The following is a 63,161-nucleotide window of genomic DNA, read 5'->3' on the forward strand; positions in this document are numbered from 1 at the left end:
TAAATTTGGCGAATTTCTTAGAGAAATTGGGTATTAAAATTAGCAGTGAATTATTTAATTCTTACGTTGATATACGTTACTTTGTTAAAATTAAGGGTATATTTGTGTCACAGTATATCTTGAGGAGTATATTTGAACTCAAAGTATAACGATGGGTATATTTAAACTGTTTCCAACAACATATTAATATATTTGACCATTTACCGTAAATACTAGTGATTGTATGGCTATGAAAATCAAATATTATTCACTTCAATTGAAATTTTAAAAATTGAATTTTTACCATATTTTTATAGTGAATATTACGAATTTGAATGTACTTTTTCTAATATAACTAAATATTAATTTTCAAAAAAAAATATTTTTAAAAGTGAATAATTTACATGGGCAAAAGAATTATAGTATTTCGAAAATTTAAAGAATTACTTGTTATATACTCCTATAAATTATTATGTTAAGAATAAAACATATTTTTGGATGATAAAGCAAAATATGTTGCTAACTTGTTCAGTTATTTTTTTTCTTATCCAATTACATCTTATTTTACTTTTAAAACAAAACTAAATATTTAAATTGCAGAATAAATTTATTCTGCAACTAACTCTTCAAATTTCAAATTTATTAACCACTCGAAAGAATATATACAAATCGAAATGAAAGCAAACCACACAATTAAAATTGCCCTCAAAATGAATCATTGTTGGGATTTTTTTCTTTTTATAAAAAGATTAATGTGATTTAACTCAACATAGATAAAATTACGTGAAAAAATATGAACTTATTTACTTACTAGTTAACATGATCGCACGAAGCGCGATCATAATAACTATTTTTAAGACAAAATTTTCTTATAAATTAGCACATACTAAAAAAGAAGAAATATGATCAATACTTAGGTAAAAACTTTAAAATGTTTATCATAATTGTTTCAATTTATAAGATACAATTTTGTTAGGGTGAAAAAAACATGTTTTATATTTTGGAAAAAAAATACTAACTTAATTTTCTGCTTAATTTTCTATTTGCCGTAGATCATCAAATGAAAAGTAAATAATCCGTCCTCCTCATTTTTTAAAAGAAGGATGCTTATTTTATATGGGGAAGTACTGAACTTAGACCTTTTTTAAATCATTCCTCAATATGATTTATTTAACAAAAAATCATACTTGTTAAGTACGGAATATTTTTTAAAAGCCTTTATTTTTGTGCAGGTTAAAATATGAAAAATAACAAAAAGCATGTCAATAGTAATACAAAGGAAAGAACGACTAACTATTTTCTAATCAAATAAAAGATAAATATATAAAATCGTAATAATAAAATTAAAAAGCAATCAATATTAATGTTTCAACAAACAACTCGATAAAAAATTATATCGTCATTTTATTTGTTTTAATTATCAAAGAATTATTATACAAATAATAAATAATGAATATTTTAAATCTTGATCGGAGTTACAAAACTCACTAAATGTGTAATTATTTAGAGAAAATCAAATTTTAAAAACAATGACAAAAAGCAAAAAAAAAAGAAAAGAAAAGGAGAAAAAGAATAAGTACGACTCTTACTATATAAGAGTTTTTGCTATTTTTCTTAAATCATTTGAATCTGAATTTGATCACATATTTGGAGATAAATATTATTCTTAAACTCTTATTGATTTGAAATTAGTAGGTTCATCAAAAACGTTCAAATTAAAATTTTTAACAATTATGAAATGATTTTACAATTTGAGGTCGTTTAGATAAAGTTATTTCTTTAGACATTTTTTTTGTATCTTGAAAATGAATTTAAATGAAAAATTATTCGACTATGATTATAGTGGTTATTGAGTTTGTAATCTATGAATGACTAAAATTCTAATGAAGTATTAAGTTCATGTGTTGACTTAGACCTTCCTCCATATCGGATGAAATTAATACATATTTATATCATTATCTTATATCAATTCATTTTAAATCATAATGTGTAATTATGTTCCTAATTTAACATAAATATAATTGACATAAAAAATGACCCTATCATATTTAAATCAAATTTCAATCTGACAAACTATCTAAAACCCTTTTAATTAATTTTCGATGAAACCATCAACCATAACTCATTTATTTCTCCCTTTATTTTGTCACTTTTTCTCTTTCTTCATGGTTTGTCAACTGCGATAAGTTAAAGTTTTCCATTTTTCTCTTTCTTAAATTCTTCATAGTTCAATTTTTTTCCTTCCATTCCTAAATCTTCTCAATGTATGCTTAAAAAAATAATTAAAAAAAAATAATCCATGTGTATGTTAATCATAATCGTTTATTTAGCCATTGTTATCTACTTTAATTTCTCTTTCATACATAATCATGCAATTTCTCTTATCCAATAAATCAAGAATTTCGTCATATGTAGAATCAGATTTTTTTTTCAAAAAGGATTGGGTGAAAATTTAGATTTTGTTGTTTGCCATTTTTATTAATTTTCATGGGTAAAGAAAATTTTCATACGATTCTTGTAAAAAAAAACTTAGATACATAATATACTGATTAAACAAGTATAAATTAAAATTTAATGTATACACGATTATATATTCATTGACGAATAAATCATGCAATTGCATGTATACAATTACTAATTGAATGAATACAAGTTACTAGATCAAGATAGAGACTTGGAAGGAGCATGTAATGGAGTATTTTGGGGAAATCTGGATCAACCACACAGAATGCATGAAAAGCCCTAGGACGATAATTACAAGTGCCAAATTTGAAGGAATAGCAACGGGGCGGTGCAGAGCGGAGCGGGTTTAGTCAAACCCACAAAATCCTCAACCCGCCCCACCCTGCATTGCACTCAGTGGCGGATCCAGAATTTTAAGATCATGGGTGCTCACTTCTTAATATAGATGTATAATTATTTTAATTAAAGTGAAAATAAAAGGCTTATTATTAAAATAAGACTTCTAGTCATAAGTTACCGAGTGAACTACGATTAATATTAATATATATATTTTATTTTATTTTTTTATTTTTTTATTTTTTTATTTTTATTTTTATTTTTATTTTTTTATTTTTAGAAAAAGAACCTTCTAGTAGTACGATTCTCGACAGCCTTTCATATTTTGAAGATATTGAATAATTGTATCATATCGCAAATTAACAATTACAAATATTTACGCTCTGAAGTTTTAAAAGCTTAAGTTTTTTATGTTGTAATAAATGAGATGTAGGAAATTAAAAAAGTGAAAAAATAAACTAAATAAAAAATTTAAGATTGAAATGCTAAGCGGATAAAAGGGCGAAGATTGAAAAAAAGAAAAAAGAAGAGAAAATGTCTAGTAATATATGAGTAACAAAACTGAAAAAAGTTAATGCTTCAACCGAGATTCGAACCCCCGAACTCCAGCGTGCTGAGCGCTGGATATTCAGCTTCCAAACCAAAGCAGCTAAGACACCTTATTATTTGTGGGTGCTCAACCATTTAATATACTGGTTTTAAAAAAATTTATGTCTAACTTTACGCATTACGCGTTGAGATCAGTGGGTGCTCGAGCACCCAAAACCTACAACGTAGGTCCGCCCCTGTGATTGCACTTCGTTCAATTTTCAAATCGGCCCCGCCCACTTTTAAGTTATTACAGTCGTAGTAAATTATTGCAAAGATACTTCAATAAAAATTATTACTGCTCTATAAGTTCACAAGCAGTTAAAGATTAAAAAATATAAAAAAAATATTCTAACTAACTGTAGTTAAAAAAAAATTCAAATGTATTCTCAAATCCTACCAACGTAAACAAAATCACTTCGTTCCCGCTAAACCCTTCTTTTCTTCTCCTGATCAAGAAAAATTATCACGCTCCCATTTACAAACTAACAGTGCATCCATCTGCTTCTTCTACTTCTTCTCTTCCATGTGTTTACCTGATCAAGAAAAATTATCACGCTCCCATTTACAAACTTACAGTGCATCCATCTGCTTCTTCTCCTGCATTTGTCTACCTGATCAAGAAAAATCAAGAAGTTAATGGATGGAAATACAGAAAATGTATTCCATGACTCTCGAGATGATGGGTCAGGGACAAGAAGGCATCTTCCCCAAGAACTTGGTACACAAGGGTTTACTACTGAAGTTGCAGAAAATGCAATAAATTTAGATGATATGAACTTTCTATTTGATGACTTACCTGATGATCTGATCATCAACTTTCTAGCTGAAGAAGGCCAACAGACTAATATTGGGTCAGGGACAGAGTTAAATTCAGAAGAGTTTAATAATGAACTAGAAAAAAGAATGCAGGAGTTTGATGTTGAACTGGAAAATGCTTCTAATTCTATGAATGTAGATGAATCCTACTTGCAAGCTCATGACCCACTTCGGCAGCTCTTCAATGCTCAGAGCCAGCCGCATTCTAATAATGGGTTACAGATTCCAGCAGCGGAAGAAGGCCAACATGGGCTTCAGAATCAAAATTCACTATTCAATGATCAACATCCCTTCAACCTTTACCATCAAGAACTTCCTGATCCAAGCCATGAGGGCAGCCTTCAGAATCAGATTCCAACATTCAATACTCAGCAGGTAGCATTGCATTTTCTCAATGAAACAGGGAATCTCCTAAATCTTGGTATTCAAGAACTTCCTAATCCAAACCATGATGAAGGCCACACTGAAGAAGACCATGGTGGCCCTCAGAATCTATCTCAGCAGCAGCTACACAATCAAGAACCTGCAGTTGGAGTACAGAATGTAAACCATGAGGGCCCTGTACATGGCCAACAGGCTGATGGTGCTGATCTGTGGAGCCTGCGCTAATTCTAAAGCTAAATGTAGCCCCAATTGTGTTTTTCGACCCCATTTTCCCAGAAACAAGCAAACTCAGTTTGGGATCATTTCAAATGCCGCTGGTAGAAGCAATCTGAAGAGGAGAGTCGCTCAATATGATCCACAGCTGAGAGATACCTTTTTTGATCTGAGATATCAGGAAGGATTACTCACGGCAAAAGATGATTATGGCGGTTGTGCGGCTGCTTTAAATGAGAAGGATAAAGAGATTCAACAATTGAAAACCAAACATGCTAAGGAAATGAAAGAAAAGGATGATGCCCTTAAAACGCAAACTAAAACCATAACTGACCTCACCAGTATGACGTTATCCCAACAGCAGCAGATTCAGCAGCTGCAGCTGCAGCTGCTCCAGAGACAGACCCAAGAGTCACCTGTTGAACCACAGTCATCAATTCCCCGCCCAAACCAGGAAGACAACTAGTATAAGTGTTTAGACAGGAACTAGTAGAGTCAAGTCTGATGTTACGAGCATTCTATTCATGACTGTTTCTATTGAACTGATATTTCAATACTTGCTTCTATTTCTATAGTGCTTTTATTTCTTTTCCTTTTTTATTCCTTTTATATTTGTATAAGTAACAGAGAAAATGCACCTGAGGTTGTAAGGACAACTTAACAAGTGAAACAAAATAGCAAAAACAGGAGAGATATTCATACGCTGCACACGGAGGCAAATGAGGGTCTGCACATTTGCCTGGTTTTTCTTCTGTTAACCTGATCAGATAAAGCAAGAATAAGAATAATAACCAGAGAGAAAACATCAAGAAGTACATAATAGATAACTATTGGCTCTTGCATGTGAACTTCACGATCACCTCTTCTCTTTGTCATCTGCCATGTTGTTCCTCTCCTGGGATCCAAACCTGGCTGTGAAATTTCTAAACCATGCTTCTTGACAAGTTTAATGTACCTGGGGTTGGACAGACAATTCAGAAAAACTAAGACATTGGGTCAAATCAGGCTGTTAATCAATCTCAGGAAATACACGAAACTTACTCCTTGGCATCGAAATGCTCAACTCCTAGGTTTTCATCCCAGATAAAAATATAGTCATATGGGGCAACTATGTCTGGATGCATCAATCTGTTTGTAAGCTGTCTTAGCTTCGTGCTCTGCCTCAATAGCTCGTTTCTCAGCAGCTGTGATAGCTTCTTCGGCCTCTTTAAGCCGCACAAGCAATTCACCAGCTGCTTGTACAGCTTCAGCAGTATCTCTCAGTGAAGCCCCTCAGTTTCATCCCTATAATAGCGCCTCTCTTTTTCCCTTTCCACTTTTAGAGCTGAAATTTCAGCAGCAAGAGCATTGATAAATTTAGATTCAGCACCCCTCACTCCTGCCTTTGCAGCTGCTTTCTTGACATCCTCTATACCATCTTGGATCTTCCTATGCCTTTTAAGCAATTGCATATGCTTCTCTTCAAGTTCAGCATACTGTTCAAGCAAGCGTGCATGGCCCTGCATTGCCATCTGCATTGCTTCTTTCAGCTCTTCCGAGCACTTCTTCTCCAAAATCAGTTCTTGTTTATGCTTTTCAGCCATGCTGCGGCTAGCTTCTAAGTCTAACCTCAATTCTTCTACAAGAGACATCCATTTACTCTCTGTTTCGGACCATTGAGTCCTCTCCTTTTCAAGTCTCTGTTCAGCACTCTCCTCAGTTGACTCTGGAATAGTGGATAAAGCCGAAGGCTCACTTGACTCACATGGATAAGCTAATTGCAGAGGAGAACTTCCTTTCTTGGATGGCTTCGGTGAAGAATCTACATAGAAGTGGAGCTGGCTTCTCAAATCCTGAATCTCCTCCATCAAAACATCCCTCTCACCCAAGTCAAAGAAGTTTCGATACTGTTCCAGCTCATCGTGAACTCTTCTTAATTCAATTTTCGCACTTAACATTTCTGGATGATTCTCATATTTCTCCTTCAGAAGCTTATGCTCATGAGTGAGTGATAACAATTCATCCTCCATGAACTCCTCTGTTGGTAAAATTCCATCCATTAAGCTCTCAAGACGAACAATCTTATCCTCGCGTGTTTGGCCAATAATGGCATTGCATTCTCGCTCGTGTTTGTACTGTTGAATCAAGCGGTTGAGTTGCATGATCTCAGAAGTTTGCTTGGCACATATTTCTTCAAGTGCCATCTCCCTCCGTATTGCTCCTGCCAATACTTTTTCTACAGCTTTGGGTACTTGAATCTTGAACTTTTCGCAGGACTGTGATCCATCAGCAGGTACCAACCGTGATTCATCGACACGAACCAATTGCATGTTTGAGCCATCATTGGCATATTTAAGCTTTTGTTGAGAATTCCTTTCCTTACATTTACTACACAAGAAAATTGACCCTCCTTCAAATGACTGATCATCTGTAACAATAGTTTGGACCCCAACATCTACTTTAGCAACTGGAATAATTGCTCTAATATCAGCAGGTTTGCAAGAAAATCTGAACGAGGACCGCCTCAAAGATGTACTCTGGCGATTACTTATAATTTCAAGTCCCCTATGTAGACTAGCAGCTAAATGTTCAGTCGATGTAAAACAACTTTTACTTCTCTGATTAGCTTGAGAGTCCAAACAAATACTGTTCGAAGGCCTTGCGAAGGAAAAATGTGGTTCATCCAGCTTACTCTCTCTAAGATCCTTCTGAGAAGCACTCAGCATCGATGATGTCCTTAAGACTTTTTCTACTGCTATTAACTCTTGGTGAAACACTTGGAGTGGAGATTTCAAAATAGGAGATATATCATTTGTAACTACACTAACGTCTCTACAGGCTGCATCACCCTCTGAACATTTAGAAGAGTTTTCAGGAGTTCTTTCATTGTAGCCTTCACATTGCTCTGAAGCTATTTCTTCTACCAGTTCCCCTTTTACTCCTTGATTGAGCAAATTAATGGTCAGTGATGGCAAACAATCAATTTCAACGGGCTCTTGAGAAGAATCACTATCAAGCCTCTTCGACATGGATTTCTTCAAACCAGCCTCAACATTTTCTTCTTCGCAACTTTGGTGAATTGGTTCTTCAGCCATCGACCAATTTTCCAAGTTCTGCAGCCCAGCACCATGAATAACTTTGTTTTCAGGTTGGACAACTTGTTCAGGTACCTCTTCCTCCATGGTGACGTCTGCATCCTCAGAACCTATCTCTCCCTTGCATAAGCTGTGCTTTTCCTCGTTACATCCTTCAGAAGGACCAACCAAGAAACTCTTGGAAAGAGTTTTTCGCAAGATACCAAGCTCTTTACTTCCTCCCGGCAGGAGACCTAATAGTTCAGCTTCCTCAACGATCTCCATTTCTGTGTCACCATCTTCATCTAGAGGAGGTAATGTCATTGGACGGTTGAGGCTGAATTTCAAAAGGTTTAAGCTTCTACGCGCATTCCACCCCGATGAATGATTTCCACTTTGATCTGCTTGAGATCCATTGGCCTTCACTCTTATCAGTTCATCCTTTAACTGTCGTATTACTTCCCTCAAGACGTTTACATCATCTTGCATCTCCTCATTGACAACAGCCTTATTCTTGATTGCCTTTGCGCGCTGGGCAAATCTCAAGGTACTGAGAGTCTCGCTCTTACAACTCTGGGCTGGAGAAATGGCACATATCATTGCAAGTTTTGCATTCCCACCAAGAGATTCCTGTAACAAAAATGTCAACTTGGAATCTCTATAGGGAATGTGCCGATGCTTTCCTGTTTGGGAAACTTCTGCTAGAATGTTTATTAAGTTCCCCAGCTGTGACAGAGAGCGATTGATGTTCCCAGCTTCCTTCAGGCGCTCTCCAGCTGCTCCAGTTAGCTTTTGCCTTTCTGATCCAGCAAGATCGACCAGATTTATCCTGCTCGTCTTTAGGCGGCTTAAGCCATCAGCCATACTCTTGCAATGTGATTCAACAACACAAGTAAATACACTGTGAGAACGTGAACTCTCAGCATTTATACAAGTAGCGCCAGTTCTCCTGTTTGACAAGCCCTTCATCAAAAGCTTTGTCACATCCTTCATTGTAGAAACACATTCCGCAGTCAAATTTTCAAAATATACACCAGTTCTCACATCCTCCCTTAGCTGGAGGTTTCGCCGACTAGGATCCAATAGATCAGTGATTTGTTCATTGTGATAGGCAAGCTGCTTGTCAGAACGTTTGACTTGCTCCTCCTCAATTCGTTCAAAAAGTCGTTGAAAAACACGCGGTGTTAAGCCTTGTTGATCACTTGTCAAGTTTTCATCCAACAAGGCGTTGGCTGGTCCCCATATTGTATATGTCTTTCCACTACCAGTCTGCCCGTAAGCAAATACTGAGCGGTTAAACCCAGCGAGGCAATTTTCAACAAGAGGAGCTCCCACAAGCTGAAATATATCTAGCTGTGTTGATTGGACATCAGCGATAGAGTCAAATGTAAAATTGTGTCCGGATATTGACAAAGAATCATTAGAGACCTTTTGGCAACAATTTCACCCTCTTCCTCATCCTTGGTTGGTGGCCTCATCCTCACTATAACTTTAACTCCAGAGTCGGAAGATCCAGAAGCAACAGCACGAATCTCCGAACCACCGGATTCAGCACTGAGCTTCCGCTTCAAAGGATTGGAATTAGGATGCCTAGGAGGCAATGGACTCTTCATCATCTTCATACCGGTAACAGCCGGTGAAGAATTCAGATCTGAAGGAGGAGCATTCTCTTTAGACGACTTGTTCTTCTGGTACCGCGGTGGCGTCAGCCATTTCTGCCTCGTAGAGCTAGGGTTTGGACTCAACATTGTTTCGTGATTCTCCCTTAATATTGTGCTTCTTGGTTGTACTGAATGCTTCATTCTTTGTACAGAAATGGTGGATTTTGGGGGGGTTAGGGTTAAGGAAGAAAGAAAACTGATTGAGTTTTTTTAACCTTATAAGAGAGTATTATGCTACAAGCTCAAGTGACAAGAAACAATTGTGATATGTCCTAACATATTAATTATCCAACATTTTGTAAGATGGCACAAAGAACCTGAATTATCAAAATAAAAGTATGATCTGCACTGCAATCACAGAGTTAAGATGCATCACCCACCAAATATATTTGATGTAAATTATATTTTCTTCAAACTCTTCTAAAATAATGCATTTGAAATTAAAGATAATAATACTTTCTTGAAATACTTCTTGAAAATAATGCACTTAAAACTAAATATCCTTTCTTGAACTCTTTCTTGAAACTTTTTTTAAAATCTTGAGCATACTTTATTTGTGAAATTAATGCATATGCAATACTTCGATAAGGTTTTCAAAATAACTTTGATTAGAAAGGAGTGCATGTGGTATAATAAGCATGAACCCTGAATCAATAATTATTAATGACATTAAGTACCATAATTTTAATGATAAAATCAAGAATCAATGACGAGAGAAAAAGGAATTCAAAAGAAAAAATAGAGTGAGCAAGATTACGACCCTTGGATTTCACAGATACAAAAACTTAGCTTCAAATTAGAAATTAACTACCTTGACTCAAGCTCTTAGCATCTCATCCTCTTCCATAAAACACAAACTCAAAGAGTAAAAGTTTCTTAACCAATACAGATCTGTTAAAAATATTCCTTGTACACTAGATTTCCTCCATGCTAAAACCTTAAACGCCAGCAAAGACCAAACGAGTGCCTCACATAACTATACAATCCACAAGCAACTAGAAAATTGGTCATGTGCCTGGCTTTTGAGTTTTGACTATAGCAGCTTGAATAGCCTCTCTACCCCCACCCCACCCTAGATCAAGCACTAGCCTAATTTCAATTCTTCAATTCTGTGTCCCCAAAAACAAGCCACTGTGTGTCTTATTTGACTCATTCCTCACATTAAAGCTATTTAATAAATTCACCCCATCTTTCATTCCGTTCACATACCTTGGCAGTCCAATTTTTTATAAAAGAAAACATAAGGCATATTATAATCTGATGGTACAAAGAATCGGGGCAAAGATTCAGGCCTGGAAAGGCAAATTACTATCTTACGGGGGCAGAGACTCATTGCCTATCAGTGATGAACTCACCGAATAATGTTATAATGCAGGTGCAGAAAATGGTGGCCCGATTTTTCTGGTCCAGTTGTATTGGAGGAAAAGGAAGACAATGGACAAAGTGGAGTAATTTATGTGTTCCGGGGAAAGAAGGGGGGTTAGGAATTAGACTCATGACTGACAATTCAATGGCCTTGTTTTGCAAATTATGGTGGAACTTTTGAACAAAGCCATCATCCATAACCTTGTTAATGAGCTAGTGGAAAATGAAATTCCAATGAATAAATCAAACATTACTCCACAAGCTACGGAGAAGATAAGCCTCATAGTTTCAGCTGACTTTAAAGAACTGGAACTGGAGAACATGCTTCAAGAGTTAGACAAACTAACAACATCACAAACTTGGTATGATCACAAGAATTCAACGAACCTTCGTCCAAAGTTCTTCATGTATAAGTACAACCACTGAACCCCGAATAAGTTTATTAGCAACCACGTTTTCAGTAGAGAGCGCGAACTTAACAATGGCACGAAGAACCTGAAATATCAAAAGAAAAGTTGCACCATCAAGCAAAAAAAGAGATGATTTTTATACTAGTCAAAACAGGATGCTCATATGTGCAAAATGAAGTCACTGCATCAACACTCATGTAACTTTACAATCCATAAGCAAAGATATTTTAATTGTTATAGCAAGTTCCCATCAACACAAGACATAAAAGAACTAAGCTTAAAAAATAAAAATCAACTCTTGCCAGCTAAACAAATATAACCATAAAAACACACACAAAGATTATTATTAACTTACAGATCTGAGCCTCTACCGGACGGAATGAGTGGACTCCGTCTTCACGGCTGGGCGATCGATCTCTTCAGCTTCAACAATAATCGACAATGGAGACACGCCGGCTGAGAATTTCTGAGCCAACATAGAATAAATCAGAAAGGGAAGGTGGAGGAACAGTGAGCTTGCTTCAAACTGATAGAGATAGGATCAAATTAGGAAATCTAGATTTTTGGGTGTATTGGGCCTTGGGCCAGTGTATTTGTTTGGATCTAATCTATTTATATATATATATAAAAGGATAAGTAAAAAATGTCACATGTCAGCACTACAAAAAATTTCGATTTTCTTGTATTAAAAATTAAAATTTTAAATTTTCAAACACTTTAAATCTGCATTAGTTGGTAATTTTAAAAAATAACTTATCCTACACGTGAATAATAACTAACTAAATATTATCATGTTTCTTTATATAATATTTCCTAAAAATATTTTTTTTAATCACCATTAAAATGTAAATTTGGAGTTTTTAAATACTTTCGAAATATGCAGTTTTAAATATTTTTGAAATACTTTTTAATAAAAAAAACAATTCAAAGAACCCAAATTTGTCACACGTTGGCTTCTTTTTCAAAAATAATAAGCAACAAATAAATAAAATTTTAAGAGCCTTTAAATTTTAAATCACAAAAAAACTGTCAATAATTTTAAAAAACAAAACTGCCAATTCAAAAGTATTGTAACTTCCACCCGCTTTGTAGTCATATAGATAGATTTTTCATTCTTTTCCACATTCTCTGTATCATTTTGCATCTATTGATTTTCTTGAAAAACTTTTAGGGCTTCAATTTAAAAAAAAAAAAAAAAAAATTATGAATGAAAAAAGATCTTTTAAATTTTATCAAAAAAGAAGAAGAATGCAGATCATATATTTGTTCTCAGCTTCATATTCGTGTTGTTACGAAATGAATTTGAAATGTGTTTTCAATTGATTCATCCTTTTGTTTTCTTTCTGAATTCGTATTATTTTTATCTTCTTTTTTTCCGGAATGTATTATTTTTATCTACATTATAAAATTAGAATTATGATTTTGCGGAGTTGAAGTACACTTTATCATAGATTGAAGAATTCTCCACCAAGTAAAACTCAAAACTTGAGAGTCTTTATTTCCTTTTCTATTATATATTTTTTTATTATAAATAAAATCCAAATTATGAGATTTGCTACAAGAATTCTTATAAAAAATGTTTCTCCATTTAAACTCAACTAGTGTCGTCAGCAATCTTAAGGGCATTGGGTAGGTATAGAGTTTTTCGATTAACCTTAAAAGTTTTTGTTTAGTACAAAATTAAATCATCTAATGAATTTTTTTATTTGATCATTCTTTCTTCTAAAGATGTGGAAGTCATAAAATGAGAAGAAACATGTACATGCTTAATTTTGTCATTATTATTATTAACCCACCATTACACAAAATTCATTACATTCTCGAATTTTCAGTTTCAATTAATTAAATTTAAAATAGAAAACAAAAAAATTATTAAAAACTATCAATTTACAAAAAGACGCAAAAAGAATAAGAAAATAAATAAAAGAAACTGTCAATTGGCATACCAAAAGCTGTCAATTTACAATATTATTAAAGTTTTTTTTTCTAAAATTTTAATTTAAATTCTAATAATTTCTAGGACAATATTAAAAGAATTTTGAAAAGAAAGAAAAGTTAATATTACTAAAAGAATTTTGAAAAGAAAGAAAAATTAATATTGAATATTTAAAATATCATATTTCATAAAACCTAAATGGTATTTAATAAGCCGTCAATGTATTAATAATTAATTTAAACTAAAACATAAAATATAACCAGATTAGTTAATCAAAATTAAAATTAAAATATTAAGTAAATATTAAGGTTAAAACATAAAGTATATATTTATATTAATTTTAGAAAAAGAAATAGCATAAAGTAAGAAGAGAAAGAAAAAAAAAAGGAAAAGTATAATAATAAAACTACGCACATCCATTGCCCCCATATCCCCGCTCACTCATAAACACAATTTATTTATTTTTATAAAATATGCGGTCTTAATAGTTTTAGATTCTATATTTTTAAAACTGTATTTCTATAAAAATATGCCTAAGAGAAAAAAAAAATCATATTTTTAAATATATTTGTTTATATCTACTTAGATTTTAAATTATTTTAAAATTTTAATTGTTTTTTAATTATATATATATAAACAAAACTTCAAACCAAAAAAGTTTACTACCAAATAATCAACAAAAAAATGATAGTTGTAGGACAAACTCCCAAAATATTTGTACTTTAAAAAAATTGATGGCAAAAATTGGTGTAGCATCCGCATACTTTTTAAATTATTTTTAAACAATCTTAATTTTCTTAAGAGTGATATTATTTAATTAGTTTTCTAATCTACGGAAAAGATTGAAGATTTTTATCATATTTTTACGATCACAAGTGTAACTCGTGCTTCACATGTTATTGAATTTTTGAGTTTCAGTTCACCAATTATTTTAAAATTATAGCACTCTATCAAAAAGAGAAAACTCACACAGTAAATTATTGAAAAATAATTACCACATTTTTATGATATATTAGTGGATTTTTGAGTTTCAATTCACCAAACATTTTAAAATTATGACACTCTATAAAAAGAGAAAACTCACACATTAAATTATTAAAAAAAAAATTGGTCTCTGCTTGACATTGTTGTTGAATTACTTTTTTTGTTGATGTAGCGAAATTCAATTCTACTTTCCAAACTCTCTACTCTTGCTGTTCCACAGATTCAACATGTACATGCAATAACCAAATGTCTCTCCAAAATTAATATAGTTATTATTGTTATTCCAAAGTATATGTAGAATAGGAGGCTGATTTTATTTATTCGAAGAAGTCAAAAAAGGCAAATTTTAAAAGTTTGATATAATTGTGAGTATTCTATTTATTTATATTTTGCCATCTCTATCTGTACTCAATTATTATTATTATTATTGTTATTATATATTTTTTGGTTGGAAAAGACGTCTTGATTTGATAAAATGTGTTTTGTGTAACCTTTTAAAATTGAATGGATAATTTAAAGTTATAAGATCTGCCACTTAAATTTGGTATAATTGGTTAAGAAAAATTATTGAATGGGACACACAAAATTAAGTTGTATTATATACCACTACATATATGCTTTCCTTCATACAATATCTATTACTTTTGTCGTGATTTTGTAATAATGAATTTTTTTCTTAAGAGGATTATTGTGCAAAGGAGCGGATTTGATAATTAAGCATCTCATAGAATGTCGTCTCTTGTGCCAAATAGTGAAAGTTGATGATCATTTAGTAACTTATGGTGTGAGATTTTAGATTTTTGAGAAAATCATATTAGTACTCAGGTGGTTAAGTATTAAGTCGATACATACTCTCGATTTGATTATTTCTTTGACCTACTAATTAATTAGAACTAGAAGTAGGGTTTACCATTGTAATTTGACTGTCACTTACCACACAAAAAAATATTTATTATTGAGTTACAAAAAATAAATAAAAATATAAAATAAAAAATATTATGCATCACATTAGTTCAGTCGAGAATTTGAAGAGTGGTTTAGTGCCCCTTATTATTTCAAATTTTAATTTTAAATTGGACATTGAATCTCTAACTGGTGAAAGAGAGATACTATAGTGTATAATATATATTCGATCATAATGTATAACATAATCACTTTCTTTAATATTATCCGCGCAACGCGCGGGTACGTATACTAGTTTTCTAATAAGAGGATCCGGGCCAAAAGTTACTACTATTAAAAAAAAAGATTGAAATGTGTGCATATATTAATTGTTGTCCACCATTATATACTTCCACCATTAATTAAAATTGATATTTACTTTCAATTTATAGCAAGTGCTGTTTAGAGTACAGTTGTTAAGTAGAGATGGGTAGACAGGCACACTCATTTTTTTGGTCTTACGATTTCTCAGTCAGAAAAGAAAGCATAGTTATTAGCACTCATATCAAATTTGATATGAATTACATGTATGATATGGATGTTAGTAATTTGTACTGTGATTTTGTTTCTGTCCTGCTGTTTATTGAGTTCACTTATTTGATTAAGGGATGTCCTCTAATTCACATAACATTACCTTATTTTTGATATATTTGCATCCTCTAGTGCATATTGTCGAAGTGAGCAGTTCTGTTTGCTGCATGTTGTAAGCATAGTTGCCAAACCAGTGTTGTTTCAAAGTTGCAAAGCCCAAGAAAAACTTACAAGAGTATTTGTTAGTTACTCAAGAGTGTAACAATACATCAGTGTTTGCAACCCTTTAATTGTTTTGATTAATAATCTTTAGTCTCTAGTATTTTAATCATGATGATGCTTACACAAAATGGGAAGGGAAACGATTCATTTGATTATTATGGCTGTTTGATTTGTATACAAAAATTTATTGAGCCATGCTCACTGTAAAATGTTTGTTTGGAAACTAATTTTTTTGGCTGTGAAGTACAAAATTTCTTGGTTTCATTAGTTGAGTTCTTTTTGACCGATAATCTTAGAATTTCACTGGATGGATGAAATTTGGTTTTGTGATTTATTACAAATGTTATTTTTAGTTTAGATATGTATTGCAAGTTAAGCTAAGCATGAGTTTTGGGTCGACTTCAAACGATCATAACTCTTAGCTCAGGATTATTTAGGTTTGCTACCAGATACCTTAGGAAAGATCTTTGAATTATCTTTCCAACGCCACCGAGTTTGCTATGTTTCGAATTCGGATGAGTGAGATATGGTCTTTTGAAGTTACGTTGTCCAGTTAAGGAAAGTTAGCCGAAAATAATGAGGGGTATTTTGGTCTTTTCCTTACCCAATCAGATTTAATTCATTTTTAGTAATATTTTAGGGGTCTAATCCTATTAGGTTCGGTTTTGTAATCCTAGTATACGCCTTGGGTTTTAGTTGAGAGTTCAAGAAGAGAAAAGAAGAAGAGAAAAGAGGAGAAAAGAGGAGAGGATCAAGCGTTCGTCGAGATTCTTGCGTGTTGTTGCGGATTTTCACCATGGTTTTGATCCCTAAGAGGTATGTAAGCTTCCATAGTGTTGGGTTAATTCACCCACACGCCAAGCATGTTATTTTCAGCACAATTTCATTCTTAAAGTTGAAAGATTAGAGTTCTTGATGAGTTTTTGATAAGTGTTTTTGAAGTTTCATTAAGTTTTGATGTAAGATTCTACTTGTGTCAACTTTAAACGACCATATCTCTTAGAATATAAAGAGTTACGTTAGCCACAACCTATCCAATTAAAGGTAATTGAATCTACTTTCCAATGCCACCAATTTCGCGTCAATCCAATTCCTGAGTAAAAAATTATAACTATTTTAGTAACTTATATAGTGCTGTTACGAATTAGCCGACGGGAAAGTATTAAAAAGAGTCAATTTTGTCTTTTTACCTCCAAGAAAATCATAAACTAATTTCTTGACTAATAAAAAGGTCAAAACAATCAGATTTTCATCTTCATTCATGAAAATCATAATTTCTGGCCATAGAGATTTCAAGAAAACTAATTCAAGAATCTCAAGAAAGGTCTTCTTGATTGTCTACCTTCAAGCTAGGGTTTCAAGACTTCTAATAAAGTTCTTCTTCAAGATTCTTCAAGAACCTTATTTTTTAAAAGTATGTAAGGCTATCATAGTGTTGGACTAGTTCGTCCTCACGCTCTATATCTACTTTCAGATCAGTAAAAGAGTAATTTAGGATACTTTCCCTAGATTTGAATATTCTTAAGATAAGTTGATTTTTGAGTTCTTGAGTTCATGTTTCTTTTAAAAGCACAATCCCTAATTATCAAATTGCGATATTGTTATTGAGATCCTTCATATCATGAATCATAATCTTTGAAGCCATAATTCATTTCAAGGACCAGTTAAGAGTCAAGTCAAGAACAGTTAAAATCAAAGTCAAGAGAAGTCAAGAGTCAAGAGTCAAGTTAAGAGAAGTTCATAAAGTTTTTCAAAAGTCTTTTGCAAACGTTTTAACTTTGTTTTAAAGACTTAAGTTTTGAGTTCAGTAAACAGTAAAGAGTAAAGAGTAAAGAAAGGACATGAAAAATAAATGGATCGGTTCACACTTCATAGGTCAAAAATATCATTTCATGATTGCAAGAAATTTTTAAGTGGAGAAAATATGACCCCACACTATGGGTGAGTTTAGGGATGACAATGAGGCGCGGTGGATTTAAGGTTGTGCGAGTGGGTGGGATGTGGAGCGGGTTGAAGTAAATTTTTAAAAACTAATATGACAGGGCGGGTTGGGGGTATATGCGATTTTATATGGGTTCAAATTTAATTTTAACGTTTTATATTAATAAGAGTGATAGAACATTATTTATTAAGATAACTGCTTAAAAGCTACTAAAATATTTAATATATTTCCTCCATTTAAAAATAAATATTGTTTTAATTTATTTTACGTCGTTTGTGAATTATATGTCACTAAATTCACAAAAAGGAGATGAGTTGAAATTTTTAAAAACAATTCCAAGGAGTTGTTTAGACAATATCTCAAATTGAATGTTAAAATATAAAAGAATATTAGAGAAATGATGAATACTCAAATTGATTCAAGTTGAAGAAATGATGAATACCCAAATGGTATTTCTATAGTGAATTCATAGCTGATTCTTTGTAATGGAAGTTCAACAAATGAGAAACACATTTGTCGAATTCATGTTTCATTCTTTGTAATCGAACTATTGATTGATTCATACAAGAAAACTGTAAAACAGAGTCTTGTTATTCAATGAAATGAAATGAAATATGAGTATTCATTCATCCATATTACTTGTCTCTTTCTTTCCATTTTGATTACCTCATATTCTTTGTTCGTTCGATTATCATATTATTTGTTGTTGTTAGTGTTATTTTCTCCGTTACTTCAGTCGTAGCATCTTAACTAATGTACTCCATTTTCATAGTCTGTGGAACACAATCTCTCTACTTGTCTACCACCTTTAAGTTGATCAAGTTTTATGAAAGGTTAAAATTTTTACTTTTACTAATTTTTAAAAGTAACAATTATATCCTCCGTTTCATATTACTCGACCTTTATTAACTTGACACATTCTATATGAAAATTTTAATTAGAGGTATATTTTATGAAATTGATTTTATTAATGATATTTTAAAGTTTTAAATTTGACCACTACTCCATTTGTCTAAAAATAAGAATAAGCTTAAAAGAAAATATCCTAAAATAAGAGTTACCTAATTCAACACATGCATTAAATTGATTAATGATATAACTATCCCTCAATTCCCTATCAAAACATTTCCCATTTCACAAAGCTAAAGAGTGTGAAACATTTTTTGTTAACAAATATTTTTAATACACCAAATCAAAACAAATACATATAGGCAGACCTTACACTAGTCCACTAATTGGTGCATCAGTGTAGGTCATCTTCACATGTCCAAACCATCTCAGTTTTACTTCCCTTATTTTATTCACCACGAAAGTCACTCCCACCTTATTTAAATTTTCAAAATCCTTAAAAGTGCTACAAAAATTAGGATACAGGGGTACATTACTAGAGAATACACCCTTTTGCATTCCCATTCATACAATAACTGTATTTTATAACTGGTTCTCCCGCCTTTATAAGTAACTGAATTTTATTTACATATATATAAGTAACCGCTCAGATATGCTTCTTCTTCTTCAGAGATCCAAAATTTACAGAAGAAGAAGAAAAGCTCAATAACCAATTTTCTCTCTTTGGCTCTCCGTGAAAATGCCTCGAAAGTGTGTTGTTATTTCCATCATTGTTGTCCTCTGTTTAATCCTTGTTGTGCTTCCCATCGTTGGTAAGTATGGGGTCTCTGTTTTCTGTTCTTTCTCTGTTCTTGAATTTTCAAATACTGATTGTTTTTTTTGTACTAAAATGATTTTACAGTGACATTCAGATTGATTAAGAAACGTGGAAAACCCCTTTTGAAATCAGCTCGTCCACCGTCAATTTTAGCAGCACTGCCGCCGGATCAACAGGCGAACGCCACTACATTTGTATCATTGAGAAAATCGAACTTGAAGGTTAACAATGGCGGAACTAATATGCCGGAATCACCGAATCACAGTCCAGCTCATCCACCGTCAGTTTCAGCAACACCGCCGCCGTATCAACAGGCAAACGGCACTACATTTGTACCACCAAGAAAATCGAACTTGAAGGTCAACAATGGCGGAACTGATATGCCGTATCTCTGAATCACAGTCCAGTTCATCTCGTCTCGTCTCTGAAAGTTGAAGAAATGATGAATATTAAAATTGATTCAAGTTCAAGAAATGGTATTTCTGTAGTGAATTCATATCTCATTCTTTGTAATCGAACTATTGATTGATTGATACAGGAAACTGTAAAACAGAGTCTTGTTATTCATTCTAATGAAATAGCAGTATTCATTCATCTCGATTACTTGTCTCTTTGCTTCCATTTTGGTTAATTGTTCTTGTTCTCCAAAAAAAAAAAAATTTGCATATGAGGAACAGGTTCTTCCAAGAAGAAAAAATGGAGAATACTAATACTCTGTTTTTTTATTTTGGAATAGCAGTGATGTTGGAAATTTATTCATTCATTCATATTACTTCTGTCTATGCTTCCATTTTGATTACCTCGTGTTTTTTTTGTTCGATTATCATATTATTTGTTCTTGTTCTTGTTAGTGTTCTTTTCTCCGCTACTTCCGTCGTAGTTTCTAAATTTGACTACTATTCCATTCGTCCAAAATTAAGTGTCAGCTTAAAAGAAAATATCTCAAAATAAGTGTTATCTTAGGAAGTCAAGATAATAATTTGTATGTTTTTCTAACTACACTCTTATACTAATACGATAGATTTTTTCATGTATTAAGGGTCGTTTGGTAGAGTGTATTAGCAAAAATAATGCATGCATTAATTATATGTATTAGTAATCCCTTGTTTGGTGCATTTTTCCATGGTATGTATAACTAATGCACACTCTATTGTGTATTGAGGAGTGTATTACTAATACCTAGAAATTCATGGTATTAGTAATGCGAAGGATTTAATGCATGCATTAATATGGTTAAAGACTCAATTACCCCTCAAAAGTACTTTTACATCTTTTTCACCATAATTGTGAAGAATACTTTTATAAATAAATATTTTTATACTTTGCATACTATTTTTAATACATCAAACCAAACAATGTATAAGAAATAATCTATGCATAACTAATATATGCATTATTAATGTTTGCATTACTAATACACTCTATTGGGTATTATTTTTATACATTCTACCAAAAGACCCTTAGTACAAAGAGTTTCAATATATGCATTAAATTGATTAATGACATAACTGCATGTCTAACCCTTAAACCCTCTCAAAACATTTTCCATTTCACAACGCTAAAAAGTGTGGAAGATTTTTTATAAACAAATACTTTTTAATACACCAAATCAGATAATGCATAAGAAATAATTTGAACATATATAACTAATGCAAGAATGCATTACTAATATACTCTATTTAATATTATTTTTATACACCCTACTAAACGGTTCCTAACTGTATTTTAATTTCCCACCTGATTTTTTAAAATTACATAAGAGTGTAGTACTACTAGTCTAGTAGCAAGAAGAAAAGAATTAGCGGCAATTTGAACATATTAAAAACCGATATTTAACTAACTAACTAACTACACAACAACTAGAGTTACTAGAGTATATTTTAAGTGATACTCCCCACAAAACAATTGTACAAAGGAGTCATTAAAGAAAATATAACAAGCAACACACAAGTACTGCAAAGTGTACAAAAAAGACGCAAACCAAAAATATAATAGTGCGATAATCGAAGCATACTAAACAATAATAATATCACTAGTACAATGACAAACACCAACCACCCCAAGCAAGACAAATACTACATTACCTTCTAACCTCTATCCTAATATGTGTCATACACACCCTTCTATCTGAAGTCATGTCCTTCGAATCTAAAGTTGGGTCATCTCTTGTCTTATCACTTCTCCCTGATACTACTTTAGTCTACCTCTGCCTCTCGTTGTTCTCTCACTATACATGTGTGTATCACCTTGAATATCCATTTAGCTCATGTATATCTATGTATATCCGTGAGATCTATGTGATATATGTAATATACAATGTTATTTTCAACGAATTCCATTCACACTCAATAAGAAAGAACTATTTAGATTTGCTGATGTCAAAAGGTAATCTACATTTTCTCCGTTTTAATTTATTTATCATATTTTTCTTTTAGTATGTTTAAAAAAAAATTGGCAACTCTTTAATTTCAATTTTTTTTTCACATGACGTATTTAAGATCACAAGATTAAAGGGTATTTTGGTACATTTGACATATTTTTAGTTTATGACCATATGACTCAAAAATCTTCTTTATTTTATTAAACTCCGTATCAAGTCAAAATATGACTTATTTTGGAAAAAATCTAAATTCTTTAAATACTTTATTCTTTTTTCTGTTTTGCTCTCATAAGTCATAAGTAAAATACTTATAAAAAATATGTCTAGATACAAGATAGGACTACTATTTTAGGAAAATTATTTAACTTTTCTATATATAAAACAATTACAAAATTAATTGTTCAAAAAACTTACCTAATTTTTCCCATGTGTAATAATATTTGCCAATTAATTTTTCTCATATACTATATAGGTAAATTCTCATAAATGAAAATAATCTATGCCAATTAACTTCTTCCTCATTAGTCAATAACTATTTAAGTAGCAACACCCAAATATTAACTCATTTTTTATCAATTGAGTCTAGAGAAAGAGGGAATTATGTTGTCAAAGCAATCACATTTTCCGGCAGCCACCATGTCTCCGCCGTCTATGGCCGCCGTATTCGATAAACACGGCCCCATAGACACCGTCATCAGGTCAGAAGCACGTATCAACGTACTATAAATTTTCGAGATTTTTACCTTTTATATAACATGACTCAAACTACTAACCAAAATTCATCATATATTTTAGATCTTACTTTATTTAATCTAAGTCCTCGTGTTGCATCCCTTTGGATTTTTTTTAAAAAAAATTACTTTGTTTAGTCCATTTTGTATACAATTTGAAATACTTGGTGAAAAGGCGATAATCCTTGATTTGTGATTATGATTTCGATTTTTTTATGCTTAGAAATTGATCTAGAGTGAAATTCATGTTAACTTATCATCATAAATTTAAATATTTAATACTATCTATTATTAGTGTAATTAAAATTTGTATATATGATTATATATAAATGCAATTTTTATTTTAATGTAGATTGATTGAGATTCCACCAGTGGAGATAAGTGAGAAGGATGTGTGTGTTAAAATGTTGGCAGCTCCAATCAACCCTGCAGATATCAATATAATTGAAGGTTTGATTAATTATTTTATTTGTCACTAATTTCTTATTTTGTTAAAATTTAGAAAAAAATGTCAATTTATATACAAACAAAAAAAAAATATTCAGTATAATTTTATAATTGAGATCTTAGAAAATAAATTATGTACGGTCTTACTCCTATCTAAGATAGTGGCTACAGATATAAGTTGATTGTCCAGGTACAAGAGAAGACTTTATAAGACGCTTACTCGGAATTTGTGCTTTCCTATCTATACTGCATCTCTGCCCTACAAAAGTAGAGATAAGATTAATGCATATCTTATTTTTCTCGAATTTTTGTACGTGTGAAATGATACTGAATATATTATTATTGTTAATATTTCGACGAATGACAGGAGTATATCCAACTAGGGTAATACTACCAACAGTGGGTGGAGGTGAGGGGGTGGGAGAGATATATTTTGTTGGCTCTGCTGTTAAGACTCTTTCTCCTGGTGATTTGGTTATCCGTTCTCCATATATTCCTGGTAAATATTCGAGTCTTGAGTATCAAAACAATTCTGGTTCTTACCCTTTTAATGGGCTTTACGCACCACGTTTCAAAATGTTTTGACATGTTTTCTATACCATCTTTGTTTACTTTTTACTTATCCACTCTAGACTTTGCACACCCTTATGTATATACTTTTAGGTCTTGAAAATAATTTGGGGGGAAATATTTGTGTTTTAACAGACAAGTAATAAAGTGAACAAAGTGAGTCGTATTTTTCCATGGATTCTTCACTTCCACTATTTTCTTTTCCAATCTGTTTTGAAATGTTTTCCTTAAGGAAAAGGATTATAATCTATCGAAAACAGTTTCTTTACCTCTTAAGGTAGGGAGGGGTATGCCTTCGGGTGGCCCAATGGTTTGGGCTTGGGACTTCTATGTTGGAGGTCTCAAGTTTGAAACTCCTTGTCAGCAAAAGCAAAGGGTTTGCCTTCTGGGTCGAGCTCATCGCAACAGATTTGCCTAGTGCGGGTTACCTCTCCTATGTGGTTTGCGAGCTATTGCGCACCCAATGGGTAGTGGCTGCGGGTTTCCCTTGTCATAAAAAAAAAAAAAAAAAAAAAAAAAAGGTAGGGAGGGGTAAGGTCTATGCCATCCTATCCTTTCTAGACTTCACTTGTGGAATTATATTGAATATGTTATTATTGTTACACAATATTTTTTAAAAAACCTCAATATGAATATTAGACTAATAAATCAAGTAATTGTACATAATATGCTTAATTATGTTTTGATTAGGGTCATGGCAAACCTACATGGTAGAAGAAGAAAGTCTTTGGCACAAAATACACGAAGACACTCCAGTTGAATTTGCTGCCACTGTTTCTGTTAATCCAGTCAGTGCCTTGAGAATGCTCAATGAGTTTGTCACTTTGAAACCAGGTTCGGTTAATATTGTTTTACTTACTTATCAAACATCGAATACTATGTGTTTAATTTCACAAATATATATAGGAGACTCAATTGTGCAAAATGGAGCTACAAGCATAGTAGGGCAATGTGTTATTCAGCTAGCACGACTTTATGGAATTCATAGTATTAATATCATAAGAGATAATCCTGGATCTAATGAAGTTAAAGAAAAACTCATTGAACTTGGTGCTGATAAAGTATTTACTGAAAGTGAGTTGAATGTACAACATATCAAAATGCTTCTGGTATGATCACTGAATTTTATTCACCGTGACATTTAATTATATATTTTGTTACATTGAAGTCATACAATATAAAAACTATTAAGTTTTTTTTTTTTTTGCATGTTGTAGGGGGATACACCTCAACCTATTTTGGGTTTGAATTGTGTTGGTGGTAATTCTGCTACTTTGGTGGTCAAATTCTTGAAGTGAGATTAACTATTCTTAATTTAATTTTTAATTATGATTAGTGATAAGTGATTATAATTAACTTTATTAGTAATAACACTATGTTGTTTTAGGCGAGGTGGTACTATGGTTACATATGGAGGGATGTCCAAAGAACCTGTTACTATATCAACTTCAAATTTCATATTCAAGGTTAGTTGACCGCTAGAAAATCAACGTTGTTTTATCAGAAACCATCATATATACAACATACACTTCATATACAGTTGGGTAATATGTGCACATACAATTTGAAAACATATATATTGCAACATTTTGGATGGATACACATATAGTTGATATTCATATACATCACATACATATATACAATTTTTGCCTTGAAAACATATACAAACATATACAGTCTGATCACACATACATCTAACTTCTGCTTTAAAAATATACATACATATATAGTTGGCCCCACATACCTACACACATATAATTACAATCAAATACTATATATATGCACGATTTTAATTAGGATTAAAATACTGCTACGTTTTTATATATTAAAAAAAATCTCACTATATTTTGTAAAAACAAGCACTAACAACTCTACTAATAAAATTAAACTAATTAATGAAACTTTTGTTGCAGGATATTACATTAAAAGGATTTTGGCTGCAAGAGTGGAAATTAGACAAAACAAAATATAGGGATTGGATCGATTCTCTCTTGCGCCTTGTTCGTGCTGGGAAATTAAAATATGAGTATGTTGTTCTCTCTTTATTACGCTATCAATAAAGTTGTAAAATTAGCACATGAAAATATGATTCGTTTAATCTGTTTAAGTTCGAATGAGTCAATTTATTGACTTAGTTCATATGAAACATTCCATTCAACCTATCTAATTTTAGTGAATCTAAAAACTTACGTTCAAATGTTATATTTATACTATAAAAATTTATTTAATAAGATCAAATTTCTTGATATTATTATTCTAAAATTTTAATTTTGATATAGGTTTGACGCAGTACATTTTGAAGAATTTCATACTGCTCTTGAGAAGGCAATGGGGAAGCATGGAAGTCAAAGGAAACAAATTCTTATATTCTAAAATATAATAATAATAAAGTCAAGGGTAATGTCGTAACTTCATTGGTCATTATGTTGATCAATAATTAGGACTTAATTAAGTATTTGTTCTTAATCTCACATGTTGAGATGTTCTGATATTTTCAGAAACTTTATTGTTTGTTGTTATTTCTTCTTTTCATAAACTTTAAAAAATTATTGTGGTGGAATTTATGAACTTTTATTTTCTTTATTGAATGTGCCAAGAATAAACCTTTACTTTGGTGCATGTTTAAGATTTGCTCAAATATATATTTCCTAAGATTTGATGTCTCTTTATGTCCTTTTCCTCTATTAATTGAGCAACTTTCACATATAGAAAATACAAAATTCATATTTATATGTTATAGCAAAGTTTGCATAATTGCGCTCCATAGCAAACATAAATATGTATATTTCGCTATACATATACAAAAGAAAACAGTTGTATAATCTGTTTTGGTCTACATATACAAAAAGATCAATTGTATAAAGTGAGAGAGGCGAGTGAGTGAGCGAGATCTGGGAGAGGGGAGAGAGGAGAACGAAAATATATGTATATATACAATTTTCACGCATTTTATACATTTGCGTTTTGTATAAAGTGAGAGAGGCGAGTGAGAGAGCGAGATCTGGGAGAGTGGCGAGCGAGATCTGGGAGAGGGGAACGAAAATATATGTATATATACAATTTTCTCTCGCTTTATACAACACAAACACATTTTATACAATTTGCGTTTTTTGTATAAAGTGAGAGAGGCGAGTGAGAGAGTGAGATCTGGGAGAGTGGCGAGCGAGATCTGGGAGAGTGGCGAGCGAGATCTGGGAGAGTGGAACGAAAATATATGTATATACACAATTTTCTCTCGCTTTATACAAACACAAACGCACTTTATACACTTGCGTTTGTATAAAAAACGAGAGAGGCAAGGGAGAGAACGAGAGTGGCGAGCGAGATTCACCAGCAGAGAGGTGAAATAATAACAGTTTGCTATGGGGTACAATTAAATCAAACTATATTTATAGCATTTAATTTGAATTAATAGTTTGCTATTATATACAATTTTCCCTTAATTATACTCTCTAGTTATTTATATGTCGTATTTTTTATTAAATGGAAAAAATAATTAAAAATAAAGAACTTTTGAATTTCATTTTTATGAATATATTAATTATAAAAAAATTAAAGTTGTGAGTTTAAATATTTTTTATATTTATGTGGTTAAATAAGAGGTTATAAAATATAAAATTTAAAATAAAAATTTATTAATATATTTTTTTCCTGAACAACTAATAAAGCAATAGTATCATTTTCTCTAAGATTCTCAAGTCAGGGAAAACATATTAAAATCAAGTATTGAAAAATAAAATGCAAAGATATCATATATTCTCTTTATTTCAATTTGCTTGTCTTACTTTATTTAAGAAAGATAATTTTTTCCCTTTTTAACAACTTTATAAATTACATATTTAAGACTCCAAAATTAAATCATATTTTGATATATTATTCATATCTATAATTTAAGACCATAAGATTCAAAAGTTTTTTTTACTTTCTAAAAATTTATGTCAAGTTAAAATCAGACAAAGACACCAAAATGAAGGGAGTAGAAAATAATGGAGGAAAAAAGCAACAAAAAATAGTATGATAAACATAATAAAAAAAATAACAGGTAATAACAAAATCGAAAACTACAAGAAAAACTAAACAATTCTTGATCACCTATTATTAGCGTTCTACCCTAATTATCAATTTTCATATCATTTTATTTAGGATCATATCCTCGATAAATTGTACGTGTATTATGTCGACCTATTTGTACCTCTCATAAAAGCATGCGAAAGAGAAGAAAAGCATATTACACATAAATCGTATTGATCAAATGCGATTTACCCTTTATGTATTACTTACCCTTATGTCCCTTCTGCATTGCCGGTAAGTGCCACGTGGAATTCTATTTTTGCAGCTTATATTTTGTCCTTTATTTTTATTACAAAAAAATTATCTTGTAAATTTTGATAAATAAAATTTTTTCATGTCTTTTTATAATAATGCTTATTTTAGTGACAAATACCTTAATTGTTATATACATATTTTTTATCCTAATTTATGTGACACAGTTGAAATATTAAAAGTCAATGAAGTTTTTTATTAGAACATTTTTTATGCATTTTAAAGTATTTAAGTTGTTAATTATTGTGTTTTATAGTAATTTGTATGTAATTTTATATATAAATTATATCTCATGAAATATAAAAATTCTATATCCGAGTTCACGATCAAAGTTTGAAAATATGAATCTTCATTAATCTTTCTGTTTTACTATTAGAATATTGAGCACGAGCCAAACACCATCAATATTATCATAGGTTGTCAAATTATCTATTGTAAAATGTTTAATATAATGGGAAACGGGGGGGTAGGGAATCATTTCTTGCATTAATTTTTTTTTAAAAATTTCCAATCCTTCAGTTAGTGAATTCTACATTAGAATGAAGTAATATAGAAGTTTTTCTTTATCTAACTATACTACTGAATAATATTATTTTTTGATGAAGACTTGACACCTCTGAAATACATTTGGCCCGCGACAAAATGTGCATATGAAATAATGGGCAAGAATAGTAATAATAAAAATAATAATACTCTCTTTGTTTCATTTTACTTAGCCCCTGTTGACCTGACATATTCTTTTAAAGAAAAAACTAATTAGAAATGTATATAACTCATTAAACTAACTAACTAACTTTATTAAAGATGTCTTAAATTTTAAATGTGACTACTGATACTATATATTGTTATTTAATGTTAATGATAATATGGGTTGGGGGGAGGGGAGCAGAGGCGTATCTAAGGGGGTCACCGGGTTCACGTGAATTCATGGTCCCCTCCCGAGATCATATATAATAGTGTTATATTTTTGGCCTTTATTAAAAAAAATTGAAATATAGATGTGTGAACCCACACTTGAAGTATCACATAATGCGATTATGACTTGGTGCACCTCTCTCCGCGAGGTTAGAAATTTGAATTTTATATTTATCTTGTTTTATTTTTCTTTCTAAAATTAGGTTACACTTCTCTGGTAACTGCTATATATATAAGAATTAATTTTAGAGCTATAATTTAAAAACTTTAACGTTTTTCAGTAATAAAATCCTAAATGTCGAACCGATCAAATTTATATCATAGATCAATATTTTTATAACAGTGCACCCATCGTCTCAAAATCATGAATACGCCTCTTGGGGGAGGGGGGAGTACTCCCTTTGTTGCAGTCTATCTCAATTCCATCTCAAAAAGAATATCATATTTTCAGGATGAAAAACATAACTTTAAATTGTTATTTTTATCCGTAGTAAAATGATTTATATTCATGTACAAATAATTAAATAATATTTTGACCACATATTTAAAAAAATCATTTTTTTCAAGTAAAATAATATCACATAAATAGAGAAAGAAGAAAATAATACAACTTCTTACATTTAAAAAAAGAAAAATTAATAAAATATCTATTTTTGATATTGAAACGGATTGAAATATAATACAAAATCTCCTTATGTTTCACGTTGCATGTGCTTTGATATGAGGCACATCGAAATTCCTAACTGAAATCTAATTAAATCTCATATCTTTATTATTTTCAAAATGCATACACCTAATTAAAAATATTGGCAATATTTTAAATTCATGCTTTAAGTCAATGTGCTTCAATTATTTACTCACAAAGTACATGATTTCGTATATAAAATTTAGCTTATGTACAAAAAAATAAAAAATAAATTATTCTTATAAGTATAATAAAGTTAATGTTCACATCACATTAGTGATTCGACGGTGGCAAGTTATTGGAGAGAAGGGCAAAATGGGGAATGATGGTTTCTTTTTAAATTTTAATATTTCGAACAAATTTTGTTTTTTATCAGATGAAAAATATGTTGCTATTTGGCATCTAGTTTATACTTTCTTCATTGATTTTTATTTATTTAAAGTTTTGATTTTGTATGTTCTTTAATAAACAATGATTGATTTAAATATTTTATTATAATATTTATATTAATTAATTAATATTTAATCTTAAAGTTTGAAACTGTTGAGGGTAAAATATAAATATAAATAATATATATTTTTCTTAATATGTTAAAAGTGACAAATGAAAGTAAAAATGTATATTTAATATAGTGGAGAAGTAAACGTGAATGGAAAGAGTTATAAATTACTCCATCCGTTTCAATTTATTTGTTTGATTTTGACTTAACACCTAGTTTAAACAAGTATTAAAGACTTTTAAATTGTGTAGCTTAAATTAAAGATATGTTGCACGTACCAAAATGTCTTTTAATTTTATAGTCTTAAATATATCATGTGAAAAGCTAAAATTAAAGAGTCGTTAAAAAATAGAAAAACATTTTTTTAAAAGATGACTAAAAAAAAAAGTAACACGAACAACAACAACAACATCTCTAGTGAAATCCCAAAAGTGGGTTATGGGGAGATAAAGTGTACGCAGATCTAATCAATACCTCATGGTGGTAGATATGTTTGTGAAAGACCCTCCGCTCAAGTGAAGAAGAAGGAGACGAAGAAGAAAAGATAATACTAACAAAAAAATTGTACACAATCTATCAAAAGGGAGCATGTACAACAACAAAATAGTGCGATAATCAATAAACAAAAACTATAATAAAATAACTAATACAATAACAAACACCAACTAGTAAAATATCATTCAGTAGACGATCTCTCGAAGACTAATTCTAGAGTCCAAAACAAATTAGCGAAAACATATGCTATAAGGATGAATGAATTTTTTTTACAATTAGCCCCCAAAAAATTAAAGAAAATAAAATAGTAAGTAATCCTTTTATCTATTATAATTTTTTTAATGAAAAACCAAAAAATTCAATCAATATTTCTAAAATAAAATAAAAAATTAGACAATGCAAAATTAGGCACTGTGTCTAAAATAATTAAGACAATGCAAAGTTAGGCATTTTGCCTAAAATAATCTGGCAAGTTCGGCAACAACCATAACGGCGTCGTTTTTCAGTTTCATTAGAAGTCAAAACACATAGCTCATTTTGTAAGGTACTGTAATGGCGACTGCTAGGATTGTATCCCTAAAAGCCCTCGTACATGGAGTTTCAGTTTCACGATGGACTCCGCTATCACGAGTCCTCCGGCTCCGTTCTCGTCCTCTATACTCCGCCGTGCGAGATTATTCCGCCGCCATTTCGCCGCCTTCTAAGGCCGTTGTCTACGATCAACACGGCTCTCCTGATGTTGTCACTAGGTTAAGTAACTCTTCCATTTCTCTTCAGTTTACTTTTCAATTTTCAATTAATTGTAAGTTTATGTGTGTGTGTTGCAGAGTGACGGAGCTTCCGCCGGTGGAAATTAATGACAATGATGTGTGCGTTAGAATGCTTGCGGCTCCGATCAATCCTTCTGATATTAATAGAATTGAAGGTTAGAATATTTTACTAAGTTTTAGCTTCTTTTAATCCATAATGGCAGTTATATGTGCAGAGATTTATGTTGAGAACTACTACTCTTTCCGTTTCAATTTGTTTATCTGGTTTTTTATATTGACATGTCAACTGGAAAGTTACAATTAAAGAGTTGTCAATAGTAGGGATCCGTTTTGGTTAGGAGGTGGGAGCTTTGAATGTGTTATTGTCTGGGAGTTGTCAACGGAATAACATGTACTTTACTTAAGCAAGCTGTTGTTATTGGTATAAGCTAACTAGCACAGACACAAACTGAAGGATCGTGTTGAACACGACGAAAACAAAAGTATTTAAAATCTATACTCACCACAAATGTTGTATTCAAAAGGTCTATGATATTAGGATTGTTCAAAACCAAACCGAGACCAATAACCCGAACCGGAAAATGCTTATTGGTTTAGTTGTATCGGTAATGGTTTTGATTTTTTCTTTTTTTTATATTGGGTTACTATGGTTTGAGATATTCTCTTAACTGGTTAATCGATAAGTAAATTAATAAATTATGTTTATACCATTCAGTATATAAAGTAGTATATAAAGTTCTTGACTTGGATTTAATTTCATAGGTTCATTTTTGGCTGTCTCAAACTCTAAATTGCTCTACAAGGTGTCAACGCATGTGCATGATATTGTATATGGTCGTCATTAGTTACAAATATTATCGGAAGTGTTAACAACAGTCAATAAACACATTATAACAGCTCCATATTCTATAGATCTCTCTGAAGTTTCCAGGTTTTGCACCAAATAGGAAAAAAAACTCAGTAGAAATGTATAGTAAATAAATATTACAACATACCATTTAAAACCAAAACGTGACTACTCAGTAGAGGGGAAAAAGCAGCCACTAGCAAATTAAGTAGAGGAAAGGAATGACAATCTCTGTTTCTGCAGTAAGGAATTTGCCGCTTAAACATGTAGTCTGATTCAAAAACAACCAAAGGATGACTCATTAAGCAAGAAGGGGAGCTTATAACTCCAATGTACAGTACCCATGAATCAGGAGGGAAACAAAGTTGGAAGCATGTCCTTTTTCTTCTTCAAAACCATGTTCTTTAAAAAGGTCTAGACACTTGTTCGATAATTTTTCGAACATTCTATCTCATTGATGGAGGCCTGCTTCAGCTATTCTTTTCTTTCATTGTTAAGACTAGTTTTTTGACTTTCTCACAGAGGAAACATTCTTTCACAGTAATTGCCCCAAATCTATTGTACCGCAGGAGTTTATCCTGTCCGACCGCCGCTGCCTGCAGTTGGGGGATATGAAGGTGTTGGAGAAGTACATGCCATTGGTTCTGCAGTTAAGGGTCTTTCCCCGGGAGATTGGGTTATCCCTTCCCCACCTTCTTCAGGTAGAAATCTGTTGCTCATTAAAACATCAAGTTATGCACCTGAAGCATACTTTACTAGACTTAATACCCACTGAAGGAACTTAATTTGGTATTCTGATACACATCAATACACCAATGTTTTCATGCAGGGACATGGCAGACCTACGTCGTTAAAGAACAAAGTGTGTGGCAGAAAGTTGATAAAAGCACCCCAATGGAGTATGCTGCGACTGTTATTGTCAATCCGTTGACTGCCTTGAGAATGCTTGAGGACTTTATTGCATTAAAATCAGGTTTTCCAAATTTTGAATCTAATGTTTACTGCTTGCTTCCATCTCCCTTGTTAATGTTTTTCATAAGCAGGGGACACTATTGTGCAAAATGGTGCTACAAGCATAGTGGGGCAATGTGTTAATCAACTAGCTCGAATTCGTGGGATTCATAGCATCAATATCATTAGAGACAGGTGGAGTTTAACTCTGCTGAAAATATGTTGTGGTCTTGGTGTATTTGAAGTTATCTTAGTTCTCAAAATAGTTGTTCAGAGAACAGTCTAATTCTCTGGTTTGAAAACCTTCCTTTGTTCTCTGGTGTGAAAATCTTGCTTTCCTTGACAACATGCAACTTTTGATTAAAGTCTATAATTGCATAAAATAGATGCCTTTCTATTTGCATCTGTAATTCCTTGCTATGGTAAAAATGATCCGATATTACCATTATGATATCATTTTCCTGATATCCTAAATTTCCCCCTTTATTGCTGGTGCAGTTTCTTTATGTTTGACATTAAACTTGGATTGCCTGAGAATTGCCTCATAATACAGGAGCATTCAGCAATCTAATGGTACTAATATCTGCAAGTTTGTTAGAGGCTGATAATCTCTATGAATTAAGAGGGATTTCCATTCGATTGGTTATCTGAATGTTTAGATATGGTTCACCAATATCCCGCATTAAAAACTCTGTAGCAAATGTTTCCCAAGAGTCGTCTTAGTGGTACTATTCTAGGAAAGGTTGAGTCATACCTGATTAGTGCTGCTAACTTCTGTAATCATTTAACAACTTGCAGCCTAAAAGAACATCTGTCCTTCTATGTAGCTTCCAAACTCTCCTCAAATTTTCAAGGCTGTCTCACGTAATTGCAAGTTTCACTTTAGGACGATGAGTTTGATATCATCTTTCTCCATTTCCAATGTTTCTGTATAAATTGTGTTCATTTCCTTGAGTGCTTTTCCCGATGAAACTAAAGTAATGAATTTATACACAAATAAGGTCTTGGGTTTTTTAAATAATTAATATGTGTATGATGTTAGGTCTTATTAATTTAATACAAATTGCTATGCATGAGGTATCACAGGATTATAAACTCAATTCTCGCAGGGCAGGATCAGATGAAGCAAAAGCCCATCTCAAGCAACTAGGTGCTGATGAAGTGTATACTGAAAGCCAACTGGAAGTGAAGAATGTCAGAGGTCTTCTGGTAACAATCAACAACCATTTTAAGTTGATAATGATTTGTGTACTGAACTGTTTATGTAGTGCCATTGCTGCAGGGAATTTTCCTTCATTTCAGTTTCCTCTCTTCCTATCCCCCTTTTCAACCCTACACATCTTCAATGTGTCGGGACAATGCTCTAAAGTAGTTTTCTCTCCATTCCCTTTCAAGTGGTTTTCTAGTTTTTAAATTTGGTCCAAAATAAGTGATATTAAAGAAACCAAGTAGGTATTAATTATCTTTCCCTCAAAATTACCCTCATCTATAAATGATTGAACAAACTTGTAAGAAGTCTTTACAATTTCCTGGTTATTATATAAAAAAAAGTCTTTACGATTTCCCATGAATAAATTTGAGAAGAAATAAAGGTTAATAGAGTCAATAGCATCCCTAAATTAAAGTTCCAAAGTAGCTTTATAGGTGTTCAAAAGGCTAAAAAAATCAATGGAGGGAGTAGTTTAACTTCTCTTAAACATTTTTTTAATTGGTATTTTCCATTCCAAACAAATTTTTATTATTTCCTTTGATGTTGTGTAGGGCAATATACCTGAACCTGTTTTAGGCTTTAATTGTGTTGGTGGCAATGCTGCTTCATTGATCCTAAAATTCCTGAAGTAAGATGTTATTCTTAATTTTATTTTCTAGTCAATTTAACTTGCCAGAAATAAAGACATATAGCATGTTTCTTGCAGGCAGGGTGGCACTATGGTGACATATGGGGGAATGTCGAAGAAACCGATAACTGTATCTACTTCGGCTTTTATATTCAAGGCAAGTCTCAAGCATCACACGTTTCATGTTCTTCCCGTGAAGAAGTAGCTCTATGGTAGAACTATTTTCAATTATTCCTAAATGAGCAGTAGCATAGGTGAGGGAAGTAATGTGGAATAAAGTTGTGAGAACTTGGACGGTAAAATAGGATCTTGAGATGCATCCACAGTGTTGCAATCTTTGAGTTACTAGGTAGAATCTATTAAATTCTTGTAACCTGCAGGTCATACATAAGTACCTCTATGTTGAGATATTTTCATCTTCTTCAATTGTAACTGTCCTAAACAAAGTATTAAAACCTCAATGAGGCTAACGAGCTGTATGGGGAGTCTTGCCTTACCGATGTGTGGGCTCAGCTCAACATTGACCACCTTCTTACCTCTCTACCCCAATTCCCTACCAAAGGATAAAAAGAAAACAAATCTCAATAAGGTGTCTATTTTAATCTCAATAAGAACGTATAACATGGTTGGGGAGATCAAATAAGAGCCTCAAGTATATGCATTTAAGACCTGTAAAAATTTAGTATTGGAACCTAGTGAGTGATGTGTTAGTGTATGCCACAAGGAAAAAAAATACTGAACTGTTTTTGAAACTATATTTTCAGGAGCTTACCTTGACAGGATTCTGGCTACAGAGGTGGATGAGTTCAGACAAAGCTGAAGAGCGTCAATCCATGATAGACTATCTTTTGGGCCTATGTCGAGATGGGAAATTGAAATACGAGTATGAACCCCCTCTCTCACTTGATGTCAATATGTCCTTGTGAAAGAAAAGTTTAAGATTGTGATAACTAGAATTTTAATGCAATTGAAAAAAATTAAATATTCAGTGATTCTTCTCAACAATTGAAATTTGAAAATGTTTTTGCGGATGATAATGGGCGAGGAAGTAATTTGTTAGCCTAATGATGCAAGACGGATGGCAGATCATTTACCACCCGTCTTAGATGCGGGGAACTGACGTTGAATCTCCTTCATTTTCATACAGGTTGGAAGTAGCACGTTTTGATGATTTTCATACAGCTCTGGAAAAGGCAATGGGAAAGCGAGGAAGACAACCCAAACAAGTTCTTAAATTCTAAGTCATTGGTACTTAACATAACTCTAATTTGAGTGCTGTAATCATAAGCTGTGTACCTGTATTAGCCTACATTGTTATTGTTGATGTCCTCCAGAGTCCAGATACAAAAAAAAAGTGTTGCAAGGCGTGGAAATTGATGTCATCGCAGATAGTCGTATTGGCAGAGAGTTTGAGCTCTTTGTTACTGCAGACCTTTTTTGTTAGATCAAGCCAGTTAAGGTAAATGTATCCTGAAGAAATAAAAAGACAATCGGCAGTGCCACTCGTTGTGGCATTTATTCTCCTTTCTCAAAAGAGGTTCAATTCAGAATTCCTCTGTGCATCATTTGGCCAACAACCTTCAACCTGTTGCCTTACCAAACTTCTCAATGTGAATTTTGACGATTCACTGCCACTGTAAGGATTTTTTATTTAACATTCATGTTTAATACAAAATGAGACATGGTTCAGGCATGTGAAGACGAGAGGAGTGGATGCCTCAAATCGAAGTGGTGCTCCTTTTTTCACGACCACTTTGTCATGTTCTCTTTAGTATTTGCCATGTTTTTTACAACCTCCTGTTGTTTATGTTTTGACTACAACCTCTCTATCCTAAAGTAGAAGTAAAATATGTGTATACTCTATTCTTCTCAGACTTCACTTGTAAAATTACAGTGAATAAGTTAATTAGTACGAACTACGAATGCTTCAGATGCATTAGGGGTGTGAGAAATATCTGTGTACTCTATTCTTCTCAGACTTGTCAAATTATTGTTGTTGATTAGTACGAACTATGAACACTTAAGATGCATTAGGGGTGTGAGAATAACGCTTCAACAACTGTACATCATGCTTAAGGAAGTTTTCTTGGGTAAAGATTGTTAAAATTTGCTCAATTGGCTTTATGAATCTGTGTTGCTTGGACTCTCCAAAAGGGTATGGATCATTCAAAAGTATACTACTTTTGACGAATCCAACACACACCAAGCAGCATCTTCTATAGAATCCGAGCAACATAGTAAGGATATTTTTCCTTCCTGAAAGTGTAGGATTCAAGAGTGTGTTTGGCTCATAGAACAGAAACTTGCAAAGCTCTCATTGGTATTATTGCTTATTTTCCAAAGGATAACTAAAGAGTGTTACAATAACATACCCTGTGTAAATCCCACAAGTGGGTCGAGGGAGGGTAGTGTATGCAACTTTACACTGGTTGTTTCCGATGACCCTTGGGTCAAGTGAAACAAAAGTGATTTATACACAAATTCAAGGCAAAAAAAGCAAATTCAAAATTGAAATATCAATACCATTATATTATCAAACTCTTATACAGCAGCATATTCGCAAATAATCACTTTAGTTTCTTTCTTTTTCATCCTTATTGTTCTTCTCTACTATGATTTGTTTACAAACAGTTTTGAGTTTGTAAACACAAAACGACTAGTTTCTTTTTTTACAGAAAATTTCAAGGGGGGGAAGGATTCTTGAGTAGAATATGAATCCATTGATTACTCCCCCATCATGCGCGCACTCCCTTATAACAACCCCGTGTATGAAGGGAGGAAAACCAAACTCTCCAAGCTCAGCTTAAAAGAACAATCAAACAGATGTCACAAATGGCTAACCTGCCACAACTAAATCACACTCCAGACATTGATGAAACAAACTATTGAGGTAATATAGTATGGATCATCACTTGGTTGTATCGGGATCAAACTTAAGAGCCTCGTTCCATATGAGCTCCTTAATGTCTTCCTCGCTTAGAGATGCTTGTTCAAAGTCGAAATTGAAAGGAGAAGTGCAAACTGGTTCCTCATTTATCTCATGGAGACTTATCATGAATGGATGATTCAATGCATCCTCAACTGCATGCACATGAATGAAATCAATAGAAGAATCGATGAGTAAGAAAAACAAGTTTAGATAAGTAACTTTTTTGATGCAGTGGTTGCCAAAGAGCATACCAGTTATGCGTTTAGCTGGGTCGAAAACCAACATCTTTTCTGCAAGATCAAGAGCTAAAGGAGACACATCTGGGAAATGCTCGGAGATTGGTTGCTTTGGAACTTGAGGCAGCTGCTTGACGTACTTCCTAGCATTGTCACTCCTTAGGAATCCAAGATCAGACTCCTCCGGTGAACCTAATAACTTATTTACAGAAAAGAGAAACATAACAGGCTTCATTGTTAGTCTATAAAGACAATGACAATCAAGTAGATCAACTATAGATGAGCCTTAGTGTTAGTTAATGAATATATATACTACTCCCTCCGTTTCAATTTGTTTATCATACATCCTCTTTTAGTCTGTTTCAAAAAGAACACTTCTTTCCTAATTTGGAAACTTTAATTTAAACATCTCATATGACATGTTTAAGACCACAAGATTCAAAAATCTTCTTTAGTTACGTGCCCTTTCAAACTAAGACACAAATTGAAACGGAGGGAGTAATATCTGGCTAATTTGGAAGGATAAGATACAACAACATATCAGTGTAAGCAGATATACCTTTATGATAAGCCCCAATTGCTGAGCATAGTCTCTGCCGGGGAAAAGAGGCTCTCTCTTAATGAGTTCCATCAAAATGCAACCAACTGACCATATATCAATTGCTGCAGTATATTCAGTACAATTAAGTAGTAACTCGGGTGCCCTATACCATCGAGTAACAACATACTCTGTCATGAAATCTGCCTCTGAAGTGGTTCTAGCAAGCCCAAAATCACAGATCTTCAGGTCACAGTTTGCATTGAGTAGCAAGTTGCTAGGTTTCAGATCCCGGTGAAGAACATTAGCAGAATGTACATACTTGAGCCCACGTAATAATTGATAGAGAAAGTACTGAAAAGCATCATAAAGAGGATGTTACAAAACTGCGCCAAACCAAAGTCAATATTCCGTTGTGCCAATATACAGATTATAACTAGCACATACATCAAAACAATAAAGTGTGGATTTGTTAAATAGGAGAGAAAATGACATAAATGGTCCCTAAACTATTACACTTGGTCTAAAATAGTCCTTTAACTATAACTTAACGGAAATAGTCCTTTAACTATCTACAATCTTGTCAAGTTTGGTCTGTATCTACTTTTTATACAGACCATTAACAAACGCATAATTCAACTACTCTCTCTCTTGATTTTCTTTTTCCCTCTTATTTTCTTTATTGTCGCTGCTACAGTTAAGAAAACCTTGTCAAGTTTGGTGTTGTTTTTGTGCAGTTTTGGGTAGCTTGGTGATGTTTTTTAGTGCAACTTTTATGTAGTTTGGCGTAGTTTCGGTGCTATTTTTTGTGCAGTTTGGTGCAGATATTTTGTAGTCTGATGCAGCAGTTTGGTGTTGATTTTTTGGTGGTTTGATGTTGTTGTCTAATGATGTGTTATGTACAGTTTTATGCTGATTTTTGGGAGTTTTGGTGTTGCAATTTGATCAAAGTTTGATAGTTTTAACTCGAATAAAATAACGACCAACACACAATTGCAGTAAGACAATGGAGAAAAGAATTGGACAAAAGAAAGTAAAGAAACAGTAAGATAATAGAGAAAAAAGTGGAAAAAAGAAAGTCAGGAGATAGAGGTTGAATTAGAATGTAAGTTAATGGTGTTTGTTAACAGTTTTTAAAAAAAAAGTATGTATAGACCAAACTTGACAAGATTGTAGATAGTTAAAGGACTATATCCATTAAGTTTATAGTTAAGGGACTATTTTAGACCTACTGTAATAGTTTAGGGACCATTTATGTCATTTTCTCTTAAATAGGAGTTAGTATAGAATTATTTGAAAATAAGTAGTTGCAAAGATCATTTGTTGATTTTTCTTTTTTTTTGATAACCGATAAATCTCTAAGAGCCAGTGATGCACCATTTGAACTCAATGGATGATTGGCCCCACCAACAAATATGGTAAAGCTTGGTCAGGCAATAGTAGTTCTTTTTTTTTCTTTAGTGGGTAAAAACCTGTATGCAGTAGATGGTGAGAAATTGATAAATTGTGGTGCCATCACAAAAAAAAGGCAGCCCGGTGCACTAAGCTCCTGCTATACGCAGGGTCCGAGGTATGGCTGGTACACAAGGGTCTATTGTACGCAGTTTTACCCTACATTTCTGCCAGAGGTTGTTTCCACAGCTCGACACAAAAGAAGAAAAAGGAAAAGCTGACTTTAGATAAAAACATCCAATTTGAGCCTTCAACATGCAAGTAAACATAACCAATCTCATTCAGATTACTCTAAAATTTTCTCCTGTGTTACTAGAAATCGTGGAATTGTTTTGGAAACAAGCATATATTGCAAATAGCATCAGACACAGGAGGTTACAAAATAAAAACACCATCAACAAACTAGCTAATAAACAAGCTAGTGAAAGGAGTTACTCCCTCCATTCCACTTTATATGGCACTATTTCTTTAGTAGTCCATTCGAAGAAGAATTTCACATTTCTATATTTCCTTAATGACACGGGTGCAACAACATTTTTGGAAAGTCAGAGTAGTTCATTGAACAGTTCTGCTGAGAACGCCATAAAATGTGAAATGAGCTTTCAAATTATGTAGCCATCTTCAAACCTTAAAATGGATAAATTGGAGTGTTGTGCTCGTTGTATACTAGTGAATATTCAAGTTCTATCTCGTTCTCACTAATTCTGTCAAATAAATCCAGAACAGCTACGATGAACAAATTGCTTTTCTTGTTCAAGCACACCATTTGTGCAGGTGCTAGTTTATTAAACTAGCAAGTTGTAACTAAGATCAGGGTAAACTACCCATTTCCACAGTATGCAACTTCATAGCACATCATCGAACAAAGAATCAGTAATATCCAGCAGGTTTGATCTTTTTCATCATGCATCAATTATAATTGTTCGTATAACAAATTACTAAGACATTCTATTCACATTAAAATTGGATTTTCTAATTGTCACAGAGCGATTGTTATTTATACATTATTTAAAAGTTAATGAAAATTGAGCATAAGTAGAGAGGCATACATACTTGACAATGATCTTCTGTGAGGGCCTGTGAAGAGCGTATTATCTGATGCAGATCAGTATCCATTAGCTCATACACAATATACACATCATTGAATTCCTCTCTGTCTGGTGGTCTTACTATATCTTTTATTTTGATGACCTGCAGAACCAGTACACCGATATCAAAATCTAGGAATATTGATAACCAAATTAAAGATTGTACTGAAAAAGACACTATAGGCAAAGTAATAAACTTTGTTTCAGAAACTATTGAGTGAAAACATTATCTTTATCTGCAGATACATGACAGTCAAACTTAAGATTCCATTAGCACTTGGCACAAGCAAACAGAAGATATATACTTGAAAAAGGGAGAAGGGAAGACGAAATGAATCTCAAAGATTAAGCATTATACTAGTTAGCAATTAATTTGAGAATACATTTTCATGATCCATGTGAGAAAGAAGTTTGATCTCGCGAAGAGTCCTCTTTGCATCAATTCTATTTTCAAATGCACTCCCAATTTTTTTGATGGCTATCTCCTCCTTCGTCTCCGAATTCGTAGCACAGCTGCAGCGGAACCCAACAAAATGTTAATTTGCCACTCAATAAGACTAACAAAAATAGAATTCAAATCAAATCAATAATGAAATCCTATAGTTTGACACTTGTTTCTCAATCTCACTAAGGCAAAAGACTTAAATTTTATGCACAACTTTACTCACAACAGAAAAGGGTCTCAATATATGACCCAATCATCGCGCTTTTATATCCTTTGGAGGCTTATCAGACATGCATCTATACATATGAGCTATGGAAGTAACACACAAAAACCCCAAAAATTCTAACAAAAGCACCAACTTTAGGAAAGTTCGATATCCAAAATGCACACACATGAGCTGATCCAGGATAAATGCATTCATTTCTATCAGCTCAGATTATGTTTGTGTGCCTCAACACCAAATTTGAACCCCATCTGACTTTAAACCCTAAATCCGCAATTTACACACCCAAAAGAGTCTTGCAGCAGTTTAACTACACCAATTATGTATAGACATGCCAAGTTTCTGGACCACCCTCTAAATCCTGAATTCGTCTCCGTAGATTCAGCTAGCATTTGGCAATAGATTTTGGGAATCAAATTTTTAAAAAATCTGATCTTCAAATGTTTTCAATTTCCCCAAAACTTACTCAGACCAGTTTCTCAATCTTAGGACCTCCACTCACAAAAAATCCAAATTTCAAAAATCACAACTACAAAAACTCAACTTTTTTCAAATTTCAACATCAAAATCTAATAGCTAGAGCTGAAAAATAAGAATTTTAGGGATGAGTGAAGTACCAGACGATTCCGTAAGCTCCACGGCCTACGGGTTGAATTGGAGGGACATACTTTGAGGTAACTTCAAAGAAGTTACCCACAACATTGTACTCAACATATTTGCCATCCCGAGTTGGAATTCCTTTGATTTCCACTGAATTTTCAATGTTTTCAGCATCCATTTCTGCTCTCTTCGTAACCCTTTTTTGCTTCTGGCAGAATTCGATTTGGAATGTGAAGAATCTCAGAGCTCTGTTCAAGAAATAGCAGAAAAAGCTATGGGGGAAGTGCGAACGGATACAAAATGAGTGGACCCGACCCGATTTTTGTTGGGCTTTTTGAGTTTGAATTTTGAAAGGGATTCCCTCCCTCCTCACTCCCCCGCCCCCCCAATTACTCTGTCCGTCCTAATTTTGGATACGATCGATATTTAGGAAAGTAAGAAATTTATGATTATTAATTACTATATGATAAAATTTAAAGTTAGATGTACTTACTACATAGGCGGACCTATATGGTGAGGAGGAGTAATCGTGTGTACCTGTTAATTTTGAAAAAAATTTGGTATATATAACTTGAGATTTTATCAGATACGCTAAGACACAAAATAAGTTGGGTGTATGGTTTGAAATAGCTACTAAGTTCCTTTTTTCGACTTGAATGGCATGGGATAAAAAGTTTTACCAACACGGGTTATTTAATTCATATTTATACATTAATATACTAATTTTATGTGTTTTTAATAAAATTATCGAACAAAGTAATAATATGCTTTAACTAATATGCATCTATCCTTCATGATATATATATTTATTGTCTTTGAATTTCAAATCTACCTCTAGTAGTTACTAAGAATAAGAAGTAGTTATTTATTTTTTTTGAGATTAATTAAAAAGAAAAGAGCAAGATTAATTGAAACAGATGAATAGAATAACGCATGGTTTCATATGTTTGTGAAGGAGTAGTTTAGTATATTTGGTTCACATGACAAAAATGAGATATACAAGAAAATTAGAAGGATAAATATATCATTTTATCTTAGAATTCTACTCTCAAATTATAATTACAATGACAATATATTTAAAATAATCCCATATGTGAAATTATATTGTCAGATTTATTGCTCCTTATAAAAATATGATATAATATACCACAATTATAATACGAATATGTATCACACAACCATAGGACAATAATATATTTTTATTTATACTAGATAATTTTAAGCCTGTGATACGAGCCCAATATAATGAAAGGCCCATTTACAGGGCCAATATTACAATATTATATATATTTATAATAGAAATTTAATTAGTTTTCAAAAAGAAAAATTATTATGACATTTTCAAATAAACATGATAAAATTATAATAAAATATCAGACTCTCCAGTGGTCATTATAACATCATGTGTCAAATATATATATTCGAATTAAATAATTAATTTAATGGCATTCTTTTTTTATTTTATTTGAAAATTATTCAAGAGAATAGATTAAAATTATTCTCAATATATTAACAATTTTCATATGAAGCAATAAAGTCTATTATTCACCTATAAATTAATTTTGAATACACTTATAAATTTGTTTTAAAGGTGTTTAACAAACAAAAGTAACGACCTACTTGATGAAAATTAGAATGAATCATCTCATTATTTACAAAGTGATAAAGGATAAAAAAAAAGTTATGACTTTATATCTTGTCTTTATATTCATTAAAATTAGGAGAACAATCTAGTATAGTAACAAAAGATTTGTTTTCTAAAGTAATTTATATACCCGATGAATGAATGTTTTACCTCAAATAATGAGATGTTAAAAATATTAACAAAAGTTAATATAATATAGATTGCAGTAATTTAACATAAGGTAGTTAAAATAATAATTTATATAACTTGCTAAAAATAATTTTAACTGATGATAAAATAATAGTACTTAATAAATAATATATGTTTCTCAATAAATTATATAATGACATATATGTTATGTGAAATTTTGGGATTATACATAAAAAGAGAAATCAAGTAAATTAGATACTTCAAAAAGTATCTTTACAATCCAGAAAGAAAAGCAACGCCATAAAATTGAAAAGTCTAAAGAGAACCAAAGAAAAGGACATAACATGCTCCGAAATTTTTAAAAATTTTGTTCTTGAAGAGCTTGCTCACTAATTGCATTCTTTATGAATTACGCCTTTTGAGAATTGCAATTGTGATTGATATTGGATTTAACATATTAACTGGTTCATTATCATATTCATTAGAATGTTTGGAAAATGTGGATCAATTGAATTTTGTTGAAAATTTGTTATATGGACAAGTTCCAGAAGTGATGTGTTCACTAAGAAATAGTGAATTCTACTTTTGTCTTATAATTGTTTTACAAAAGTAGGGCCATTAGGGAATAGATGAAAAATGAAGTTCTTAATGTTGAAAAAATTGTGTTATTAGTCTTCCTAATAAGAGATTTATACTGAAGTGTGTAATATTTAGAACTATTTAATTTTCTTGATATCATTCTTGGTAGATTTTTGTTAGCGTGAAATTACATTTTTACCCTTGATCATAATTCACTTAATATATAAAAAGATGTTTCTAGAATTATTTACTATCTTTCTTAATAGATTTTTGTTAGGATGAAATTATATTTTTACCCTTGGTCGTCCTACATATTATTAATTTTTATCACACTTATTTCTTTTCAAGTATATTAATTAGAGCCAAAATAAAGGTGAAAATAATTAATTGATAATGAATTTTTATATTAAAGTAGGCATTTTTGATAAGCATAATGAATAGAAAAAAATATTAAGCATTAAATTAAAGTAATAGTAAAATAGAGTAATGAATAGATATTACAATAACTCACAAAAGAAAAAAAAGTGAAGTAATAACAAAATAAGTTAATGGTAATAACAATAACAAAAGATGTTTCTAGAACTATTTAATTTTCTTGGTATCATTCTTGGTAGATTTTTGTTAGCGTGAAATTACATTTTTATCCTTGATCATAATTCACTTAATATATAAAAAGATGTTTCTAGAATTATTTACTATCTTTTTTAATAGATTTTTGTTAGAATGAAATTACATTTTTATCCTTAATCGTCCTACCACTTCACTCTTCTATATAATAGAAATATATAAATGACAAATGTATCAAACATGTCATTTAGCAAGTCAACGTGTTTAGTTAAAGATTACTGTATTAAGTAAGATATGACGACCAAGTAAACTTCATTTTCTGTTTGATTACTTTTATCTTATTATAATTTAGCCAAATTATTATTCCCTCCTTTTATTTATACGGTCAAGGGACATTAATGATAAAAGAAAAGGGATCGTCATTGGTGTATAATAGAGTTTTTCTATCAAATATTCAAGGCTAGAAGATCTCTAGAAAATACTATATAACATGTCGTGAACTAAAATATTGAACAGACCACTAATTCAAAGAGGAGAAGTTTCCTGAAACAGTTAAGGGGAAGCCAAAATGAAAGGAAAGCTACTAGGCCGATCTTTGATGTATTTTGAACTAACGTATAAAGTGCAAAAAACTTATTTTTGCTTTTCGCATGCCAACCATGTCAAGTATATTAAAAATAGATTATTATTTATATATATATATATCTATTTTAATAAATTGAGATGTTCTTATTATTAAAAGAAATTACTTTTAAAATTAATTAAAGTAATAATAGTCGAATATATATTTTCAAAATCTAAGAATAATAATTATGAGATAACCTAATTTTAAATCAAACAACCCCTAAGTTTGTAACGAACATTTTAAAAAATACTATAGAATAGTATAATTACAATAATAACACAACTTATCGACGTTAACCCTTACTGAAAAAATGTGGCCGTAATCGTTGACAACTCATTCAAGAGGTACCTTAACTATAGCTTCTTCATTCTATATCTAATAGTATTATACTATTTGACTTAGGTCATTGCTTGCGTTAGGGTCGAGGCTATATTGTAAGAATTAAATCTATCATTTTCTTATATATGGTAATTAAAGAGGATACCAACCAAAAATTGACTAATTTAATTATTTTGATTCCACAATCAAAACTCAAAAGAAGAAGAAACTAACAAGAATAGAAAAAGAAAACGACTTATAATACTTTCGTGTAGGTTTTTGTAACTTACTTCCATCAAATCTTAGAAAATAAACATGAAAAGTATGGTTAGAAAGTGCATAATAATTAGACATTGAAATGGGAGTTTAGACATAAATTGAATGATATTTAAAAAGTGTATTTGAATTTAAAAGTTAAAATTGTATTTAAGCAAGCATGTATTCTACTTTTAAAAGAAAAAAAAATTGTTAGAAAAGAACTCCAATTGAAAATACTATGTTAAAAAAAATTAAAAGTTGTATGTGGCAGAATTGGGTTGGTCAGTAAAAACATTCTAAAATTAAAAGTTGGTAGAAACGAAGATGGTGCAATAAATGTGTAATTTAGGAGAGTTAGATTAGAAATGGAGAAACATAAGGTGGGATTGACTTCAATGGAGGACCAAAAGTAAGATTGAGATGATTCGAACATGTAAAAAATAGATGTATGAATTTTCTAGTGCAAAGGTGAGGGAGTGATTTTCTAAAGGTAGATTGAAAAAACATCAAAAAAACTAATTAAATAAAATATGATTCGGTATTAGCTTATCGAAGACATGAATTTAGATAAGGAATAGTAGAGAGCACAACGTTATTTCATATTTGTCCTTTGATTTTGTTGCTACCTGTTTTTTTTTAATTATTATTTTACTTGGAGATAGAAGACAAGTTTGTCACTTCTTTATATTTTACTCGAACAAAGTGACTGTTCCACAAGTAGTCAAAATAATGCAATTCATCTCAAAGTGAGACTTATACAATTCAAATATAGTCTTTGTTCATCCTCTAATCTTTGTAAACTTGGACAATTTATCACATTAAAACATGGTAAATATTTAATATTCCAAATTCCAAGATTTCTTCCTACGACTGATATTGAAATAGAAAAACAAAATTTCATTGATCTACTAGTAGATCTATGCTACAAAAAATTAGTTAGTAATATAATTGGCAAAATTGATGCAAGAAGGTGTGAACTAGAATTTAACTAGACAATACATAAATTTGTTCATAATTAATTCTTGCGTTACTCTAATCAACCATCAACGCCTCTTTAACTAGTAAATTCACATTCAACTATAAATTAACAATATTCCCAAATAAGAAAAGAAACTCAAAATTTACCTTTTCCACCCTCAATTAAACTAAAAAAAAAATAACAATACATTTAAACAACAAAAAGGCTCATTTCTATTTCATATAATCAATAGATCACACTCTCTTGAAATTTAAAAAAAAAAGTAAAAATAAAGAAATTTTAATCAAATAAATAAAGGTCTACTATAAGCTTGAAGCTATGAGGCAAAAAAAAACAGGGGAAACAGAATTTCCCATTATTATTTACATAAAACTTCCTCAGCTTCAAAATAGAATAAAAATTCATCATCTATATGATCCATCAGAAACAACACCAGACTCAAAACTAACCGGAGATTCTCCCGGAGTTTTTTCATTCCTCTTTTTGTTTTCCGATCCACCGTAAACAAATTCCGCTACAGATTCAATCAAAGAATTCACAATTTTCACCTTTATTTGTCCTCGTTTTGGTGGAGGAAGATAACTTTGCTTCTTCTTGTTCTTGTACTGTTCTTCCATTTTATTTTTTCTACGAAGAAGAGATTGTGAATAATAAACTAATTTTGTGGAGAGAACAGAGACTTAACAGTGAAGAAATTAAGAGAAGTTTTTTAGTGATTTTTGCTGAAATGGCCACATATAAATAGCAGTTTTAGTGAGGACTAAAAGTGTAAATTTGAAATACTTGTTGAACAAGGGTGCTACAGTGCAGTGATAGAGTGCCAGTTGCTTAGCTCACTAACCTATTATTAATGACGTTTTATTTATTTATTAATAATTTCTTTAAAATAATCTAGAGTATTATGAGTTTTTCCTATAATTATTTGATATTCGGAATTTGCTATTGTTCAATTGATTTAAATTTACGTTAAGTGAAAGAGTGTGCTGTATGTAAAAATTTCTTATAAAACTAAATTCTTAAATAAATTTCCAAAAGAATGGCTTTCTTTTTAGTTTGTTTAAAAAAGAATGATTCTTTTTTTTATTTAGCAACATTTTAACTTCGACTTGCAAGTGACATATTTAAGGCCACAAAATTAAAAGATATTTTGGTACATTTGACATAGCTTTAATTTAGAATCACAAGATTAAAAAGTCTTTTTTATTTTCTTAAACTCCATTCCAAATCAAACTAGATCATTCTTTTCGAAACGGAGGCTTATTAGAAGTTGACTTCTTTTATTGTTTTGTTTATTAGGAAGAATACTTGCTTAATCATTAAGAAATGGAAAATTCTAGAAGAATAATCCAATTTTCCCAGTTCACCAGTCAACACACACACAAACTAAAAAAGAAAAAATAAGAAAAAATCATCACATTAAAGAAAAATTTTCGAAGTTATAATATGAAGAATTAGTTGAAAATGAAAGTTCAAATTTTCATTTGATTATAAATTTTGAAGTTAAAAATTTCAAATTTTTTAGTTATGATTTTTAAAATTTGAAGTTGTAGTTGGACGTGTATTTTTAGTTGAAAAAGTTTTGTTGAGTGGAATTGAAACGTGAAAATATTAAAAAATAATATTTTTAAAACTTGAACTGATTTCATTACCAAACAGATTATTTAAAAATAAATTTTCACAATCTAAATCTAAAATTAATAGCAAATGTTTTTGTTGAAAGAAGTTTTTATGTAGTTTATAGGATGATTGTTAAATTATATTATAATTATTTTGATTTTTCACCCTGTATAGTATTTTTGTTTGAATCCGACTAATCAAGATTTATTCTGTGTAGGGTCTCATTCGAAAGGAAATGCTCCAAATACAACCCCATTTGGGGAGAAGCGCCCACTACCAAGAATTATTCATACAGACGTTTCAAACTCGATATCTCTAGTTAAGAAGGAACAACGTTATTCGCTACTGATATGGTTAAATTGTAAATAAATTGAGGCTAAAAAAATAAAAAGATGTTGAAAGAAATGGTTCAATAATTGCAAATTTGCTAAAAGTGACAGTTTGACAATTTTTTTCCTGTCCAGGTCAATCGGACTGTACCGGCTCAGCCCAAGTATGATTTCTTGGTCTGGGCTGATTATGGGCCCCTTGTTTGGGTCGAATCCTGGGTTTGGCCACTCATTGTTCCATATCGTTTAATTAGAAACTACGTAATCAGACATACTCTATTATCGTATATACTATGACATATTCTTTTATAATATTACATATAAATTATCACTAATTAAGAGTTTTCTATCATATATTAAGGAAGATACATGTATTTTTGCTATCAGATATACTAAAATAGGGAGAGACGCAAGTGAGATGGGGAGGGAGGTGAGCGAGATGGGAAGGGAGGCGAGTGGGATAGGGAGGAAGGCAAGTGATATATGTGAATCACACTAGATATATACCAAATACATACATTCACATGTATTTGGGATGTATTTGGATACATACCAGAGTTGCGAGTGAGATGGCAGAGAGCTGAGGGAAGTGAGCGAGATTTGTAATGTATATCAGATACATCGAATCCATTTGGATACTAGAACAAATTACACCTAATTTTGATTCTATGTATCCCGAGATACATGTATTTAGACGTATATGAAGCACAAAAATTTGATAAGATATGTAATATTGTAAACTAGAATGTATCTATATAGTTAGGTCCTAAACTAGTGAAATTTGGGTAAGTTAACACGAATTTTAAATATTTCACAAAATAGCAAGTTTATTACTAACATTATAGCATGTCGTTAAAATTGCTTAGATGCAAACTAATTTAAAAATCATTATCCCAAAATTGCTATTAAAAATGATTTGTACTATGTTTTGTTATGTAAGCCAATATGGAGTAAATATCTTATGATTGCCACGAATCATAAGATGTAGGTGGAAGTGACAGTTTATTAATTATTAGAAAAAAGATTTATTGACTTTAATAGTTACTCAAAATATTTTTTCTCTTTTACTTCAACTATATATGGTCAATTAGTTTGAAAATTAAACTATGTAAAACTTTTTCAAAATCTATAAAGGAAGCAAAGACTGACCTGCAACTTTCATGTTTATTTCCAATGAATTCAATTCAACTAAATTCATACTCAGACAACCTTATCTTTTTTTTACTAAAAATATAACACTACTAGTACAATTTCAATAGACTGGTGTGAATGCAGAATTTTTCTTGATTAGGATAGGAAAATGACAAATTAGCTACTTTAGTACTTCACCAACCATGGTATAGTCAAGTGTAATCTCATAAATAATTTTCGATTGATTCTCTGCCTTCTTTAAAATATATTCTAAATAATTTATGTAGGTCAAGCTTCTTTTTCAAGGACTATTTGAGGGTTATTCTCCTTTCGAGTAAATTAAATTACTTTATCTCAAATATCTTTTGATAGACTCTTGACTCTAAAAAAACATTTTTCAAAAATAGATAAAGAATTTGAAGAAGTTTATTAAAAAAAAAAAGATGACAAATTAAAAGTTCAAATATCAATTTTCCAGCTAAGTACATAAGACTACACATTGCAATTAGTATTTTCAAAGATTTTTTTTTGTTTTTGAAGATATATGAGGATCAAGTTAATGGGAGGGGGGATGAACCTAGTCCTAGATTAATTTGAAGTATTTTTACTTCATTCTAGATGTTACTACAATTCCTTCTAGAAGCTTTAATAATTAGCTAATCATAAAATAAAAAGAAACTAAATAATTCATTTGTCTCTAATTACTTGTCCACTTTTCATTTTTTAGTTGTTCCTAATTATTTGTCAATTTCGACAAATCAAGAAAGGATAATTTTTTTTACCTATTATACCTCAATTAATTACTTGAAAAAGGTAAAACTTTTTGGAAATTTTAAATATTTAATTCATCTAATTCATAATTAATATAGGTAAAATGATAAACTCATTATGTTAATCATTATTTTTTTTATAGGTGTGTCAATTCAAAAGTTGACAAGTAATTAGGGATAGAGGGAGTATGTCCAAAATCACTTGATCACTTACTAAATCAAGATAAAATTAATTAAAAAAATTCTATTTTACCCCTATAATTAATACTCCCTCCGTCCCTATTTACTTGTCCATATTTCCTCTTTTAGATGTCCCTATTTACTTGTCCATTTTGACAAATCAAGAAAGGACAAAAAAAAATTTCCTATTATACCCTCATTTAAACTTCTTGAAAATTTAAACTTCCCCCAACATTGATTAGTTATCTTGAATAAATTTATTTTGGAATCATAATTAATAAGGGCAAAATTGTAACTTCACTATGCTAATCATTGTTGCCTTAATATGTGTGTCATTTCTAAAGTGGACAACTAAATAAGGACGGAGGGAATATTCATCATCATGTTTTATGTTCCCATAATTTCTCTGGAAGTTTAAACAAAATTAAAGTTCCCAAACAACTTTATTTTTTCAAAGAGTTCATTAAATGCTTAATTATTCTTTTGTACTCTTGCTCTCACCGATTTTGTAGTACTTATAATATAATTGTTTAAGAACAAGTGTACACGTGAACAATAAAAAATAGCTTATAAAGTGAGAACATGAATTTAACACGAATATCAAACAAAATAATGGAGTGACAAGTATAGTTAATCTGCTAATTTTTGGAAAGAAGAAAAGTGTTTCACCATGTATTGTTATTAATATAAATATGCATAAGTTTTAATGATATCTTTTGTATGCCTTGTGTCATCATAAATTATCTTGATATCCATTAATATGGATAAAAAGTAAATTAACTAATTTAAGTATTGTATAATATGAGACAGAGAGAGTAATAAGAAAGTATTAAATTTACAATATGCACTCTCAGGTCTAACTATGATGTACAGCTAATAAGTTGGAAATTTTCTCGAAAAAGTTGCATTCACATTTTGTATCAATTCAATTCAACTTATTTCACACAGCGTCTTTCTTTTGACCAAAGAACAATTTCTTTTGTAAGTATGTGAAATAGACCAGTGTCCAAATAGAAAAAGGCAAAATAAATAAATAAATAAATATATAACTTTAAAGGAAATGAAAAAACATAATCCTTTACGATTTGAATAATAAAAAATTGATCCTACACACTAAAAATTGAAAATAACACTTTATATCATTCTTTTTTGTATTATATCCATCATGTTATTTTTTTTGAATAAAACATTTTAACTATTTATTATGGAATTAAATTGGGGATCAAGAACCAAAGAACGACTCGGAATCACTATTTTTTATATGAAAATACTCCATCGTTCACTTTTACTTTTTTAATATTTTAAAAAAATAAAAGTTTTGTTTTTAATATATCAAAGAAAAATTTCCATTTTTCAACAAAATTATATATCAATGTATATAAGTATTATAAAATATTTATAATTATTGTTTATAAATGTATTGTAAATCGACAAATAAAAGTCAACAGTGTAACACTTGGAATCTGGCAATCTGTCGATTTTGAAGTATTCCCCCCATTTCATATTAATTGAATTGTTGAGATATTTTTCAAATTAATTTAATTGTTTAGTTTTCAAAACTATATTTAGTGTGTTCTTCCAATTTTATCCTTCATTAGTTAGTATTATTAGTGTGATTAATTATTATTTAGTTATTTTAATCATAAATTTGACAATAATTAATAAGGGTAAAAATGGAAAACTATGTTCAATTTATATCTTAATCTACTTTTCTTAAAGGGTGTGAAACACCTCAAAAATTCAATTAATATGGAATGGAGGGAGTACTATGTTTTTAATTGGAGTGTAATTCAGACAGTGATTGTCATGTGGAGGGTGGTCTTATATTTTGTTTTATTCGGTATTCAATACATTGAAGTCTTTGAAAAGTAACGTTTTCTATCAAGAATTTTTTCATACCTAAGATTTGAATTCGAGACTGATCTTGTATCATTATCACTAGGATGTCTTCTTTTTTGTTTTTAAGAAAAAACAAAAAATTAATGAAAGGTCCATTAAGATGTCTCATAAGTGCTGGCTAGTATGAGTTATCGTTACCAACAAGGATTCTGATGGAGTGATAAATATTCATTCATCCTTTATTAAAGATTTCAATTTTGAGTTTCATTCGATACAAAATCGCTTTTGTTGAAAGCGATTTACCCCACATCTTTCAATATGAATTTTATAATAGTCAAACGAGCAAAGTTTCTATTAACATGAGTATGAATTGCCATTTCTTTTGCTTATGCAAATGGAGCAAGTCCATTTCAAGTTGGATAAATATATACCAAAAATCACTTGTACTTTTCTCCTAAGTTTCTTACTACTCCCTCCGTCCCTAATTACTTGTCATTTTTTCCCTTTTTAGTTGTCTCTCAATTAATTATTTTGAAAAATGTAGAACTTCTTGAAAATCTTAAAGTTTTTAATTAATCAACTTCATAATTAATAGGGGTAAAATGGTGAACTCACTATGACAATTATTATTTTCATAAGTATGTCAATTCAAAAGTGACAAGTAATTAGGGACGGGGGAGTAATAACTAAGTGATCTTTTCATAATGAGTAAACACTCTTTTTTACATGTGCCAATGTTTTTTTAATTTCTTATCGTTAATATTTAAAGGCAAATAATAGATTTTACCTCACTTGATGCCTAGTGTTGTTGAACATAGTAATAATTTTGTAATTTTATCATGAAAATAAATGAACATTCAATAAGATGTATCTCCAAAATGCCGGCTAATTAGTATGGAAGGAATATTGACTTTTATATGCACTTACTAAATAGTACTATTTTCTCTATTCAAATTTGTATGAGTTGGTTAGAGTTGATATGAAATTTTTAAAACTGTGATCTATAATACATTAGATATTTGTTTGTCTACCAATCATTTTATTATGATAAAATAGACATTTTAAACTCTTTTAAAGTTTAAGTATTATTAGATATAGAACTATGTCATTTTTTTTCTAAAATAAATTGAAATGAAAGTAAGTCATATAAATTAGGTACTTCTCAAGCAAATTACTGAGGTACTTAAAAAATATTTAATATAAATTAAAGGGTACTTTTTGATTATTATCCTTTTAATTATTCTATCAGAAAATAAAGTAATTAAAAATTCTATTAAATAAAAAGTAAACACAAAAAAAAGTACCATAATTTTTAAAATTCTTAAGCAATTCACTTTTTTTATTATGAAAAAATCTCAATAATTCACATAATACTGTCTGAATATGATTTACAGCTATTCAGTTGGAAATAAAATTCTTTTATAAGCTGCACGTTTTAATAATAAAAATAAAAATTGAGAAGCAACTTTCACATTTTTTTTATAAATAAAATAATGAATTTCAACTTATTTCACTCACGTTTCCTACACCAACCTTATCTTTTTTCTTTTGACCAAAATCAACTAATCACTAGAGTATGTTTTATATTTTATGATTGGTAAGATTTTTACTGAAAAAGACTACTTTTTAATAATAGAAAAAGTACTCCTAGTAGGTGTCTCTTTTTTTTAAAAAAAATATACATATAAATAATATTAATAGAGTACTTTTAAATTAATACTATAAAGATTTGTACTACTTTTTATTATTATTATTATTATTATTATTATTATTAATTACAAACAAATTCAATGGTCATATTCACTAAATCAGCAAGTGTGAATACGAAATACTTTCATCACATTTTTTAGTCGAGTTTTTCTAATTAAACTTGTCTAGTTCAATGTAAATGACTAGTGTTAGCTATTATATAAGAATGGATTTATTTAATGCGCATACAAAGGATATTTATTGTGGGTTTTGTGAAAGATAACGATTACAAATTATGTTAGTGACAAATCAATAACAAAGAATAGTTATTTAAAAACTAACTTTATGATTTAATTTGGTAAAAATTAAAAAAAGTTCTCCTACTTACATTTTCACTTTTAAAATTATAGTTAAAATGCATTTAATCATGAACATTATTTTAATCACAGAAAATAGCCTAAAATACCTATAATGTGTGAGAAATAATTCAAAAAAAACCTCTATTTATCTATCAATCTACCTAACCTATTTATTATTATTATTTTACTTGTGGAGATAAAAGACAAGTTTGTCACTTCTTTATATTTTACTCAAACAAAGTGACTATTCCACAAGTAGTTAAAATAATGCAATTCATCTCAAAGTGAGACTTATACAATTCAAATATGGTCTTTGTTCATCCTCTATTCTTGTAAACTTGCACAATTTATCACATCAAAACATGGTGAATATTTACTATTCCAAATTCCAAGATTTCTTCCTACGACTGATATTGAAATAGAAAAACAAAATTTCATTGATCTGCTATTGACAACAAGCATATCTATGCTACAAAAAATTAGTTAGTAATATAATTGGCAAAATTGATACAAGAAGGTGTGACCTAGAATTTAACTAGACAATACATAAATCTGTTCATAATTAATTCTTGCGTTACTCTAATCAACCATCAACGCCTCTTTAACTAGTAAATTCACATTCAAAGAGATAAAATTTACCTTTTCCACTCTCCATTAAACTAAAAAAAATAACAATAGATTTAAACAACAAAAAGGCTCATTTCTATTTCATATAATCAACAGATCATACACTCTTGATTTATTTTTTTTTAAAAAAAGAACTAAAAATAAAGAAATTTTAATTAAATAAATAAAGGTATACTATAAGCTTGAAGCTATGAGGAAAAAAAACAGGGGAAACAGAATTTCCCATTATTATTTACATAAAACTTCCTCAACTTCAAAATAGAAATAAACATTCATCATCTATATGAACCATCAGAATCAACACCAGAATCAAAACTAATCGGAGATCCTCCCGGAGTTTTTTCATTCCCCTTTTTGTTTTCCAATCCACCATAAACAAAATCCGCTACAGATTCAATCAAAGAATTCACAATTTTCACCTTTATTTGTCCTCGTTTTGGTGGAGGAAGATAACTTTGCTTCTTCTTGTTCTTGTACTGTTCTTCCATTTTTTTTTTCTTACGAAGAAGAGATTGTGAATAATAAACTAATTTTGTGGAGAGAACAGAGAAAAAACAGAGACTTAAGAGTGAAGAAAGAAATGGCCACATATAAATAGCAGTTTTGGTGAGGACTAAAAGTGTAAATTTGAAATACTTGTTGAACAAGGCTGCTACGGTGCAGTGATAGAGTGACAGTTGCTTAGCTCACTAACTTATTATTAATGACGTTTTATTTATTTATTAATAATTTCTTTAAAAGAATCTAGTATTACATAATTGTTTGATATTCGGAATTTGCTATTGTTCAATTGATTTAAATTTACGTTAAGTGAAATAGTGTACTCTATGTAAAAATTTCTTATAAAACTAAATTTTTAAATAAATAATATCCTCGATTTCAGAAAGAATGACTCAATTTATTTTTTAGTCTGTTTCAAAAAGAATGATCTTTTTTTTTTTTAGCAACATTTTAATTTCAACTTACCACATGACATACTTAAGGCCACAAGATTAAAGGATATTTTGATACATTTGACGTAACTTTAATTTAGAACCACAAGATTAAAATTTTTTCTTTATTTTCTTAAACTCTGTTTCAAGTAAAATTAGATCATTCTTTTCGAAACGAAGGCATATTAGAAGTTGACTTCTTTTATTGTTTTGTTTATTAGGAGGAATACTTTCTTAATCATTAAGAATTGGAAAATTCTAGAAGAATAATCCAATTTTCCCAGTTCCCACAGTGAACACACACTAAAAAAGAAAAAATAAGAAAAAACCATCACATTAAAGAAAAAAAAAAATGAAGTTATAATATGAAGAATTAGTTGAAAATGAAAGTTCAAATTTTGGTTTGATTATAAATTTTGAATTTGATTACAAATTTTGAAGTTAAAATCTAAAAGTTGAAAATTTTAAAGTTTTTAGTTACTATGATTTTTGAAACTTGAAGTTGTATTTGAATGTGTATTTTTAATTGAAAAAGTTTTGTCGAGTGGAATTGAAACTTGAAAATATTAAAAAATAATATTTTTAAAATTTGATCAGATTTCATTACCAAACAGATTATTTAAAAATAAATTTTCACAATCTAAATCTAAAATTAATAGCAAATGTTTTTGTTGAAAGAAGTTTTTATGTAGTTTTTAGGATGATTGTTAAATTATATTATAATTATGTTGATCTTTCACCCTGTTTAGTAGTATTTTTATTTGAATCTGACTAATCTAGATCCGTTCTGTGTAGGGTTTCATTCAAAAGGAAATGCTCCACATACAACTCACCCCATTTGGGGGAGAAGTGCCCACTATCAAGAATTTTTCATATCGGCAGCTCAAATTTAATATCTCTAGTGAAGAAAGGAACAACGTTATTCCCTACACCATAGCTTTGATGTGGTTAAATTGTAAATAAATTGTGGCTAAAAAAAATAAAAAGATGCTGAAAGAAATGGCTCAATTTTTACAAAATTGCTAAAAGTGACAGTTTGACAATTTTATCCGGTTCAGGTCATCGGACCGTACCGGCTCGGCCCAAGTATGATTTCTTGGTCTGGGCTGATAATGGGCCCCATTGTTGGGTCGGATCCTGGGTCGGCCACTCACTGTTCCATATCATTTAATTAGAAACTATATAATTAGGGGAAAATTATGCGGTTAAGAAAATTTATACTACTCAATTACTCATCATAAATATAGTTTGTTATAATTACCACTCACGACTAACATTATACATTAATTACGCGGACTGACTTCGAGTTTGTATAATTAGCCACGTTTGTATATGTATAATTCGCTAGAATATACAAATACATATGTATAATATACAATTATCTAACCTATATACATATACAATTCACCTCTCTCCCACTCTCTACACTCTCTCGCTCGCCTCTCTCCTCCCTCTCCCAATCTCGCTTGCCATATATACAAATACATATGTATAATATACAATTATCTATATATATATACAATTCACCTTTCTCCCACTCTTTGTCCCCTCTCTCTCGCCTCTCTCTCCCAGTCTCGCTCGCCTCTCTCCTCCATATAACATGTAGTTACGAATTGTAATTATCAAACAGTAGCTATGGAGAGTAATTGGGCTATTTTTTAGTGACTATATGTGAAAGTTCCTCTATAATTAGACATACTCCATTATCGTATATACTATTATATATACTTTTATAATATTACATATAAATTATCACTAATTAAGAGTTTTATATCATATATTAAGAAAGATACATGTATTTTTGCTATCAGATATACTAAAATAGGGAGAGAGGCAAGCGAGATAGGGTGGAAGGTGAGCGGGATGGGGAGGGAGGCGAGTGAGATTGGGAGGGAGGCGAGTGATATATGCAAATCACACTAGATATATACCAGATACATACATTCACAGTACTTTGGATGTATCTGGATACATATGAGAGTCGCGAGCGTGATGGCAGAGAGCTGAGGGAAGTAAACGAGATTTGCAATGTATTTCAAATACAGGTGAATCTATTTGGATATAGTGTATGTAGAATAAATTACACCTAATTTTGACTCTATGTATCTCGAGATTCATGTATCTGGACGTATATGAATGCACCAAAACATGGTAAGATATGTAATATTGTAAACTAGAGTGTATGTAAGTAGTTAGGTCCTAAATTAGTGGAATTTGTATAAGCTAACACGAATTTTAAATATTTCACAGATAGCAAGTTTATTACTAACATTATAGCATGTCGTTAAAAATGCTTAGATGCAAACTAATTTAAAAATTATTATCCCAAAATTGCTGTTAGAAATGCTTAGTATTATGATTTGTTATGTAAGCCAATATGGTGATTTGTTGTTAACTTGTTAAATAATAGTTCTAAAAAAGGGAAAACAATATCTTATTATTGCCACTAATCATAAGATGTCTGTGGAAGTCAAAGAGTAATTATTAGAAAAAGATTTATTGACTTCAATAGTTACTCAAAATACTTTTTCTTTTTTACTTCAACTATATATAGTCAATTAGTTTGAAAATTAAATTATGTAAAACTTTTTCAAAATCTATAAAAGGAAGCAAAGACTGACCTGCAACTTTCATGTTAATTTCCAATGAATTCAATTCAACTAAATTCATACTTAGACAACCTAGTCTATTTTTTTTTACAAAAATAACACTAATAGTAATAGTCAAGTGTGAATGCAGAATTTTTTCTTGATTAGGATAGGAAGATGACAAATTAGCTACTTAGGGCATCTCCAACCCAAACACCAAATTTTTGACTAGTGTAAATGAATAATTTTTTTCTTGATTAGGATAGGAAAATGACAAATTAGCTACTTAGGGCATCTCCAACCATATTTTATAATTTTTTTTTTTGTGTTTATGAGTTAGTGGGGATATGGGGGCAATGGATGTGCGTAGTTTTATTATTATACTTTTCCTTTTTTTTTCTTTCTCTTCTTACTTTATGCTATTTCTTTTTCTAAAACTAATATAAATATATACTTTATGTTTTAACCTTAATATTTACTTAATATTTTAATTTTAATTTTGATTAACTAATCTGGTTTTATTTTATGTTTTAGTTTAAATTAATTATTATTACATTGACGGCTTATTAAATACCATTTAGGTTTTATGAAATATGATATTTTAAATATTCAATATTAACTTTTCTTTCTTTTCAAAATTCTTTTAGTAATATTAACTTTTCTTTCTTTTCAAATTCTTTTAATATTGTCCTAGAAATTATTAGAATTTAAATTAAAATTTTAGAAAAAAAAACTTTAATAATATTGTAAATTGACAGCTTTTGGTATGCCAATTGAGTACTAATATGATTTTCTCAAAAATCTAAAATCTCACACCATAAGTTACTAAATGATCATCAACTTTCACTATTTGGCACAAGAGACGACATTCTATGAGGTGCTTAATTATCAAATCCGCTCCTTTGCACAATAATCCTCTTAAGAAAAAAATTCATTATTACAAAATCACGACAGAAGTAATAGATATTGTATGAAGGAAAGCATATATGTAGTGGTATATAATACAACTTAATTTTGTGTGTCCCATTCAATAATTTTTCTTAACCAATTATACCAAATTTAAGTGGCAGATCTTATAACTTTAAATTATCCATTCAATTTTAAAAGGTTACACAAAACACATTTTATCAAATCAAGACGTCTTTTCCAACCAAAAAATATATAATAACAATAATAATAATAATAATTGAGTACAGATAGAGATGGCAAAATATAAATAAATAGAATACTCACAATTATATCAAACTTTTAAAATTTGCCTTTTTTGACTTCTTCGAATAAATAAAATCAGCCTCCTATTCTACATATACTTTGGAATAACAATAATAACTATATTAATTTTGGAGAGACATTTGGTTATTGCATGTACATGTTGAATCTGTGGAACAGCAAGAGTAGAGAGTTTGGAAAGTAGAATTGAATTTCGCTACATCAACAAAAAAAGTAATTCAACAACAATGTCAAGCAGAGACCAATTTTTTTTTTAATAATTTAATGTGTGAGTTTTCTCTTTTTATAGAGTGTCATAATTTTAAAATGTTTGGTGAATTGAAACTCAAAAATCCACTAATATATCATAAAAATGTGGTAATTATTTTTCAATAATTTACTGTGTGAGTTTTCTCTTTTTGATAGAGTGCTATAATTTTAAAATAATTGGTGAACTGAAACTCAAAAATTCAATAACATGTGAAGCACGAGTTACACTTGTGATCGTAAAAATATGATAAAAATCTTCAATCTTTTCCGTAGATTAGAAAACTAATTAAATAATATCACTCTTAAGAAAATTAAGATTGTTTAAAAATAATTTAAAAAGTATGCGGATGCTACACCAATTTTTGCCATCAATTTTTTTAAAGTACAAATATTTTGGGAGTTTGTCCTACAACTATCATTTTTTTGTTGATTATTTGGTAGTAAACTTTTTTGGTTTGAAGTTTTGTTTATATATATATAATTAAAAAACAATTAAAATTTTAAAATAATTTAAAATCTAAGTAGATATAAACAAATATATTTAAAAATATGATTTTTTTTTTCTCTTAGGCATATTTTTATAGAAATACAGTTTTAAAAATATAGAATCTAAAACTATTAAGACCGCATATTTTATAAAAATAAATAAATTGTGTTTATGAGTGAGCGGGGATATGGGGGCAATGGATGTGCGTAGTTTTATTATTATACTTTTCCTTTTTTTTTTCTTTCTCTTCTTACTTTATGCTATTTCTTTTTCTAAAATTAATATAAATATATACTTTATGTTTTAACCTTAATATTTACTTAATATTTTAATTTTAATTTTGATTAACTAATCTGGTTATATTTTATGTTTTAGTTTAAATTAATTATTAATACATTGACGGCTTATTAAATACCATTTAGGTTTTATGAAATATGATATTTTAAATATTCAATATTAATTTTTCTTTCTTTTCAAAATTCTTTTAGTAATATTAACTTTTCTTTCTTTTCAAAATTCTTTTAATATTGTCCTAGAAATTATTAGAATTTAAATTAAAATTTTAGAAAAAAAAACTTTAATAATATTGTAAATTGACAGCTTTTGGTATGCCAATTGAGTACTAATATGATTTTCTCAAAAATCTAAAATCTCACACCATAAGTTACTAAATGATCATCAACTTTCACTATTTGGCACAAGAGACGACATTCTATGAGGTGCTTAATTATCAAATCCGCTCCTTTGCACAATAATCCTCTTAAGAAAAAAATTCATTATTACAAAATCACGACAGAAGTAATAGATATTGTATGAAGGAAAGCATATATGTAGTGGTATATAATACAACTTAATTTTGTGTGTCCCATTCAATAATTTTTCTTAACCAATTATACCAAATTTAAGTGGCAGATCTTATAACTTTAAATTATCCATTCAATTTTAAAAGGTTACACAAAACACATTTTATCAAATCAAGACGTCTTTTCCAACCAAAAAATATATAATAACAATAATAATAATAATAATTGAGTACAGATAGAGATGGCAAAATATAAATAAATAGAATACTCACAATTATATCAAACTTTTAAAATTTGCCTTTTTTGACTTCTTCGAATAAATAAAATCAGCCTCCTATTCTACATATACTTTGGAATAACAATAATAACTATATTAATTTTGGAGAGACATTTGGTTATTGCATGTACATGTTGAATCTGTGGAACAGCAAGAGTAGAGAGTTTGGAAAGTAGAATTGAATTTCGCTACATCAACAAAAAAAGTAATTCAACAACAATGTCAAGCAGAGACCAATTTTTTTTTTAATAATTTAATGTGTGAGTTTTCTCTTTTTATAGAGTGTCATAATTTTAAAATGTTTGGTGAATTGAAACTCAAAAATCCACTAATATATCATAAAAATGTGGTAATTATTTTTCAATAATTTACTGTGTGAGTTTTCTCTTTTTGATAGAGTGCTATAATTTTAAAATAATTGGTGAACTGAAACTCAAAAAATTCAATAACATGTGAAGCACGAGTTACACTTGTGATCGTAAAAATATGATAAAAATC

At 30.5% G+C, this 63,161-nt stretch overlaps 3 protein-coding genes and 1 pseudogene across 3 annotated transcripts; 2 read left to right on the plus strand and 2 right to left on the minus strand.

The window, feature by feature from the left end:
- Positions 1–5,117: 5,117 nt before the first annotated feature.
- LOC125831989 (kinesin-like protein KIN-12B) lies at positions 5,118–9,637 on the minus strand (annotated as a pseudogene).
- A 12,837-nt stretch (positions 9,638–22,474) lies between these two features.
- Positions 22,475–26,200, plus strand: LOC125832006 (enoyl-[acyl-carrier-protein] reductase, mitochondrial-like). The gene is made up of 9 exons (XM_049511130.1): positions 22,475–22,572; positions 22,958–23,055; positions 23,420–23,551; positions 24,313–24,456; positions 24,529–24,731; positions 24,840–24,916; positions 25,010–25,088; positions 25,536–25,648; positions 25,902–26,200. Exons 1-9 carry the CDS (start codon positions 22,475–22,477, stop codon positions 25,993–25,995), a joined length of 1,038 nt encoding a protein of 345 aa, XP_049367087.1. The 3' UTR covers positions 25,996–26,200.
- Positions 26,201–31,074: 4,874 nt separating this feature from the next.
- Positions 31,075–36,579, plus strand: LOC125832023 (enoyl-[acyl-carrier-protein] reductase, mitochondrial-like). Its single transcript, XM_049511145.1, has 10 exons — positions 31,075–31,288; positions 31,367–31,464; positions 32,726–32,857; positions 32,986–33,129; positions 33,200–33,302; positions 34,217–34,316; positions 34,869–34,945; positions 35,024–35,102; positions 35,710–35,828; positions 36,093–36,579. The coding sequence occupies exons 1-10, from the start codon at positions 31,092–31,094 to the stop codon at positions 36,184–36,186; spliced, it is 1,143 nt and encodes a 380-aa protein (XP_049367102.1). The 5' UTR covers positions 31,075–31,091; the 3' UTR covers positions 36,187–36,579.
- Positions 36,580–37,446: 867 nt separating this feature from the next.
- On the minus strand, positions 37,447–42,901 carry LOC125832017 (mitogen-activated protein kinase homolog NTF6). Its single transcript, XM_049511143.1, has 6 exons — positions 42,474–42,901; positions 41,572–41,701; positions 41,154–41,291; positions 38,670–39,002; positions 38,126–38,309; positions 37,447–38,026 (listed from the first exon to the last, which is right to left on the minus strand). The coding sequence occupies exons 1-6, from the start codon at positions 42,632–42,634 to the stop codon at positions 37,854–37,856; spliced, it is 1,119 nt and encodes a 372-aa protein (XP_049367100.1). The 5' UTR covers positions 42,635–42,901; the 3' UTR covers positions 37,447–37,853.
- Positions 42,902–63,161: the final 20,260 nt, after the last annotated feature.

This window comes from Solanum verrucosum, unplaced genomic scaffold (genome assembly GCF_900185275.1).
Source record: "Solanum verrucosum unplaced genomic scaffold, falcon-dt-bn FXZP01000042.1, whole genome shotgun sequence".
Lineage (NCBI taxonomy): Eukaryota > Viridiplantae > Streptophyta > Magnoliopsida > Solanales > Solanaceae > Solanum > Solanum verrucosum.

Bases quoted from the DNA above. Each gene is read 5' to 3' on its own strand.
- LOC125832006 (XM_049511130.1), top strand. From the start codon at position 22,475: ATGTTGTCAAAGCAATCACATTTTCCGGCAGCCACCATGTCTCCGCCG. The intron at 24,732-24,839 runs GTATGATCACTG...TGCATGTTGTAG, and splicing joins AACATATCAAAATGCTTCTG to GGGGATACACCTCAACCTAT. The intron at 25,089-25,535 runs GTTAGTTGACCG...CTTTTGTTGCAG, and splicing joins CTTCAAATTTCATATTCAAG to GATATTACATTAAAAGGATT.
- LOC125832023 (XM_049511145.1), top strand. From the start codon at position 31,092: ATGGCGACTGCTAGGATTGTATCCCTAAAAGCCCTCGTACATGGAGTT. The intron at 31,289-31,366 runs GTTAAGTAACTC...TGTGTGTTGCAG, and splicing joins TCTCCTGATGTTGTCACTAG to AGTGACGGAGCTTCCGCCGG. The intron at 35,829-36,092 runs GTATGAACCCCC...ATTTTCATACAG, and splicing joins GATGGGAAATTGAAATACGA to GTTGGAAGTAGCACGTTTTG.
- LOC125832017 (XM_049511143.1), bottom strand. From the start codon at position 42,634: ATGGATGCTGAAAACATTGAAAATTCAGTGGAAATCAAAGGAATTCCA. The intron at 38,310-38,669 runs GTATATCTGCTT...TCTGTAAATAAG, and splicing joins AATTGGGGCTTATCATAAAG to TTATTAGGTTCACCGGAGGA. The intron at 38,027-38,125 runs GTATGCTCTTTG...ATGTGCATGCAG, and splicing joins CCCAGCTAAACGCATAACTG to TTGAGGATGCATTGAATCAT.